Here is a 61,397-nt window from a genome sequence, read left to right as displayed (position 1 = left end):
TTAGTCTATATAATGTATATTATTATGGACAGAGGCAGTAAATCCAGGTGTAGATTACTGCAAAAAGGGAGAATTTTATTTTCCTTGGTCAGGATCTGTACAGTCAGTCCAGCTGGGATTTACAAGGCTGACAATTAATACTGAACAAACAAGAACTGAAACTATGAATTATGAAAGAGCTGCAGCATCTGAAACCGACCACAATGAACATTTGACAGATAAACAGAACCACAGTGCTGCAGTTTGTCATGTCTTTTATGTGTTGTGATTGTCTCTCTCAACTCACCATATATTTTTTATTAGTAAGTTTTGTTTTATTTTTTTTATCAATTATTAGAAATTTCAGGTGACCCCACGTGGGGTTCCGACCCCAAGGTTGAAAAACACTGGACTAACAGATACTTAGGCTATCAGTCGCATTTTACAGATTTGATGAAAAATTGGTGACGAACGTGATACGCAGCTTTAATAAAAGTGTGAAGTTTTGGATTCAACACTCAGTGGCTTTACGTTACAGAGACCGTTACCATTAAAGGATACTACCAACTTTAGAGTACCTGGTCATCTAGCAACGCTGCATGTAACTTCTGTGTTGTCTGTTCTGAGAGTTGCTGACAAAGTTGCTTGTTGCGTGTTGTCCCGTCAAGCTCATGCTGATTTTTTTCATCGTCCACCAAGAACAGAAATGTCTGAACCTCCTCAACGATGTAGTTTTGCGGACTGTCACCACAGATTAGCCTACCGCTATATTTACTGTAAACTTCCGAATCTGTTTCTTTTTTTTTTTTTTTTTTGAATGGTGGGTCGCACATTGATGACGCAGAGACAATTCTCTCACCAATCAGTGGTCTGCAGTGTTTACACATCACATTTTAGTATGTTTTCTCCCATCTTGGAATCTCAGCTGAGCAAGTATTAAAAAATAGTCCCTGGTACCAGATTCCAGGTTCTTTTACGTAATGGAAACGCAAAAAGGCCGAGTCGAGTCAAGTCGGTGCCACGTAGTGGAAACACAGCAACACAGGCCCAGAGAGGTGATGTTCAGAACTGCTCTCATTCATTCTACTGTGTTTTTTGGCTGGTTCTTTTTCTCTTATATGTGTAAACTTATGCTGTAAAGGTTGTCCAGCAGCTGAAGGACTTCCCTGGTGAGATGTTCCGCTGTAGATTTTTTTTCCACGTGCTCCAGGAGCTAAAGGACAAACAGAAGGAAGACACTGGTTCAGCTCACATTTATGAAAACTGTTAAACTCAGCTGTGGTTGGAGCTAGAAACCACCAAACAACAAAAGGAAAAAATGATTTCAAGCTTATTTTAAGCCCTCCACAAACTTAGACAAAACAGGGAAAACTATCGATTATGATTCTACCTCAGAAAACCTCACACTGAGCTTTTGTCAGATAACACAGACCTATGACACATTTCTGTGCCTGACCTTATGTTCTTCAGAGGATGGTTCCCACCGTTTGGACCAGATCGTTCCTGTTATTGTCGGTAGATCCTCTTGGTCACCTCCCACAGCTTCCACAGGATCCACATATGTCTGGACCATCAGGTCAACTGCATCCCTCCTCTGGGCCTTTTCCAGTTGGTGGGGTGGAATCGATGTTTTTTCAAGCTTAAGGTGCCACTTAAAGTCCTCAAATTCACTGTCCTGCAAGTCTTCCAGATGTGGTGAAGGTGAATCTCATCTTGGATGTCTAATAAAAGATAATTATATTTTCACCTTAATACAGTTGCGGAAAAAATTATTAGACCACCCTTGTTTCTTCAATTTCTTGTTCATTTTAATGCCTGGTCCAACTAAAGGTACATTTGTTTGGACAAATACAATGACAACAACAAAAATAGCTCATAGTAGTTTAATTTCAGAGCTGATATCTATCCATTTTCCAAAATCGCTTCAGTTCATACATCAGTATCTATGCATTGTACTGACAAAACAGTGCTTTTAGGCATTCCATGTTTTCTTTTTTGTCTGTTTTAATCACGATACACACAGGAGTTAATACTTAATTGCATAACCATTGTTTCTGATGACTTTTGATGGTCTAATCATTTTTTTTCGCGACTGTATTTAGACAAAACTCTGGCTACACTGTAAAACATTTATTGGATGAGTTAACGCTTAGTGAAAACAAACCCCATTTTTTTTTGAAAGTGAGATGAAAAGCACCACCCCCATACCATCACTAGCTGGGTTTCCATTAATCCTCAGAAATTAATTGCGCAATAGAAACTGGAAACGGAAACACAGAAATGTCATAAAAACTGTCACAGATCGTAACAAAGTTTTCACGCTCTCATGAGGTGGTTTTTGAGATGTTTTGATACAGAGTATAGTGTAAATTTAATGGAAACACATTTAGTTCATTTTTGACCCATGTGGTCCTGGTGGTTTTGCTCAGTCCAATCGTCTCCCCTTATGACCCTGTTCTCCGAACAGGTGGTTCTAGTTTGTTTCAGGCCAATAGACCACTGGTTTAGTGGAGGAACTGCTTCCCCAGAGCAGGACCAGTGGGGCACCAGAGGTTCAAGAACATCACACAGTCAGTAAACGGTACCCGAGTCACTGGGAAATTCTTGATGTCCAATTCGTCCCATAAATCCAAAGTGCGGGTTCATAAATAAGCACTTTTCCTTGGGACGTTCTGCGTTCCCTTCTGTGGTTGAAGACAGTCAGTGCAATAGCAGTTAGATGAACTGACACTACAGTGGCAACACCGCTGAGGTTTGGATCAAATTCAGTGAACATCTACCTTAAAGCCAGCATCTATCCAACGATACAGTATTTTACTACACATATGACATGTTGTGAAATGACTTTACTAGCATCACGCATCAGAAGCCAAACACTCTTCAATGGAAACAACTTTGTCGAAACAGTAGAAATATTGCTTTTATTTTGCGGAAAACTGTCATGGAAACCCAGGTAGTGATACTGATGCTACCCCATACCATCACCAATACCGATGCTTCCCCATACTGTTGTCAACACCAAATTCATCTCCATACCATGTCAGATACCAATATAGCCCCATACCATCACCAGTACCGATGCACCCCATAACATTACAAATACCGATGCACCCCCATGCAGTCACGATACCTCATATCTACAACACAAAATTAAATTATTGGTAAAAATACTACATCTTTTTTACTTTTTTCAATTAAAAGTTCAAGGACATTAATCTAAAACAGATTTTAGTTTTCATTTCATTTTTGAAAATGTCTCGACGTTCTGGAAATGGGGGTTGTAAATAAATAAAGCAACACTTACACAAAAAAATATTAGTTGGAAGAGTGAGAAAATGACTATAGTTAGTAATTTTAAAGTCATTTGAATTTCTATGTAATTTGGCATGTTTTACATAATACTTTCATTATATTTTGACAATAATATGATAGATAATGAAATAATAGACCAATCAACACTGGTCTCTATCATTTATTTTACAACTTTCTTCAATACTTAATTTTAAGCCCTGATCTCATACAATGAGATTGTGAAATTATTGGAATAATAATAAATACAGGTAATAATAATACCTACATTTTACAGATTAAAATATGTGTTAAATTATTGTTTTTCAGTAAGTAGGTTGTAGTTAATAGGATAAAGTTCAGAGTCAACCATTACTGAAATAAATGAAATGTGATAAACTGAGTCAAACCGAACTGAGGATAACTTCTCCTTTGATGAGATGTCCTTCGGAGTGCTCTGTAGATTTTCGATAGTTGCAGCAATGACTTAAGGACAAACAGAAAAAAAAAGACATTCCAGTATTACTGTTTGAATAAAATGAACTAGAGTTACAGGCATTTTTAATAAAGTCCAATCCCTCCCATGAAACTCTGACCTAAAACCACACCGACACACCCCCATACTATGGAGAAGTTGTCGCATTTATCAAGTTTAAGAAAAACAGGTTGAAAAAGTGTGTTTGTTGAATAACAATTATACTCAGTGCCAATGAAAATGCCACACTTGAAGGTTCTTATATTTTTTTTAAATCGATGAGGATTTTTTATTCCATAAACTCTTTGGAATTAATCACAGGCCATTTCTATACAGTAAAAATAGAAATCACATTCCAAATTTGTTGACAAAAAATAAGGATAAAGAAAGAAACTCAAGGACCCCCAAAACCAAAGTCACAAAATATGGAATATGACCTCCGTTTACATTCATACAGGCTGTAATATGCCTTCTCATTGGACCTCACAAGCCTTCTGATGTTGTCCTGGGGTATATTGACCCACTCTTCCTCCAGAGCTGTAACCACTTCCTGTCTGTTCTGTGAGCAGGAGTCCTATTGGCAACACGGCGCCCAGCTGGTCCCTGCAGTTGAGCCAGTTTCTTCATGGCTCTGTTGCATCCCTGACTATGGTGGACACATTGCATCCAAAATGGCGCGCCACCTGCCGAGCAGAGATTCCGGCCTCCAGGAGGCCCATAGCATGGCGTCTTTGGTCACGTGTCAGTCTAGGCATCGCTGAGTTATTGCAAATGATTTTGGTGTTTTTCAGCTTGCCTTTATATACAGAACATGACCACTCCTTAACTGACCACAATTCCTTAAGTTGAGCAGTTCATTGCTGAGCAATGAGAAAAACAAGTCTTATGAATGCAGACAAGTTCATTCAAGCGTGATAATAGCTCAACCCGTCTCAGGTTGTTAAGAAATTGTCTGGGATTATCTTATACAGGTGAAACTGAAACATACTGATGCAGCTCAGGAACAATAAAACACATTCAAGTGTTGCGTTTTCATTGGCACTGAGTATATCAGTTAAAAATGGCCTGACCTACATCTCAACGTGAGTAATTCAATAAAATAAATAAACCCATCAGAAAATATGTCTACTCTGTCAGGTGGGATTGACCCAGAGTTAAATGCTTGACAAAGTGAGATATCTACTGATGAGGACTACCCCTAGAAGTTTTACAATTATATGTTGAAAGTTGATCACAGCAGCATCATTTCTTAGATTAAACTCTCATGTCATCTGGAGTGTCTGGTGAAATATGACATTCCACTCAAGCATTAATGTATTTAATATGTTAGAAGAACAAGACCCTCTGGTTCTCCCCCTTCCTCCTACCCTTTGAAACGGAGTTGTAAGAGGTAGAGGTTGAAACATTTCCCTATGAAACGGTCCAACCCTTCCAGACCTGCTACGTCATCATCAGTCATCGATGATGACATAAACAGATGTGACAACATTGTTTCTGAAATAATTCCCCATGCCGTCAGCGGCTGTAACCGTCTCTGTTCCATGGGCTTTGGGCATCTTGGTCAACCGCAAACCACAGAGATGCGATCTATAACACACTGAAACGGCATTAAATGGATGATGAAATGGTTAAGTTGTTTACGAAGAAAATACATACATTTGTGTGTTTCTTTCGTCACACTCATGCATTTTTTTTTGCTGTTTTAAACCTCCATTTTACTGATAATTCAAACAGAATAATGGGAGCTTACCCTCCATCTGTAGTAGGGATGCCCCGATCCGATCTAAAGATTGGTATCAGCTGCCGATCTGGCATTTTTTAAAAGATCAGATCGGATTTAGTCATGAGATTGAGCCGATCCGGGTGTCCGCCCAAACTCGGACCAAAAGCAGATGTCTGCTGGACACGTCCAGCTCAATTTTTACAACTACATGTACACGTATTCAGTCACACAATATAGGATGATGTAAATGTAGGAAATTGGTATGCTCCACTATGAAACCTCAAACGTCCGCAGTCCCCACTGGTCACAGTACACGCACAGTGCACCCGACTCTGTGGGAGCCTTTAGGGAATTAGTAAAGCGTCTACAAATTTCACTCTCAGTTTGTACGGTCGTATGATATGCATGTACTCATTGTGAGGTACATACAGCACAGAATGTACCCAGTCTAATCCCTGGATGGACCTGTTCATAGACGTGCTGTATGAGGTTTAGGCAAACATACGGCCCGTCTAATTTGGCCCACAGTATGAATTTGGAAAGTGTAAAAATTATACTCAAGTTATCAAGAGTTAAAGGTGTAATACTTGCTTTAGTTCAGGTTCCACATTCAGCCCAACTGTGATCTCAACTAAAATAATAGCATTATAACCTATAAATAATGACTCAAATGTCAATAAAAATTTCATAGTAAAAAGTATTGGATCGGTATCAGATTGGTATCGGCAAAACTAATCCTAAAAAAAAAAATGGACTGGAAGCAAAAAAAATCCAAATCGGGACATCACTAGTTTGTCGTATGGTCCTGAAAAATCTCTGTTTTGAGGGCCAAACAACCCCCTCCCCCTTTAGCCCTTTCCCTCTGACTCATCTAGAATCTGGACACCCCTAAACCTTCACGTGAATGTACAAATGGTGGGGTAGTGGTAAGGGGGGAGGGGCCAAGAGGTGAATTGGGATTGGGTCTAAAAGTTTGAGCAAAGCCAATAGTTTCCAGTGTCGATGATGCTTGGACCCCTAACAGTCCTGTTCACTTCTGTAGCACATCGTCTCACCAGGTAGATCCACTTGCGCCACCAAACTTTGTTTTCTTGATCTTGGATTGCCAGAGTCATTTGTCTTGTGTTTGGTGATAGTATGATCTCAAACATGGTATGATAATTTGGTCCAAAGTTCAGATAAAATTCTTCTTCCTGCAGAGTAGCAGTTGTTTTACAGTGAACTGAAGTTGTAACTGAATCAATCAATTGACTTGTAATTTGTAATTCTACTCACCTCAGGCTGTATTCGACAGGCTTCAGGACAGTTAATAGTGTAACTTTGGTTTATGATGAGTTTACATATGGAGGGGACCTTGATGTACATAGCATCAGGTGCATCTTCTTTCACCTTCAGATAAATTAAAATGTTTTTATTAACACAGGTGTGAAAGTTCAGGACTAGATGTTTCACTTAACGAAAAATCAGAAAAGAAAGTCAAAGTCCTGGATATATTGTACACTATGAACACACCTTCTTCTACTTCTGTCTGCTACAAAAGGTTTATTTTTCTTAATATTTAATTTTTATTGATACTTTTGATAAAGAACATTGGAGCGACGAAAACTTACAAAAGCTTTTACATCGTTCACGTCCACGTTGATTGACAGGAGTAACACCTCCAGTTTGCGCGGCGGTGTGAAGAACAGCAGAACTTGGCACTAACTGATCTGATGTATTTATAAAGTTCTCTTAGACACCCCCAGACGAGGCCAAATGCAGACAGATGTGGGACGTTGATGACCACATGGGTGTCTGTGATCTCCACTGGATCAATGAAGCTCATTCCATCATCAGTGATGTGAGCGACGGACAGCATGCTTTCAGACACTGTAAACACACAGCCAGACATTATTCATTCACAACAACCTCATTACAGTGTTATGATACTGGATATTATCTCCTAATTATTAACCACAGAGATCCTGTCCTCCATCTCCCTGGTAACCTCCTCCAGGTCCTTGGGTACAAACCTGAAACAGCTGACCTGTACATAAAGACACAGCATGAGGCGTTCAGGTGGCATCCAAACCACATGACCCACCTCAGCCTCATCCTACTGGATCTCAAAGGGAGAGCCCAGATGTTCTTTCAGTCATCTGCCACAGCTGCAGACCATAGATGAGGATAGGGACATAGACCTTCAGGTAGACCAGTACTGCATCAGCATCGCTGCATAAGCTGCATGGATCTACTGGTAAACCCCCAACTCTATCTTTCCCCCACTCATGAGCAAGGCCGTGAGATTCTTATGGTACAGATGTGAAACCACAGCACAGACCAAACGCTGGTCTTTACTCCAACCAAAACATGTGTTCTCAGTCCAGACGCAACTGAACCAGAGTTCACTTCATGAACAGGGTAAAACCACTTTTTGGATAGTTCAAAGTTTCACATTAAATCACAGGAAATTAAGTGAAGCTGTAATGTACACAAAAGAAGAAACATAACATGCCTGCACTTGAAAACCCTAGGCCTTTGGTCCCCCCCAGTTGAGAACTACTGGTGCACGGGTAAAAACGAGGTAAAACTAAATGGACCTACTATAGACTGCACAATGTAAGCTCTTAGTGTTTTTAGGGGAAATCCACCGTCACAGCTTAATGAAGTCAACAGGACTACATCATCTGCCAAAAGTCGAAATACAAGAGTACAGAAGAACACAGAACTGGACATTCTCTACACTGTGCCTAACTTCCCCGGCAGTCGTTCCAGATGTTCCCAGCACACCCTTCCTATATGTTGAGGTTTGCCAAATCTGTCCGTCATTCTCCCCCAGAATCCAACCCACCTCATCACCGGGTGGCGCTCTCTTGGCACAACTACCAATGTAGTTTTCGACCTACAGCCTAGACCGTCTTAGTGCTATGTTTTCTAATGAATGTCATGAACATCGTGTTCGTTATGGACAAACTGTGACATGTTCAGATGACCATTTTAATTTGGACTGAGCAGGCCATTGCTCCCAATCATGAAATCTAGAACCAAACTGAAACTGAAAGACAGAAAAAACAAATTATTTCTAAACTTCAAGAAATCTCTTAACTACTCTATGGATAAACACATCAGAACAATGACAGCAGAACAGCTGTTTTTAACAGAACAATGCTTCTGCTTGTCCTCCACCTTCAGGACAAACTTTACTACAACAGCTGTTAGATCATCAGAACAGATGAACTATCTGCATATACATCGTCCATATTGTGGCTGTAAGGAACTCTGAAGTCTCTCTGAGATGTTAAAAGTACGACAGTTCAGTAGATTTTATAAAGCATACGAAGACTTCCTTACCAGGTTTTGTCTCACAGTGTGGTAGGTGGAGCTGAAGAACGGCATTCTCCGGACAATCGATACGGAACAGCGGCCCTGCAGGCGTCCTACCAGCTGACTGGAGGAGGAGCTCATCCCATCGGACAGTACCGTAGTGCAATGTCGCTTCTGATCCACAACAAACACCAATCCAGTCTGAGTACAATGGAACGAACCTGAATGGGGACACCTGAACCTGTAAAACAGAGGAGCAACATTTGGACTTTATATACACATGCTCCAGCTGCAGGTTTAATGTACTCTTTGTTCAGTCCGTCATGAACACTGTGTAATTCTATTAAATATTTATTCAGTTAATTATTTACATGGGTAGGTATGTTTCTGATTGACGGATGCTGCAGATTGACACAATGTGTAAAAATAGAGGAACAAAACCTCACGACATCTAAGTCATCATTTTTCTAAGCGAACCATGACAACATGAGTGGATGTCACCAGTAGGGATGGGAATCAAGAACCACTTCTTTTTGAGAACTGGTTCCCAGTAGCTCAATTCCTTGGAATCGTTTGCCTGCCTGCTTAACAACTCTGCTTGTCAATTCTGCCTTCGTTGCGCATGTGTAATAACATCACTTGTACACTGCATTGTTTTGGTTTAGAACATAGCCAACATGGCGTTGAGGCAGAAATGTTCCAAAGTAATGACTAAGGCCACTTGTAACACTTGGAAAGCTTCCATTCTTCTTCAAACGGGGGAAATCCCTCCAATATGCTCAAACATTTGTCCACACAGCATGCAATTCATTTGCAGGAATGTCATGTGTTTGATACGCTACTTAGTGACACTTGTGAATCTAGCGGCAGAGCAAATACCAGGGCATCATCCAGGCCTGGTTACACTTGGGGGAGGGGGGACAAACATCCTGCCCTGAATAAAAGTTTCTGAAGGTAGGGAAAAAGGAAAATGAGGTGCGCAACAGCAGGAGACATAGAGGAATTAGTAAACATCTTAAGTTTCACTTTCACTTTCATTTACACAGACGTCGTTCTGGAATGAACGTGAAATATTCCCAGACAGAAGTGTTGTGTAAAAGAGGTTGGAGGATGTGTAAGAGGTTTATGACAGTCAAAGGACTCACAGTATCGTCCATTTCGTGTCATCTCTCAGGAGGAACACAATAAATTAGAAGTCAACCCAGAAAAATCTCCATGTCTTTCTAATCCACAACACAGCATCAGGTGAACCAGTTACACACAATAAGATAATGCAGAGTGGAAACAGATAGATCACCAAGAAGAGAAGCGGCCTCTTTGAATCAGTGACTTTCTTCCATTACTATACTGTATTACAGCATTTATTACCTGTACAAAGTCTTTCTGGATTCAGTTGACGCTTCGGGTGTGAACTCCTATAATTGACAAAGGTCCAGCATTAGTTATTTCAGTATTTATGACTTGATGATTCTTAGCCAGCATGTCGGCCTATTCCCATACCTCCCACTTGGATGGTCCAGCCAGAACATCTGTGGAGAAATACTGCCATTTCTCTGGACCGTGACGATTCATCTCATAGTATGGTGTCTCTAAGTTGGATAAGATACATACAAACCATTAATTAATACATGATCTTAAGAGACTATGAAATAAGGGGCAGAATCGGTATCGAGGCGGGGTTTGACTTCACTAAGGTTAACATGGTTTTATCAAATACTGACAAAACAATGACAGCGAAGAGTAAAAAGTGACACAGTTTGCTACTGTCAGGATTTGTTCTAGTGCAAAGATAACATCAATGTGTTCACCTCTTGGAGACAGTCAACAGCTCGGTATTTACACTCAAGTCAAACTGATCCGAGGGGAAGGGCCAGATTAAAGCTGCAATAGTTCGATAGACTCTGTATGATTGGGGTTACAACATTCAACTGGTCAGGGTTTGCATTCACATTGCACTTTCTCAAACAAACCAATCCTTTCGAACAACGTATTACCCTCCTTGCCTTTGGTGGCATTGCATCAAAAATTACTGAAGGAGATGAGACAACAATGAACAAGAAACCTCATTCATCTATTGGTTAATGCAAGACAACTCCCACTTCCACCACATGAAAAAGAAACATGGAGCGGCACTGTACTCCACTTCCTGTATTCGATTCCCTTGAAGTGGACCCAGACCTACATTTTTAGGTGAACCAGAGCTCAACCGGGACGAGTGGGTTGCCATGGTTGGGTGCCCTGTGGAGCTGGAGTTGGGGGTTCAGTACCTTGCTCAAGGGCATCTCAACACTGCCCTAACAGTGAACTGGAACCTCTCTGACTTCCAATTGCCAGTTATAAACACTAACTGGTCCAAAATGGGACTTGAACTGGCAACCTCCTAGTTACCAAGCAAAGTCCCTAGAACCACACTTCCCTAAATGAACCGACTTTCTGAGGAAATAAATGAGAGTGCGATTAAACAGGGATGCTGCAGTGGATAGCACTGTCGCCTCACAGCAAGAAGGTCTGGGGTTTGATTCCAACTAGGGAACTTTCTGTGTGGAGTTTGTGTTATGTCGGCTCCCAGACTGTGTCTGGATTTTGTCTGTCTTGTCTGTCTTTTCTGTTTTGTCTGTCATTTCTTGTTTTATTTTGTTAAGTTTCCCTCATGTGTCGTGTCTGGTGTCTTTACTTCCCCTCCTTGATTGTTTCACCTGTGCCTGATTACCTGTCTCCGCCCTGATGTGTTCCACCTGTGTCTAATTGTCTTCCCGCCCTCTTGTGTATTTAAACCCCATGTCTTCCCCTTTGTCTTTGCTCCCTCATGTGCTTACCTAACAGCGTCTCTTGGATCCTGTCTGTCTGTCTGCCCGCCCGTTGTGACCCCGTTTTGTCTACCGACCACCGATTCTGCCTGCTCATCTGTTGTGACCTGGTTCGTTTATCCGACTACCGATTCTGCCTTACCCCTGGATACCTCAGCCTCCAACGTTTACCTGTGTGTTCGATCCTTCGCCTGTCCCTCATGTCCCATTGCCTTCTGTATTGCCTACCCATGTATGACCTGGTCTGTTTTCTGACATCCCTCTGCTTCTTCCTAGTCGGGTTGCCGTTGGGATTTTCCCAGCTCGGCCACACCGGCCGTCCGCTGACCCCGCTCACGGTCCAGAGGTCTAGTCCTGAGCTCAGCGTCTTCACAGACTTGTTAATCATTCTGTGTTGTGATCTAACCTTTGTGACTGTGTTTAATAAACACTCTGGACTTAACATCTGTCTCCTGGTCTTGCATTTGGGTTCAGCCTCTGTACTAAGCCTGTCACAGTTTGCATGTTCTCCCCATGTTTGCGTGGGTTCTCTCTGGGTACTCCGGCTTCCTCCCACCATCCAAAGACATGCACTAATAGGTTAACTGGTTAATCTAAATTGACCATAGGTGTGAATGTGAGAGTGACTGGTTGTTCATCTATATGTTAGTCCTGCAAGGAAATGGAGATTCGTCCAGGGTGTACCCCACCTTTGCCCATAGGTAGCTGGGACAGGCTCCAGCCTATTGAGGCCCTATTATTATTAGTTTATTCTCCACAACCTGTTAATTGTCAGAATAATACGACAGAAGAATCAATATCTGAGCAAAAACACTACAGTTCCCACGCCGTTGACGCTTGTACGCCTGCTTAATGTCTGTTCTATTCTGTGGAATGAACCTATATGACAAAGTCTTACCAGGCAGTGTAAATTTGTCTGTCCAGACTTCCTTGTTTTCTTGATCTCGAATCCTTAAAGTCAACTGACTTGTCTTTGCTGGCAGCAAGATCATAAACTTTGAGGAATAATGTTTTCCATCGTTCTGGTCAAACACTGCTTCCTGCAAACCCGCAACAATTTCATTATTTTAATGATGCATCCATAGTGAAATAAAGTTTTAACCAACTTGTTAAAGCAGTGATTTATATTTCAATATAAACTTCAATACCTTAGGCATTATCATAATGGCTTCAGGACAGCCAGCTCTGTATTTTTGCCTTGTGATGAGTTCACAGGTACCAGGCATCCTGATTAACACAGCATCACGTGGAGGGCGTTTCCCCTTAAAAAAATTAAGATGGAAATGATGAAAATCAAAAAGTATAAAGTCCAAGCCCTGACTGGTTAGGTAGTGGTAGTTACATCACATGGACATTATTTCTACATTAACACATACAGACTTCTACTTGGGTTTAATGGTTTCTGTCAGTAGCTTTAAGAAAGAATATCTTGTACTTACAAAGGGGTTTACATCCTCCAGATTGACATCATGCTGCAGGAGTAACACATGTAGTCTTCTGGTTTGTGTTATTGGCGGTTCAAGGAACAGCAGAACTTGGACACAAACTGATGTGAAGTCTTGATAAAGTTTTATAAACCCTCCTGAGACAAAGCTGAAGGAAGAAGAAGAGGGTATTCTGTCTCCCATGTTCCTCAAAGCTTGAGCTAGTCTTTGTGGACCTGTAAAGACCCAGAAGGAATCAGATGTTACTCAGCCACTACAATGTCACTACAGAACTAGTGATATTAAAATAATCACAAAGAAATCACATAGTCATGCCATAATAAGCCCCATACTCTAATATTCATAATATTTAATGGCCATAATTGCACTTAATACTGATAAACTGTGAACATATTCAGAACTCATTGTGCAACACTGATTGAGTGTGTGTAATTACCTTCTTTATTACTTTTTACTCTGGTTCTTATTTGTTTTTAATGGTTTTATAGTATTTCTAAGATTTATGCTGTTTGCTTGATTTATGTTCAAAAAACTGATGTTCAACTAAAGCGCCCGCATTTGGATGACTTATAATACTCATTGAGAAAGATGAAATCGATAGGGTCCTTCCACTAGAGGTCCCCTATGTTGGTTATCAAGGGATAAGAAATCCAAACAAATCTGTCCTAGTTATTGCACTCACACAAAGGATATCCGATGGTGGTGGATCCAGCCGGGGTGGTGTTCGGGGTAAAACCATTATATTCCCAAAACTCAGACATGAAAAGTATTTCCATGACATTCATTGGTGTCCAGTTACTTTTAAGCCTTACTTTGAACAATTTTAACACTCTCAGAGTTAAAATCAACACTCACCTGGTGTTTATATGGAATCTGACACTACTTACAGTATAGTATAGTGTATAGTCTATATGTAACTTTTTATAGTGTAAACTGTTACAGTGAAGTTCATCGCGGGCTATCAGCCTCACTATTGTTAAACTCTATAAAATGTGTTTACAGTGATTCTGTGTCAAAAGTCTTTAAAGTTAAGATATGTTTTGATCGCACTATAAATCATGATGATCAACCTGACGTTGTCCACAACCCGTCCCCTTAAGACTGTCCCCATTACTTCAAACAATGAGACTGTGTTAAAAAGCACCGTGGAATTAGCTCTGCTCAGAGACCTATTTAATACTGCAGGAGTGTAAAAACAAACTTAATGTGTGCACACTTCAAAACCCTCGGCCTTCAGTCCACGCCAAAGTTTTTGCACATACAGACAGATGGATGGACAATGTGCCAGACACCCACCCCTCCCCTGCTCACAGACCTCAATCCCTCCTTAATCTGGACCTCTATACAAAATTCTGCAAGTAACGTGACGGATCTGTATGTGGAAGATAAAACTAAAACAGTGAAAGTGAGCTCCCTATCATTGTTGTTGACTACCTGCCCCCCCCCCCCCCCCCCCCCCCCAGTTGAGAACCATTGGTGCATGCCAAAGTTTTTGCACATACATGGACAGATAGACAGGCAGACAGACAGATGACCAATTGATGATAATACCCTATGGCCAGTGTGACCAAGGGTAACAACCAAATCAACACTCAACAATTCAACTCTAGGAAATTAACACTACTTGATCTGCTGTATGGTTGTAATTCTGAAATGGCTGATGAAATATTTTAGTTAAACTCATTTAAATAAAGTCCATCCTTCAACCAGATCTGAGTTGGTTCATTTCAGATCCACTGTGGTGGTAAACAGAGGAAACATTAAAAAACTAGTGTCTCTGTCCAAATACTTATGGCCTTGACTGTTGTATTGTCAGGTGCAGTGATTCATCAGGGCAAAGACTTACTGGTTAACAGATTAACATTTTCCTCCCAGACCTTCCTGTTTCTTTGGTCTTTAATGGTTAAATTCACTTGGTCCAACTTTGCTGGCAGCCAGATCTCAAACTGTGGGTGTATTGGTCCTAAGTTCAGCTCAAACTCTGCTTCCTGCAAACCAACACCTGTGTCAGAGTTTTCATAGTATTCAGCTAACAGCAGGTTGTGATGCAGCAGTGATGATCGTACTCACATAAGGCTGGATTCGATGGGCTTCAGGACATTCAAGTCTGTATTTGTGCTTTGTGACAAGTTTACATGTGGTGGACACCTTGATGTGCTTAGCGTTAGGATAATATTCTTTTACCTGAAGAAACATTCAAATCTTTTTATTAGCAACTGATAAAAAAAGACTAGTTTAACCTCTCCATTCTCCCCCAAATTGCCGGCAATCCAGTTGCCATTTTGTATTAAATATATTCCAGTTTCTTCAATAAAATTTTTGTCTATACAGACATGCTGTACCTTGGTAGAAAGCTTAGATTCTTCCCAACTGAGTCCCTAGGTTTATTTTACAATATTCCTGAGCACAAAATATAATTTGTGAAAGAATCACCATGATAGTGACTGAAACTAATGGGACTTCCTTCCCTTTTGGTGTCACAAGGTCACATGACTGGCCCTCTCCATTATTAATTATATTCAAAAAGCAAAGGGAAAATCTATCTCTACTACTTTTCAAATCAGGTGCCATTGATTAATTGTGTCCTTGTGGTTCTCTAGTTCTAAGCTTTAGAACTTGGTAAATATGTGAACATTAACATAAATTAGGAGGAAGAAACAGGTTAATATGATCAAGTTTGTTTTTTCTGATGCACAATGATGTAAACATATGACATGTAGGAGGAGGAGAAAGAGAAGGACAAAATGTTCTGAACTTTTCAACAACAGCTTTAAGAAATTAGTTTGGAATTTCAATAACTGTCACCTTATACACAGAGACGCTGCATGGCTGGAGTAAAACATGTAGCATCCTCCTTTGTGAATTTGGCTCTGGTGGTGAGAGGAACAGCAGAACCTGTCTACTTTCTGAGCTCAAGTACTGACGGATGAAATCTCCAACCTGCCAGACAAAGCCAAAGACAGAACTGCCTGAAGCAGTGTCCCCATGAGGAGCTGTGAAAACACATAAACAGACATTCAGTGAATGCATCAGGAAGAGGTCTACTACAGATCCAAATGTGATGTTCTTGTCATACCAGACTTTGTCCTGACTTGATTATTATCTCGTCTCTGCTGCTTTAGTATCTATGATTTTAAAGTGCTGGTATGAAAACAGAATGTTGGACTGACTGTATCTTCTGGCTCATGTCTAAGTACTGGCATCATTTTACTCCTAAATGATGGAACAGTAACCTGGGCTTAAGCCTCCATAAAATAATCAGATACACCATATAGCAAAAAGTATTGGGACATCAGTCTTTACACACACACACACACATGAACTTTAATAACATATGGAGTGGTTCCACCCTTTGAAGTTATAACGTCTTCAGCTCTTCTGTGAAGGCTTTCCACCAGGTTTAGGAGTGTGTTTATGGGAATTTCTGACCATTCCTCTCTAAGTGCATTTGTGAGGTCAGGTACTGGTGTTGAATGAGAAGGTCTGGATCACAGTCGCTACTCTAATTCATCCAAAGGTGTTCTCTCAGGTTGAGGTCTGGACTCTGTGCAGGCCAGGACAGTTCCTCCACAACAAACTCACTCATCCATGTCTTTATGGACGTTGCTTTGTTCACTGGTGTCAGTCATGTTGGAACAGGAAGGGGTCATCCCAACTGTTCCCACAGAGTTGGACCATGAAACTGTCCAAAATGTCTTGTTCTACTGAAGCATTAAGAATTCCTTTGACTGGAACTACGGGTCCAAGCCCAACCCCTGGAAAATATCCCCACACCAAACTTTACACTTGGCATAATACAGTCAGTTCAGTCCCATTCTCCTGGAACCGACAAACCCAGACCGGTCCATGGGATCGGCAGACAGAGGTGTGATTGGTCAGTTCAGAGAACAGTGTCCACTGCTCTAGAGTCCAGTGGCAGCTGCTTTACACCACTGCATCCCATACTTTGGATTGACCTTGATGATGGAAGGCTTGGATGCAGCTGCTGGGACATGAAAACCCTTTCCACAAACCTCTCTATGTACTGTTCTGGAGCTAATCTGAAGGACACGTAAAGTTTGGACATCTGTAGATATTAACTCTGCAGAAAGCTGTGGACTTCTGCCCAATGTGACTTCAGCTTGTGCTGACACAACTCTGTGATTTTACGTGGAAGACCACTTTGTGGCCAAGTTGCTGTTGTTCCAAATTGCCTCCACTTTGTTAGAAAAACAGTTGACAGTTCCCCATGGAATATTTAGTAGTGAGGAAATGTCATGAATGGACTCATTCCAAAGATGGTGTCCTATCATGGTACCACGCTGATATTCCCTGAGCTTCAGAGAGTCGACCCATTCTTTCACAGAACCAGTATCAGTATCAGTAGAACTGCATATCAAGTTGTACTGTTTCCGTTGTTTTGGCTTGTGCTATTTTCCCCAACTTGAATAAAAGAATGAACATCTGATGGAGATTTAGATAACTGGAATTCACCCGAAAGACTTCACGAAATGACTCTGTTTCCTCTTTTCTTTTTAATAAAGTTCAGAGGTACAGATCCACTGGTATTAAGCAGGTCGTCAGTGGTATGGTAGCAGTAGTATGAGCTGTGGTAAGCATCTAGTTAGCCTTTAATCATTAGGTGAAAAACCGGCTGCTTCTCAGTAGTTTTCAGATGTCTTGTGATTGAACAGTACTCCAAAGATTCATGGAAGCGCTGCAGCAGTATCCACTCAGGTCTTGTGGCGTCTTGTAGGAGGCGCCCTATTGTCAGAAGGCCTGTTATTCAGAAAAGGGTTAGGGTTAGATTTATCAACTAAATCCAAACTAATTTTCTGACAAAAGGCCCTTCTGACAATAAGGTGGACACCTGTCCTGTAGCTCAGTCTGATTTTAACTCCTGTAGAATTCCAGGACAACGCACATAATGACGTCACACACAGCTGATGCAAATTCGCCTGTAATTGCTGATCAGCTGACCTGAGATGTTGTCTCTGAATTTCCACACCCTTTTTTATTCCTTTCTCCCTCCATGCATTTTTCCCGCAGTGAACTTAAAACCTTCAGTTTAAACAGCTGGACTTTACAATACATGTCTACATGATTGATGTTCAACACCTGTGGACATCTGTGTGGAAGTGATTAAAACACCTTGATTCAATGAGTTGGAGGGGTGTCACAATACTTTTGGCAATATAGTGTGTATTAGTGTAAGGTACAGTATTTTATTCCCCCGCACGGACATACAAGTACTGGTACAGTATCCAATAATATTAATACATACACCATAAGTCAGAGACCGTGTCCACTGCAGAGACAGTGGAGGTTGTGGAGAGACTACCCCAGATACACATCGGTCAATGGTGGCAACGAATTGCTCACTACAACCCATTAAACAAACCTCAAACACTCATCATATGAATAAACACTTGACTGAAGATTTGTTACTCGTTTTCCTTATTGAATAATGGTCAGGTCTTTAAGATGTGAATGTTGGAAGTCCAGGATCACTTCAGAATCAGTTTGTTTTTACTGAGCACTTTATCCTTACACCCTCAAAGTAAGAGAAATGAGCCCAAATGAAAAACACTGGGGACAACCGTGACATTTTCTGCTGCATCACATGTCCGCGCTGACTCCAACCCTCCAAACCTAAACCAGCTGTACTGACATCTGAAGCCTCTGCTCATCATCAGATCAATAAACAGCAGCTGAACTTTGCCTGGAATGAGCGTTCGCCCAGTTTTCTGTTTGTGAATGAGGGTCACCGTGACTCAGATCCTGGATGGAGGTTCTACCTGTCCTCAGACCTGATGAATGTGTAAAGGACACAGACTGACCTTCTGGTTCTGAGCTGGTCGTCAGCTTCCACAACAGATGAGTCCCACGTATCCTCTTTAAAAACTTATATCTATGGAGCTCCTGAAATTCATCACAGTGTGTTTTCAGAATCCTGCCATACATCCGAGTCTGAACCTCGAAAAACAAGGTTGTTACTCCACCTTCACCTGAGGAATACAAAGGAAAAAACAAAATTACACCTTGAACAGAAATATTTTCCAATGATCACAGATGGACTGAACCATGGACAGTGTATTTCATGTTCAAATCAATAAAGTTTGTTCGATTTAGATACAAACTATATCTTCGGTCTTCATGTCGAAGTCCTTCCAGAAAACTGTTGGGATTCATCTTGTGTCTCTAATAAAACACAACAGTTTCAGTCTTCATGTCAGTCATAAAAACCTTCATGTTTTATACAGTGAAGCAGAAAAATGCAGCTGATTGAGATTCACTAAAAGTCAAACATTTACAGGAATGAATTAATTTAAAGAAATTAAATATTGATTGAACAGGATCTGATGAAAATTGTTTGTTATGATCAAGATCTTTTGTTTCAGAAGAAAAACTGAGGTCAAATCTTTTCAAAGTTTTCACAGTAACGTTGGTGTCCATCAGACCAACAGTTACTTTCACTGGTGAAAAAACTCCACATTCCTCTCTTTTTGGTTTGGTGTTTAAACTTGTAGTTCCATTACTAGTCTGCAATGTTCTATGACTGAACACTTAGATAATGTGTCTTGTCTTCTATTCAAACTGACACACAGTGTGTTCAGGTCATAATCACCTCGTCTAGTGTCTTTGGTTCCACATCACCTGAGGAATTCAAGAGAAAAACAAAATTAAACCTGATAAGTTTACATTTCACATTTCCCATCATCTGACATACAAAGTAGGTCTGTGTATGTTTAGATTGTACTTATCAGGGCATTAACAGAAAAGCTGGTTTGTCAACACGTCGACATCTGTGGCACAAGTCGAGGTTACTTTGGAGTCGACTAGTCGTGTGTTATTCTCTCTTCCATGACCCGACAGTGTGCAAGCCTTCATTCATGTCAATACTCTCATCTTTCTACATGAAAACATAGAGTGCAAGGTAGTGATGTACGGATCAGCGGACCCAGGTCAGGTCGGTGTGGGTCCAAAAAATGTCACTTTATTTGTGGGGCGGGTCAAATAATTCCACAAAAGCGGGTTGGAACAAAAAAAAAACACCTGCCCATCACTAGCACAAAACGAAGACTGAAGGAAGAAGACGACGCAGTAGGATAATTAAACTGGCTGTGATCTAGAAAAACTATGGTCTAAGTAATGTTCTGTGAACCATGGAAGCACCAACGATATTGAATAATAATTTGGACAGACAGTGTGTTTGGATTATTCTGTTCTGTATTCTGTTCTATTTCATGAAGACAATGTGCTCTTTTCTCTAACATGCTGTGCATCTTTTCTGCCACTGTCTGAACCTTTTCCCACTTGATGTTGTTCAGTTAAATTTAAAAGAAAATTCAAGGTGTTAACCTATGTTTTGTTTGGTTAAATGTCTGTTGATGCTTGTGTCTTTCCAGCTTTTTATTCTGCTCTTTACTGTACATTGTTAATGTTACAGTGAACGTTAGTACAAGTTGCTCATTGTTGAACGGCTGTGTGTCTGTTGTTCCTCCGCTGTCAATGTGATGATGTCATCATACGACTAGTCACCTCGACTTTGTCTTTATTGACAAATAAGTTGATCTGAAAAAATATGAAGTCACTAATGCCCTAGTACTTATTAGGGATGTCACGATACCAAAAATTCAGGAATCAATACAGATACCACTAAAATAGTAGGATTCTCAATATCAAAGTCGATACCACAGTAAAAAAAAAAAAAAAAAAAAGAAAGAATCATAAGAACCCATAAACTTAAACAAGAAATACTTTAACTATTTGCATATAAATGAATACTGCTGTTGCCTCTAACTCTGTTGCACTGTCAGTCACAGTTTACTACACAGACGTGATTGGCTGAGTGTTATCATGTGGGATGGCTCTACATACATGTAACTGGTTTGTGTGTTTCCTCATCGACTCTACTGTAAGCTGTACTGGTTAAAATAGAAGTGCTTCACCACCGACTGTAGGTCCAGGTCTGTATGGGACGGCTTCTGGGTCCAGATCAGGACTCGGACCACAATCCACCTGTTAGCGACTGCTAGTATAGTTTCTTATTGTCAACATTTCGTATCAGCGGTGGTCCAAACGGGCCAGGCTGTAAAAACTGTGTCGGACCATCGGACCAGTACCACTGTGGAGCCCTGATGGTATCGCATATCAGATGTTTAATGCTGAATAACAGAACTCACCTTGAATTCTTTAAACAGATCTGGGTGCCTGTCTCGAAGATGCTTTAGGTTCGTGGTACCCCCCACCCCCACCCCCACCCCCTGGTGTTTGAATTCCGCGGTGCCAGCATTTACACAGTGGCTTATGCGTGTCCATAACCACGTTGTAATCATCTACCTGAAATGAGAAATACTTCCACACATGACTTTTAGCCCCTTTTTTGTCCATTAGATGAGGTGGAGCATTAGCTGCAGCTGTTCCCATTCTTTCATGAGTTGCTGTACCTGTTACATTTGTACTTCAGATACCTACTGCCCCCATTAATTCCAAAAGAGTAGTGGGCTACCAATGGTATCGACTCTTACACAGGCACCGTTTTTTTCCGTTTCTTAAAAAAATGAGTATCGACTGTTTTTTTCTCATCATAGTATCGAATGGTATTGTGAGTATCAGTTCTCATGACATGTCTAATACTTATAGCTCTGAGTTTCTCCTGTAAAGCTGGAAAAGCAGCTTTAAGGTCTTCATCAGTTCACAGGAGCTCCAGGACACGATGGCACATGGTTTCTCCTTAAGTTTGGATTAAATCCAAGACCTTGATGAGCGACCCTTCTCTGGTTTTATTTAGTTTGAGAATGTAGCATTGAATGTAAGTTATTAAATTTTCTTCATAAAGTTTTTGGATGAGGAGGTGGGGGTCTGCTGACAGAATCCACTGAATGTGGTGTTTTTTACGTCTCAGAATTGCTAAGGCCGACATGACGACTCTGAGAAAACACAGAAATACACATTTTAATTCAGGTTAAACTGCTTCACCAACTCCACTGATCATGAGTTTACGATGTCCTGTTACATCTTTTTTGGATTCTTAAAACACAAATTACTTCTGGATCTTCAACTTCCAAAACTCGACCTTTAACCCGGAACAAAATAAACATTGATATTAATTATAACATTTATTTTTTTTTACAGTGATTCGAATATTTTCATTGACATAACGTTTCCATCTCTACATGAGACACTTGGTGTTTTAATACCTTCCAACTCCATCAAAATCAAAACCTAAACTTGACCCTCCCCCCTCAAACTCCTCAGCCAATCAGAGCGTGATTAAACCACCTGGTCAGGTCACACTTGGACATCTAGAGGCTCCACAGTTAACATGGAAATACGGTCCGTCATCTTCTACAACACTGATTCACCAGTAAAACCCAAGGACTTGGATCAATAACAGTGGATGGACACATTGGGTTTATGTTCAGTTAATGATAGATTTTATTGAAAAAGTCACTTTTTCTTCAATTTACTCTGTTCTGACATAATAACCTTTGAATTTTTATGAAAATGAAAAACTATGAGTTTGTATGAACATCTACGTGATCCATACATTAAACATAGGAAAATACATGATTTATTCGGCTGAAAACTTGTCTTTTCTAATATATAACAGGTAGCTGAGTTTGTAATGAATCCATATTCTGACTAAATCTCATGTAGAAAAGTGTTTTAGTGGCTTTTTCAGATTCTGCTAATATAACTCACATCCTCCTTCCATATAAAAGTTTGTTTAAACTGTTTTAGGTGGAGAAGAACCTTAATGTTTTAATATTGTTGACTGTAAATGTGAACAGGACTGTTGTTTGTTTAACCCAGGGCTGTCAGACTCTTTTTAGTTCAGGGTACTTTTACTGCTCTGATCCACTTCAGATCAGATTGGTCTGGATGTGGAACCTGAACTAAAATGATTCTGACATTCTTTACTGTTAATATTCACTGTAGTTTTTGTATTTCACAAATACATCCCATGGACCGGATTGGACCCTTTGATGGACCGCTTTTGGTCCGCGGACCGTATGTTTGACAGCCCAGTTCTGGGTCTGGAAGGGTTCAACATTAATCTGACGGGTTTTCTCCTCAACTTCCGGCGCATTCAAGACTTAAGTTTAGGTGATTTCAGTTCTAATCGATAACAGATCAATACTGTTCAAACCAGAGCACAGAACTAAACTGGGACTCACGCGCCTCTCCACCTCCCTCTGCGCTCACGGACGCATGACGCACAACGTGCGCGCGCTTTACTTTCGATTCCGCACAGAGTTTTTCTGACAAAGTGAAAAGTCGAAGAAAAACAGACAAAAAATCCACAACATGGAAAAAGAACAAACAGTACAGACATGAATCCACTTCTTACCGCAGCTCCTTCACTTCCTCAAACCCAGACCAGAAAACATCTGGAGTCACGTGGGCTTCAGCCAGCGGAGTCCCCGCCCCCTCCTTCTGGAACAGCTGGATCTGAAGAATCCGGTTCCGCAAAACTGACAGAACGTCTGGATACTGAGATTAAATTTTAAGATGTTTTAATGACATATTTATAACTTCAGAACTTGAACCAGTTCAGAGTTTTTGTCAGATTGTGGATGTTTTAGGTCCAGATCAAACCTTGGTCATATGTGGTTAGTGCCTCAGCTGTGATCAATGAAACTGGGATCAATAATATTCACTCCAGCTGGGGTTAGTAGTGACGGGCAATAATATGAACAGGGTTTATTTGGAAACATACACACACAAATACTCAGTTTATCTGCACTGCAAAAAATATTAAATGAACTGAAGGTTAACTAGTTGTGAATTCAGACGGTGAACTATGAACATGAATGAATGAATTTTATTCTGTATGAACTGAACGTTGAACTAGTTCATGTGAACTGTAATAAATAATGAATAATAAAGTAGTGACTGTACTTTATTATTCACCTTAAAATGAGAATGAAACAAAAGGAATTTATGTCCTTGGAAAATTCTACTGGATTGTACCTCACAGAAATGTAATGAGCTTGGTTTAAACAGACTTATCTTCTCTTTCAGAAGTTCGCTAACGTTCCTGTGGACTGGACCAGCCTCAGTGGAACAAAGAAAAGGAACTGAACTGATAAAGATGGCAGTTTGGATCCATAAACCAACAAAACACTTCCATAAGGTGGACAAAGAATACATGTTCAACAAGCTAGACGTCTGCGAGCTTCTTACATTTACCAATGCACGTCAGTATCATGACAGTCGAACCGAATTTACCATCGACAAGAAATGAACAAGTGAAGATGGTTCAGCTGGTTTTGGCGCCAACGAGGTTCAAATGGTACGGTCCAAAATAGGGGGGTCTGAAACCGTTTTACATGGAACTGTTCCTACAAGAAACATGACATTATTATTATTATTATTATTATTATTATTATTATTATTATTATTATTATTATTGTAGACGTGATAGTTTTGATGCTGGGCAGAGCAGACTTTTGGGAAAAGATGTTAGTCTATATTTATAAATACTGACATAAAAATTGTTTAGTAAACAACACTTTAAAATTTAAATGAAAATTAATATATTAATATCGATATCTAGGGACTGAAGGTAGTAAATGCGTCGTTCGTTTTTAACTGCATTTCCCGTCATGCAGCGCAGTACTGCACTTCCTGTCAGCTGTCATGGCCATAGCAACGGGATTATAAAGCTATTTTCCAAAATTACTGATATCTTCCAAAATATTAGTCCCATCAACTTGCCATTTTCTCTAGCCTCTTCCTTGACTGTAATTGTGTCATTCCTGTTTTTAACTTCATTTCCCATCATGCAAGGCTGACGGGACGTGCAAGGCTGCTTCCTGTCCCTCCCCCTGGCAACTGCTTAGCAACGTGAGTTAAATTAGTCCCTCCTGAGATTAAAAAAAGGAAATTTTAAAGAAAAAAAAAGTATTTAATGTGGAGATGTGACTCTTTGTGGACTGTTGGTACTAAATTGGCCAGTTCAAAACGTCTACATTTCTCAAAACTGTGCAGATTCACACAGACAGACGCTCTGAGATCTTAGACCTTCCTAGTACCCCCCCAATTAAACTATGCTTCTGCTCTGGACTGAGTCTCTAATTGGACGTTAGACGAGGACAGTCCCAGTGTTGGACGTCAAATGTCCAACTGTCTTCCATGTCTTCCACTGACATTAAACCCTGAGGCTGCAGTGTGTTCATCTGCTCTAAATGAGGACATGTTTGAATCATGACAAGCTTCACTCTGAAAAACTCATTTATTCATATTAAAAAGTTCATATAAAAACATTATTTAACATTTCAAAATATTTCTGATAAAAAAAAACCCTCAAAGGAAACCTGAGTGAAGAACATTATTTACAAGTGCCTCTAACTCCAACAGCAGCAATTACACACATATTTATTAGATCTGAATGTTTTCTTCTCTTTATCGTCATTAACAGAAACAGTCTTTTCCATCACTGCTGGAGTTTGTGTCATTTTACAAAGAAATTCTCTTTTCTTTGGATAGAAAAGTTTCATCAACCTCTCATGCAGTGGCGATTTCTCATAGACTGCAGTGGAAGCCCGGCTTCCCCTAAAATTATGAAATTTAAATGGTTAAATATGTACGGCTGTGTTGACATTTCATTGACTACAAATGTGTTGGAACACGTTCATCTCACAGACGAGTTCGTTCAGAATCAGCTTTATCACAAATCAGCGGACTTGATGTTGTTCACTTCTCCTCCATTCCCGTGTCTCTGTTTTCTCCTCCATCTCTGCTCAGTGCATTTGTTCATAGACTGTGTCCGTCTCTGGGCTTCAATGGGACTGAGTGGAACAGTTTTTTTCATTGCCTCAAAACTGGACACTAATTGGATAAATACCACGATGTTGTCCCGCCCCCAGACGCCAGGCGTCTCTGGGGGTGAATGGAGCTGTGGGCGGAGCTTGGCTGGACACCAGAATCCCACGTGCTGATTGGAGGATCAGTCGAAAGGCTGAATCCCGTTTGATTGACAGCTGTTTTCAGATCTACTCCTTCACTGACACAGTTCAGTTTAATACCGTCGCACATTCTGCTGTGAAATCAAGAGAGAAACTACGACGAAATTACTCGTTCATTTCTTGCACTGTAAATAAAACACTCATTGGACTTCCTTGTTTCAATTTAACATAATTTCAGTGTTTTCTCATTTCAGTTACAAAATTTAATCATTTCTTATTTGAGTTTAATATCGTTTTGTAGATAGTTACATCAATCAAACTGTCGGCTAGGTCAGAGTGAAAGGAGCATCTCTTTGTTTAAAAGGCTGAAGTCTTACACCCACAACACACTGGGCCAAGGCAGTCTAAGCAGCCCAGCTCTGCTGGACATTGAAAGGACACTGGTCCAGTCCCTGCAAAAGACACCTACTGGTACGATAAGGTCACTGAGCATTTTCTTGAAAAGGAACAGAGGACCGAATGTATGTTTAAATAACTTGACAATTTTTTTTTTTTTTTGATGTAAGCTGACAATGAGCTTCCCCTGTCTGAAAGACGAGCAGCCGCCACTGCTCTCATGTAATATAAACTTTACTGAGCCAATCAGATTGGACTCTTAATACATGCTGATAAATCTGACCCAATCAGCTGGTAGATGAGGCCTTGGCCGGGCTTTACTCAGAATGAGCCTGTTTACATGGCCATAAAAATCCAATAACTGGGAGTAATCCGATTACTGCCGTAATCAGATGTGACGCATTTCCATGCACTTCAGAAATGTGATAATCGAAAAACCCTGGTTTACATGTTTCAGTCCATTATTTGATTTCTTTTGCAGGATGTATGTACGTGATGACATAAGACGTACACTTCCTGTTATTTTCAAACCATCCGGTCTTGTCTGGAACTTTCTAACGGACAACTTTTGGAATGTGTCTCCATTTCTGAAGTGAGTCGCTGCTATGTGCCAGGTTTGTTTACCTTTTTCCTTAGGCTCACATTGTCCACTGTATAACTTCCATTTACACAGATTTTTTTTTTTTTTTTTTTTTAACACATGCACAAATGTTAAAGAACAAAATATCCAGATTAACCTGTATACATGCATGAAGACATCAGAGTATTGGGGAGAAATCCAGGTTTGTTAATCCGATTTCTCATAATCAGATTACTCCCGTCATTGGATAAGACAATCAGATTATCCTGTTTACATGATCACCTGAATAATCTGAGAACTCCAGAGATCGGATAATGATCGGAGTATTAGTGTGCATGTAAACAAGAGTCAGTGTCATCAGCAGCCGGTTCAGAACAGGATCAGTCACATGATCAACAAGTCAAAGTGAACTGAAGACATCTTCTCCCCTGGTAGATGTTCTGCTGATTCCTCAGTAGCGGCTGAAGAACAACAGAAAACAAACACAAATATTAAATGGATGAACTGTTGTACGCTGTCACAGACATTAGAACATCTTTATTATTATGAGGAGTGAAAACATGTTTTTGGTTCATTATCAAATGAGACAAATCAGGCGATAGTCACCACCACAGCTGAGGCAGATGGTCTCTGTGGGTTTGTCAAAAAAAAGAGACTGATCTCATGAAATCACGTTGTATGTCACACCAGTTCTTATGGCATTTGGCGTGCTATATGTACGCATTTTTTACCTTTCACGTGTTATTCAACGCCATTTGATCACGTGTCAATTTGTGCCAAGATCTCTGGTTCACATACCCCTAACCCTCAGTACGTTGTATTTGACGTGGTGTGAACAAACACATGGAAACCTTATGATGCGTACAGATGACACACCAAGTAAAAGTGGTGTGTATATTTATGCGACTCATGATATCAAGTTGCTGAGGAAGGACGAGTGGATCTTAACCCAATCGAGCATCAAGTCTAATCCCTCCCATTTCACAACCTAAAGGGCTTCAGGGATTGGCTGCGAATGTCTTGGTGCCACATCCCAAGGCTCACCTTCAGAGGTCTGGTGGAGTCCAGGCCTTGGGTCAGCGCTGTGAATGGAGAACCTACACGATATTTGGAAGGTGGTAACAATCTAATGTTCCAACATATGATCCAGTTGACCTGGAGACCACTTTTAGTAGACCCTCACCACCGTAGACCTGCCCTAGTAACTTTGACAACTACCACACTGTGATGGTGATGACCAGGTGAGAACATCTACAAACCTGTAATTCTTGTTGGGCGTTTGGACTACTTACAAAAAGTGGTCTAAGGAACTACAACTGGACCTCAACCATTTTGCATCTATGGGACCACTGTACTATTCCCACCTACCTAATATTGTGTAGGTCCCTTTTTTACCCACAAAAACAACTCTGACCCAGGTCCTGGACCCTGGTATCAGACACCAAGATGTTAGCGGTAGATCCTCTAGGTCCTGGAAGTTTCAAGGTGATGGGAGGGGTTGAACCTTTTTGTTCAGCACCTCCCACAGATGCTCAGTTGGGCTGAGATCTGCTTGTCCTTCCTTGGTCCACTTCTTGTCATGTACTGATCAGTACAGACCAGGAACACCCAACCAAACCCAACAAGTTCTAGAGATGCTCTGACCCAGTGATCGTCGTCATAATCAGGCCCTTGTTGGAGTTGCTCATAATCATACGCTGCACATTTTAATACGGCCTCAGCCTCCAGAAACCAGAGGAACCAGGGAGAACTTGTGAGAGGTTGGAACTCAAGTTGAGATACATGAACCTGATTCAGATTGTGGACTCTGGTTGTACCTCAAATGACCATCATCTGGACACTCAGACCAAAAGACTTTGACAACATCACATTTCTCTGCCTGTGACTGACCTTCTGATCCTTAGTGCAGGTTTCTCAGCTTCTTCCTCAGCTCATTCATGTTCATGTTCTTTAAAACCCTCCTGGTCACCTCCACTGCTCCCGACTCCTCATACCTCTGCACCATCAGATCAACTACACGTGTTGTCGTTGCATTTTCCAGCAGCTTCTTTGTAATCGGTGGAATGTCACCCTGTTTTTCCTGATTAAGGAACCACTTGAATTCCTCAAATTCATCATCTCCCAGCTCTTGCAGAACACTGAGGAGCTGCATCTTCGTCTTCCTCTAATAAAACAGAACAGTGTGAATGTGTTTATAAAACACCCTCAGGTTTAGAAGATCCACCACAAAACACCAGGTTTATTCTGCCGTTACTGCACCTTGTATTTTCCACCGATTTTTCTTCTTCTACACAGTTGTTGTCTCCATTGTCTCCTTCCAACCTGTGGAATACAACAGATCCCATTATTGTCCAGTTCCAGTGGCTGAACCAGGACTGTCATGAGACCAACATCAGGTTTTTCATTTTCTTTGACACTTGTCTGCTCATTAGAGTCTGAACTGGACCTTTAGTTTTATCACATTCAGCTTCTCTATCATTGATTACAAGCCTTTCCTGAATGCTTGACTCTGATTGGTCACTACATGTGTTTCCACAAATGTGTTTAATGCACATTTTTAAATTATTACCAGTGAATGTTTATGGAAAAGACAATTTACCAAAAAAAAACTTTAAGAATTTGACATAATGCTTACTCTTCCTGGTCTGACTGAATGTGATCAGTGATTGACGATAATTACAGTTGTCAATCATGTGTTTAACCTCAAAAGTCTGAGTCATAGGGATGCAACGGTACAGGTTATCCATGGTATTGTGGTTCTTCAGTCATGGTTCACGGTACGGTACAGTTCGGATGCAGAGGCCGACTGGAGCTGAAATATAACTGGGAGCTGATGGAGAGCCTTAAGGTTCATTTATGTTTACGTTATGTATGTAAATAGGTTTGTCCATTTCTAACGTTGTCATGTGTCACTGCCTTCATACTTCCATGCGTCCTGACGTTGGAATGAGCGTTTTTCAATCAACCCACCAGAGGGTGCCACTCTTAATTACCATACAGGCCGAATACCACGAAGAAGAGTAAAGTTTTATGAGAAGAAGAAGAGAGTCAATAAAAACAAACATGGTGACGACAGAAGAGGAATTACTAATGTGGATACGAATGTTGATATTGAGAAGGGTAGTTTTCATAAAAATGTCAGTAATTCCATTCATCCATCCATTATCTTCCGCTTATCCGGGGCCGGGTCACGGGGGTAACAGTCTAAGCAGGCACGCCCAGACTTCCTTCTTCCCCAGACTCCTCCTCCAGCTCTTCCGGGGGGACCCCGAGGCGTCCCAGGCCAGCCCGAGAGACATAGTCTCTCCAGCGTGTCCTGGGTCTTCCCCCGAGGTCTCCTCCCGGTGGGACATGCCCAGAACACCTCCCCAGGGAGGTGTCCAGGAGGCATCCCAAACAGATGCCCGAGCCACCTCAGCTGGCCCCTCTCGACGCGGAGGAGCAGCGGCTCTACTCCGAGCTCCCTCCCTGGTGACTGAGCTCCTCACCCTATCCCTAAGGGTGCGCCCAGCCACCCTGCGGAGGAAACTCATTTCGACCGCTTGTATCCGGGATCTTGTCCTTTCGGTCATGACCCAAAGCTCATGACCATAGGTGAGGGTAGGAACATAGATTGACCGGTAAATCAAGAGCTTCGCCTCTCGGCTCAGCTCCTTCTTCACCACCGACAGACCGATACAGTGACCGCATCACTGCAGACGCTGCACCAATCCGTCTGTCAATCTCACGCTCCATCCTTCCCTCACTCGTGAACAAGACCCCAAGATACTTGACTCCTCCACTTGGGGCAAGGGCTCCCCACCTACCCGGAGAGGACAAACCACCTTTTCGAGTCGAGAACCATGGCCTCGGGATTTGGAGGTGCTGATCTCATCCCACTTGCTTCACACTCGGCTGCAAACCGCCCCCAGGGCACGCTGAAGGTCCAGGTTCGATGAGGCCAACAGGACAAACATCACCCGCAAAAAGCAGAGATGAAATCCTGTGGTCCCCAAACCGGACCCCCTCCGGCCCCTGGCTGTGCCTAGAAATTCTGTCCATAAAATTATGAACAGAACCAGTGACAAAGGGCAGCCCTGCCGGGAGTCCCACATGCACCTGGAACTGGTCTGACTTACTGCCGGGCAATGCGAACCAGGCTCCTGCTTCGGTCATACAAGGACCGGACTGCCCTTAACAAAGGGCCCCGGACCCCATACTCCCGAAGCACCCCCCACAGGATATCATGAGGGACACAGTTGAATGTCTCTTCTCCAAATCCACAAAACGCATGTGGACTAGTTGGGAAAACTCCCATGAACCCTCGAGCACCCGATGGAGAGTATAGAGCTGGTCTAGTGTTCGCACCAGGACGAAAACTGCATTGTTCCTTCCTGGATCCGAGGTTTGGACTATCGGTCGGATCCTCCTCTACAGTATCTGGAATAGACTTTCCCCGGGAGGCTGAGGAGTGTGATCCCCCCCTGTAGTTGGAGCACATCATCTGGTCCCCCTTCTTAAAAAGGGGGACCACCACCCTGGGTCTGCCAATCCAGGTACTGTCCCCCGACTGCCACGCGATGTTACAGAGACATGTCAGCCAAGACAGTCCTGCACATCCAGAGATTTAAGGTACTCAGGGCAAATCTTATCCAACCCCCGGTGCCCTGCCACCGAGGAGCTTGCCAACCACCTCAGTGCCTTCAGCTTGGGTGATGGATGAGTCCACCTCTGAGACCTCAGCCTCTGCTTCCTCCATGGAAGACGTGGCAGTGGGTTGAGGAGATCCTCCGAAGTATTCCTTGCACCATCCGACAACATCCCCAGTCGAGTCAGCAGCTCCCCACTTCCACTGTAAACAGTGTTTGTGGGGAACTGCTTCCCCTCCTGAGGCGCCGAACGGTTGCCAGAATTTCCTTGAGGGCCGACTGATAGTCCTCCTCCATGGCCTCCCCAAACTCCACCAGACCCGAGTTTTTGCCTCCACAACTGCTCGGCTGCAACACGCTTGGCCTTTCCGGTACCCACAGCTGCCTCCCGAGTCCCACGAGCCACAAGGCTCGAAAAGACTCCTTCTTCAGCTTGACGGCATCCCTTACTTCCAGGGTCCACCACGGGTTCGGGGATTGCCGCCACGACAGGCACCGAGACCCTGCGGCCACAGCTCCGAGCAGCTGCTTTGACAATGGAGTTGGATGAACTGGTCTGCTCAGACTCAATGTCCCCAACCTCCCCCGGGATCTGGGAGAAGCTCTCCCGTAGGTGGGAGTTGAAGACCGTGCTGATATCGGGCTCTGCCAGACGTTCCCACAGACCCTCACAACACGTTTGGGCCTCCCAAGTCTGTCCGGCTTCCTCGTTTGCCAGCGGATCCAACTCACCACCAGGTGGTGATCAGTTGACAGCTCTGCCCCTCTCTTCACCCGAGTGTCCAAAACACGCGGCCGGAGTCTGATGATACGACAACGAAGTTGATCATCCATCTCTGGCCTAGGGTGTCCCTGGTGCCAAGTGCACTTATGGACATCCCTGTGTTTGAACATGGTGTTTATTATAGACAAACTGTGACTAGCACAGAAGTCCAATAACAAAACACCACTCGGGTTCAGATCGGGGAGGCCGTTCTTCCCCATCCAGGTCTCACTGTCGTTGCCCACGTGACCGTTGAAGTCACCCAGGAGAACATGGAGTTCCCCAGTCGGAGCGCCATCCAGCACCCCTCCCAGGGACTCCAAGAAGGCCAGGTACTCTGCACTGCTGTTCGGCCCAGTAGGCCGAGACAACAGTGAGGCACCTGTCCCTGACCTGAAGGCGCAGGGACGCGACCCTCTCGTTCACCAGCGGGTTGAACTCCAACACATGACGGCTGAGCTGAGGGGCTATGAGCAAGCCCATGCCAGCCCGCCACCCTCCCAACCGTGGGTAAACACCAGAGAAGTGGAGGTCCAGTCCCTCTCGAGGGGTTGGTTCCCAGAGGCCAAGCTGTGTGTGGAGGTGAGCCTGACTATATCTAGACGGTATCTCTCAACCTCCCTCACAAGCTCCGGCTCCTTCCCCCCAGTGAAGTGACATTCCATGTCCCAAGAGCAGACTCCTGCGTCCAGGGATCAGGTCATCGAGCCCCCTGCCGTCAACTGCCACCCAATCCACAATGCACCCGGCCCCTATGGTTCCCTCGGCAGGTGGTGGGTCCACAGAAGGATGGGCCCACATCGCTCTTTCGGGCTGTGCCCAGCCGGGCCCCATGGGCAAAGGCCTGGTCACCAGGCACTCGCTTACGAGCCCCAACCCCAGGCCTGGCTCCAGGGTGGGGCCCCAGCTGCGCCATACCGGGCGACGTCACGGTCCTTGTTTTACTCTTTTCCAAAGTGCTTCTGAACTGCTCTTAGTCCTGGCCCGTCACACTTATGTATAGTTGGTAATTTTTCACCTAATCACAATAATTATGTACGTAATGGCTCCAGCCAGGCTCTGCATCGAGCTCCAACCATGACAGTAGAATTCTATAAGTCAGTCATCTAGCAAGCTCTACTATAAACGCCAGTTGTCTGAAAATGTCATTTGAAAATGGGAAATAGTACGACGTGTACCGTTGAACCCCTACTGAGTAACATGGCAGATTCTCTACAGTCTGAAAACAGAGTCCAGAGAAGTGGTCAAGTCATGTTTCCTCTCAGACACTTGAATGAAATCTGTTGAAAGGGGAATGGGGAATTTTTTATCAATAACGCCAAAAAATGATCAAGCACAGCAGCTTTAAACCTGTTAAACCCTGGTCTGTTGTTTCCAGGTGGAATTATTTCAATGGAACACAAAACAGTGAAAAACCCGGTAGCTTTAAAGCTTATAAAACCAAGTTATGATCAAAAACGTCAAATGTAAGGTAATCAGGATGATGTACAAAGAACTGGTCATTGAACTGAAATAAATCCCAAGCTTTCACTAATGACCTGAACAGGCTCAGAAACATGATTAACACAAGTCAAACCCAACTGAAAGCAGCTTCTTCTTTGGTGGGCGATCCTGCTGAGGCCTCTTAAATGCAGCAAGGAGCTGAATGACAAACAGAAAGACACATTTTCTGAATTCAACTTCATGAAGATTTTCTTTAGATGAGTTATATTTGTTAACACCAAAGACATGAAAAGCAGAGGCATCCGTAGGAAAAGACAAAAAATGAGGTAAAAGACATAATGCGACAAAAATAAAAGTTCAAATGCCAACAAGATGAAAACATGAAACGGTGTAAATGAAGTTTTGGATGGTGACACATATTTGTCGTTTTCATCTGTGTTCATGACAACAGTGGATGTGAAATGAAACCATCCAGATGTGACTGAAATGTGGAATTTAACTGCAGCAACTCAGTTTTCTACCAAAGCACAGAGCCACCCACTCAACCCCCCAATCCCAGGTCTACTATCTTCATAACATCAAAGCCTGGGGGTCAATCACCTGACCCAGACCCATTATTAATAAACAGAGCTCCTGGTTTTGGTTCTCCAGACACTGTTTCAGAAGGTTAGAAATTTCCCTCTTGAAATAAATGACTCCATCTGTCTCTCCTGGTCCAGGTCAAGACCTGTTGTGTCTGACTCTGGACTCCATGCTCTCTTTCCAGTTCCACACCAAATCCTCCTACTTCAAACACATCTCCATACTCCAGCCGTAGCGTTCATAACCTCCGTTTGGACTTCTGTAATGTTGTCCTGTCTAGGGTCTGAGGATAGCCCTGGACAGACTCCAATATGTCCAAACCCTCAGCCACCAGGGTCCTTCATCTGAACCAGACCCTGGTAACACCCCTCCTGGAACATCCAGTTTTCAGACACTAACCTGCTTTCTATTTCTCACACTAGAAGTATGAAGTGTCTGCCTTAGTGATAGAGCTCTCAGTGTTGCTGTTCCACTCTCTGAATGCTTTCTCTACATGTATCTGCAGTGCTTCACCCCTGGATGTGTTTAAAAACTCATTAAACACCATTTTGTTCACCATAGACAACAACCTCCTTACCTCTCCTTTATGTCAGAAAAAATTCTGTCCACATGACCTTTGACCAAAATATCTCTGAACACCACATAAACCACTGGGAACCTCTGCAAAGACTCAAACAAACTGGAGTTGGTGTTGGACTTTAAACTGTGGACATTAAAAGCTTCACATAATAAAAGAAACAGTTTGTCTAGTCTGTCAAAACAAACATGCATAGTTTGAACAAAGTGGTTCGGAATATTTTGTGATTCTGTGAATAAAATTACTGGTGGATATGATGTATTTGGGTGGGTGGTGCACGGTTTGTGAGTTGTCAGGCTTCTTCTTGTGCACTCTTGTGGTTCACATGCTTACATTCTATTGTCAAGAAAATATTCAGGTCCTAGTATCTCACCAATAGTTTAGTCCCAGCTTTAATGTCAAATAATACAGATCTGAGAAACGATAGCTCCTACAACTGTTGATGTGTGATTCTGCAAGACAAAGTCTTACCAGGCAGGTTCATGTTATGATCCCACACTTCTGTGTTGTTTTGGTCTTTGACTGTTAAAGAAACTTCTGTTGTTGTCGGTGGAAGCCGGATTTCAAACATCATGTGATAATTTGGTCCAAAGTTCAGGTCAAACACTTTTTCCTGCAAACGAGCAGTAGTTTCATCATCGTTATAGTAACCACAGTTAACTAAAGGTGTAGTTTAATCGACTCATTACAGTAGTAATGTAAAATTCTACTCACTTTACAGTGGTATTTGCTCGTCTTCATAACAGCAGTCAACGCTGTACTTGTGTTCTGTGATGAGTTTGCATGAAGCAGGCACCCTGAAGGTACATAGCTCTAGGCTCATGTTTTTCACCTTATGACCATTAAAACAATAAACTATGAGTTATTAAAACAACAGGATGATGTCATGTGATCATGGTCTCAGATCTACACATGCTTAGAATGACTGACAATTGCAAATGAAGGCAGCAGGTTCATTACTTCATGTAAATCAAGAATGTTGGAGCGGCTAAAAACTTACGAAAGCGTTTACGTCGTCCACGTTGACGTTGATTGACAGGAGATGCATTTCTAGTGTGTTTGGTGGTGTGAGGAACAGCAGAACTTGGCCTCTAACTTGTCTAGTTCCTCTTCTATGCCTCGAACTGACGCCAAATGAAGACAAATGTGGGACATCGATGGCCACATGAGTGTCTGTGATCTCCAGCGCATCAATGAAGCTCATTCCATGGTTAGTGATGTGGGCGATGGACAGCAGGTTTTCATAGAGCGGAGCTGTGAAAACATTATTACTCAGACACAAAAAGATACAAACTACATGAAACAAAACTAGTCCATTACAGAAAAATTACACAAAAACAATTACACAACTACGTAAGAACTTGTGAAACTAATCAAAGCTCAACTGAAGTAAAATAAAGAGAAAGACTCAATAAAACATTTCTACACTCAAAAAAATCTGTAGTTAAAATACTAAAATGTTCACAGAACCACAGTTAACAAAACCCAAACTAAGTTCCTTACCAGGTTCTATCTTCACAGTGTGGGAAGTGGAGCTGACGAACAGCGTTATCTGGACACTCGATACTGAACAGCGGCCCTGCAGGTGTCCTACTAGCTGACTCCAAGAGGTCCTCATCCCATTGGACAGTCCTGTACTGAAGGCCCGCCTCCTTATGCACGACAAACACCAATCCAGTTCGAGTACAATGGAATGAACCTGAACGGGGACACCTGAACCTGTAAAACACCAACAAGTCCAGTGTTTCCTGTGGAATTGATCTCATTGATGTGGCGGTGTGTAATCCTGGGGGGGGGGGTGGGGGGTGAAAGTGAAACTTACTGCTCATTTTCCTTTTCCCCTATCTCCTGAATCTTCGCAAACTTTCTTTTGATGGGGCAGGACGTTTGTCCTGGCCTATTATATATTATACATGTATATAAGTCTAATGTGATGGTGATGATTTTTTTTTGTAAGAAATGTATGGTGTGGTGGCCAGCACTTTGGAGTGGCACTGCGCCACTGCAAAACATTGTCAAGGAGACCTGACTGCTGTGGTTAAGGCAAAGCTACACGAGATTCAAATACTGATCAACACTAAACACTACTCACTTTAAGAAGAAAGACAAGCTCTACATGATGCACGTCCTAAAGTTAAGAAGACTTCATTCATATGAGTCAAAACTCAAAGGCTGACAACAGGAAACCAAGTGGATAAAGGTAAAGAGACGGTGTTAACACTGTCCCAGGACCCACTTAGTGGTTCAGTGTGATCACAGTTGAACAGTGTGCCAAAGTAAACACCTCAAGGTCCTCCACAATGTCAACAGAGGCCACCAAAGGTGGAGAACTGCTTCATCAGTACTAGCACTTAAAGATGGTCCATCAGATTCTTCAAGATTACTGTTAAAGGATGTATAGGTACTGCTCAACCATCAGGACCACACAGTGAAAACATACAGGGTTTTTAACAACAGCTCAAAGTGTACTACACTCCTACCAAACAGGTAGGACTACAAGGCTCTCCAGGACCTCAGCTTGTGCATTGTTATGCTACATTCCAGAGTGTTGGGAGATGGGAACTTTCCGACATCCAACTCAGTAAAACGCATTGGAACACCTGTCCAAGCTGGAGGTCCTTGTTGCAAAGTGGGGCCAGATTGAAATACCCTTACCTCACCGCAAACTACAACTTGACGTCCACACAACAATGGTAATGCACAGTGTGCAAGTTCGCAATAAAAAACAACTTCACAATGTATAATTAGTTTATCCGTCATTTTGCTTCTTCCATCTCATTTGCATATATGAGAACACTGTACTGTCGACAGTCAAATGCATCTTCATTAACAAAGCAATAGGAGCTTAGATCTGTGATCCCCGTGTTTGTTGTTTATGTTCAACATGGATCACCTGGAATACTTTAAGGTGGGATGAAATTAACTCCAAGTGAGACATATTCTACCTCCAAGCACTCTGGAATGCAGCATAAGACTAGATGTACAGCCAGGACAGATCTTCAGAATCACACTAGCACAATCTCAGTCTTAAAACACTCCAACCCTGTCATGTCTCTGCAGAAGTACAAGAGTCTTGTTGGTCTCCCTGCTGGTCAAGCCCCACTCACAAGGGTCTGGACCACTCTTACTTATTCACCCTAGTTATACTGATCCAGTTGGGACCCTAGAAGTTCCAGAAGTGATCTGAGCTCAGCCCAGGTGGAAAAACATCCCACAGTCCTGCCACACTCACTCAACAGTCTATGTCCCATCACCAGTGTCTGTTCACCACAATGTGTCCACAAACCACTGAGCTGAAGAGGAATATGTACAAATGTTCTCATACGACTTGCTGCCTTTTTCAGAGAGTGCCCAATAGAAAGAGAGCAAAAGACGCCATCGAAATGATAGAGGAAAAAGATGACTTCCATGGAAGTTGAGGGGGTTCTACAGGATGCTCAGTACCCTGTTGTGAAAATGTCACATGTCCCTCTTCAAACCAATGACAGAAGCATTCTTGCCAAGTCTGAGGAATAGAACAGACTGTAAAATGACAGGGCATCAATCAGGTCAATGTTCTCCTGCCTAGACCACCCCTGGGTACCATTCCCTTCCTCCCAGTGTGATACTGCAGGTCTACAAAGATTAACAGGACTGAGCAGTTGATGCCTCTAATGTTCAGATAAAGGTGATTCCTGCTTGTGGATTTCAGTACAAAGACCCCAGCTCTGCCCTCACAGGACCACTACTGGTGAGCCTACGGACTCAAATGACCACTGTCCCATCATGGCTATCATAATGTTGGTTTAAAGTATTTGTGGGTCCAAAACTCCCAGAGATTCAACTAATGACTGAATCCAGCTGCTGGTCATGTGTAGACACAGTTCATAATCCTGCTGATGAAATGGGGCTTTAGACAGTAGAAGAGCTTGCAGGGCCCTCTTTTTTTCTTTTTTCTTGCATGGATTGTTGTGAGTGGCCTTTGAAGTCATCCATGGTGTTGGAGCATTGAACTATCAAGAGCACTATAATGCTGCATTTCCACTACATGGTATCAGCTGGACTCGACTCGACTCGGCCTTTTTGCATTTCTATTAGGAAAAAGGACCTGGTACCCGGTACTAGTTTTTTGGTATCACCTGTTAGAACCAGAGACACAAGACTTGGACCCAAATGCACAACCAACAGACGGGAATAAAGTTAATGAGTGTTTATTAAACACGGACAGAATTAACAGTCCACAAAAAGGTTTCTTTAGAGAATCCTCGCAGGTTAGACAGCGTGAATTCGTCACGACGTCCGAATCCAGTAAGGGGAGCTCTCTGCCCGGGTCGGGAGCACACGAGGGGAACCCGACTAAAAACAAGCAGAGAAATATCAGGGGACAGACCAGGTCATACACAGGAGATCCAAAAAACAGGCAACGGTACATGGGGGAAAAGCAAAAGCACAAACCGAGAGTCCAGGCAGAAAGTCAAAAACCAGTGTAGCAGAATCAGGCAGAGGTACCAATGGGGATCAGGCAGGCTCAGAAAACGAGGAACAAACCGGGTCAGGAACGAACAGACAGGCAGACGAACAGGTTCAGGGAATCGCTGGTAGGTAATCACAACACAAGGAAGGAATACGAACTGGCACAGGACAGGGGAAAACACAGGGCTTAAATACACAGAAGGGAGGGAAGACAATGAGACACAGGTGGAACAAATCAGGGTGGAGACAGGTAATCAACACAGGTGAAACAATCAGGGAGAGGACGCAAAGACACCAGACATGACACAAGAGGAGGATTAACAAAATAAAACAGGAAGTGACACACAAGACAGACAAAACATACAAGAGTCCGGTACTGATATGACATCACCTCCAACGAGGTTCCAGGACTGGGGACAAGATATTAAAACGGGACGTGTAAACACTGCATACCACTGATTGGTCAGAGAGTCGTCTCTGTGACCCGCCGTTTTAACAAAAAAACAAATGTGGAAGTTGACAGTAAATATAGCAGTAGGTTAATCCACATGATGTCAGCCTGCAAAACTACACCATGGTTTGTCGAGGAGGTTCAGATGTAAAAATTCAGCATGAGTTTGACGAGACAACACTAACGAGCGACTTTATCAGCAACTCTGAGCAGACGACATGGGAGTAATGCACTGCATCTCTATGACGTCCAGGTACTGTAAAGTCAGTAGTATCCTATCATGGAAACAGTCTCCAGGAATAGGACCTGGTACCTGAGTTGAGTCGAGCTGAGCCAAGTCGAGCCGGTTCCACGTAGTGGAAATGCGGCATTAGTCTACATTCTATGGGAGGACATCAACTGCTCCCATCTGCTAAACACTACTCTTCAATGGATCTTTAACCGAGGTCGCCCTGTAGGAACTTCATGAGAAGGCTGTTCAGGGTGACATACTGACAGTATGTGTATCCTGGAGGTAGAAGAGTTTGTGCTGGATAGTCTTCAGCATGACTGCAGAGTTGGACACTGAAGGAGGGATCATTCAGGTTGGGAGGCACCAGGAACTGGCCCCATACACGACTGTTCCAGATCCTGTCCATTCAGCCACCAAACTTTTGGTAAAAGATTGTGATGCCAATGTCACTCCATGTGACCTGAGCAGGAGTATGCTGGGACCTTCAGGTTCTTGTGAGATTCTATGTTTGAAGGGACTGTTGCAGATGGACATCTGTTAGTAACAAAGATGTAACACCTACCTGCTTACACCACTTAAAGACACCCGATATTTAACTGCAACAGCGACCATAATGCTGTATATGTTTTCAGAAGGACTGTGTCTCAGTCAGCAGACCAGGAACACCTTTGTCTATCTTCATTTGTTTCACATTTAGGAAAAAATCTGAACCCACCACACTGAGTGGAAATTATTGGCACAATTGATTTGGACACACTGGGATTTGAAACAGGACCCTTTGGATCCCCAGAGCAGATATCTTACTGACTCCCTCACTGTAGAAGCATAGGTACCTTCAGACCTTCTCACAAATTCAGGTAATAACCTCACATGGGGCCAACTGGATTAAGTATTTAATGATGCAGATACTTGTGGGACACAACAAGAAGAAAAAGGACAGGAGAACAAGGCTTACACTGTCGGGGCCGACAACGAGGGTACATCCCTGAAATCCCCCCAATCCTCTGCTCCCCAACCATTTGGAAAAACACACCACCTGGTGTCAAAATATGTTATCATGGAAATTCAAGGTCGTGGCATGAAAAAAGACAATTGTTAGACAATCGTTAGGAACTCATTTTGAGTTAAATCGACCTGATAGAGGTAGAATAATGGTCAGAGAACCAGTTTTCCCCACAAAAGTCCAGTTAATGAAGGAAAATGACCCCATATGAACTCCAGACATTTGTAAGATGATCATTATGAACCAAATTTTCTCTCAATATCGATTTCTGTCCAAAAAACTGATATTCTGAAATCAGTGAAATCAATAGAGTTCTTACAGTAGGAGTCCCCTATGTTGGCTATCAAGGGACAAGAAATCCAACGTATTCTGTCCCAGTTATGTTCACATGAAAAATATCTGGCAGCGGCGGCATTCAGGGTAACACCATTATATCCCTGAAACTCAATTTTGAGGATATAAGAATACGAAGGAATATATATGAGGATAATCAGTATTTGGTTTTAAAAATATTTGTTACCTGTACATAGTTGTTCCAGACTCTGCTGAATCTTCGGGTGTGAACTCCTAAAATTGACAAAGGTCCACATTAGTTCTTCAGCATTTTTAGGACTTGACTGACCTAGTTAGTTGGACATCTATTTCCATACCTCCCAGTCAGATGGTCCAGCCTGAGCCTCTGTGCAGACAAGCTGCTGTTTCTCTGTACCATGAGGATTCATCTCATCATCTTCATCCACACAATCCTCTGTGACATCCTCACACACCCTCAGGTTTCTGTCTGATGTGGATGGACCTAATGTGGACATGTCTGATGGGGTCGGACTTGGGGTGGACATGTCTGATGTTGTCAGACCTGGGATGGATGGGTGTGATGTACAGGTACCTGGGATGGACAGGTCTGATGTGGATGGACCTGGGATGGACAGGTCTGATGTGGTCAGACCTGGGATGGATGGGTCTGATGTACAGGGACCTGGGATGGACGGGTCTAATTTTGATGGACTTGGTATGGATGACTCTGATGGGGATGGGTCTGATGCGGACGGGTTTGATGTGGATGGACCTGGGGTGAATGGGTCTGATGTGAACCAACCTTGGGTGAACCCGATTGATGTGGATGGACCTTGGGTAGATGAATGTGGGTAGAACCTGATTGGTGTGTACTGACGTGACCAGAATGATGAGGTCTGACTTGGGGTGGGTAGGTCTGCAGCGGATGGACCTGGGGTGGATGGTGTCACAAATTTTAAAAGAAAGAAAAGATCACATGATGAAAATACTCCACACACCCTCAAACTGGTCTGAGCTGCTTTACAACAGCATCAACGAACTGAAAGACTAGAGTCAAACCTACACCTGACAGATCCACTTGGAAAAATACAGAAAGAAAAGAACTACTTCAGTGTTTCTCAGGCTGTGACTGACCTTCTAGTGTTGAGCAGAGCTTTGACAGCCTCTGGACCAGATCAGTCCTTCCCATCTTGTTTAAAACCCTCCTGGTCTCCTCCATGGCTCGAGATGCACCACACATCTGGAACATTATCTTCACTGTCTTTCTCCTTGATGCAGTTTCCAGGTTGGACTCCCTCATAAACACATCTCTATCCTTGAGGTGCTGCTTGAACTCATCAAACTGATCCTGTGTCAGTGAATCCAGAAAGTCCTGGAGGATCCTCTCCATCTTATATTTTTAATAAAAGAGCACAGTTTCAGTCTTTAGGATGGAAATTAACACCTACAGAACCCCAGTAAAGAACCCCATGGATCCCATTACAATGTACTTTAGACCACATCTGTCTGAACCACATCAGGAGGTGGTCTGGATCATACTGTGTATGGATTTTAGGATGGTGAAAATTCTATGCATACGATGTAATCTCATCTGTGCCTACAAATAATATTTGATCTGCCTCTGTACATTTGATACATCATCATTCTCCACTGAACTCTGACTCATGAATAACACTCAGCAATTGCTCACATTAGTAGGAGCGGCTCACCCTAACCCTAACCCTAACCGATATGTGAAATAAGAACACTGATATACACAGGATATAATAGTCTTATAGCAGATAATAGTGGACATGTGAATCAACAGTTGCATCTTTGTCTCACAAAGATAATGTACACAACTTTCAAACGCTGTATTATATTAGACTAATATGTGACCCGTGAGGAACCACAGGTTGTAGATGTGGTAGTTTTTATGCTGGGGAGAGCAGACTATTGGGAAAAGATGAGTCGATATTTTATAAGTAGAGGTGGGGGTGGTGTGATTGCAGGAGCAGAAGTGAAAGTGAAACTAACACACAATAATATTCCTCTGAGTCTCTTGGCAGCACAGACACACAGGAGCAGAGTGACAGAATCTCTGCACAGCAACAAAGTTAATACATCAGTTACATATTGACCAATGATTATTTGGTGATAAGCTATAATTGGCCCACTGATTAATCAGATCGGGCTCTACTTTTCATATTTTTATACCTTGTTCTTCAACCAACAGATAGAACACATACTGAAAGTAAATGTTCAGGAAAACTGAAGGAAGGGGGTTGTGAACTTACAGTATCAAGTGTTTGTAAACTGTACAGACAGTATGTTCACCTGAGAAGATCCACAAATTACAGTATTGTCATTAAAGTCAGTAGAGTGGTGTTGATGACGTACATTTGTGCTCCGTGACTTGGATGGTAAGTGACTCAGATATGGCAGCATACTGTGGTGGATACTAGATGCCTGTCGAAATGCCACAGATCTCGAAAATGCCTCCAGGGTCACCACTGGTCTTTGAATCTAGAAGGAAAACAAACACCAAATAACACTCATCGACAAGTAAAAAAAACCTCCATAATAAAAGCAGTGAAACTCCAAAGTTTCAGTCACTGAGTCGCTGTTTGGTGAAAACGTCAAGTGACTTGAAATGATTTCACTTCAAATATTTGGGATACTCATATGTCTTGTAATTATTTGTCCTCTTTTTATTCTGTCTCTTTCTTGTTTTGCCGTCTTCTTTATCTTATCTTAAATTGACAGATTTATGTGAAAGTTTAGAGATGATGATTTGAGTTTTACCTTTGTTTTCCGAGTACTTCTATAAATCACCTTCTCTGGAGTCTGGGTCTTTGGTCCACCTTCACCTGAGGAATTCAAGAGAAAAACAAAATTACACCTAAAACAGAAATATTGTACACTGATCAGTTCTCAGATAAAAAAAAACTCTGTCCTGTTTGTGACTTGAATGAATGTTTGTCTTAAATGATGGAAAAATAAAGACATCGAGCCATAAAATCTTAAACCTAAGCCTCCAGAACCGAAGAGAAAACACAGAAAACTCATTTTATGTTGTAACTTCCATCATTTTTTCCAGAATATTTAGACCTAATGAATGTGTAAACGTCACATTTTCTCTGTCTGTGACTGACCTCCTGGTTGTGAGTAGATCTCTGTCAGCCTCTGGACCAGATCAGTCCTGTTCATGTGATCTAAAACCGCCCTGGTCGTTATCCGGGATCTAGATCCACCATATACATCCATCATCAGATCGACTACATCCGTCCTTTCTGTCTTTTCCAGCCGGGACCATCGGAATGTAGGGTCTTCATAAAGTCTCCTCTTGAACAGCTTAAAATCTTCATCTTTCAGTTCTTCCAGAACACTGAGGAGGTTCATCTTTTTGCTCTAATAAGTCAGAACAGTTTCAGTCTTTATGTCAGTGATAAAAACCTTCATGTTTTACACAGTGAAGCTGAAAAATGCAGCTGACTGAGATTCACTGAAAGTCAAACATTTACAGGAATGAATGAGAACGTTTCTGAACTCTGACGTTAGGTTTTACTTTATATATGAGATGTGTTATGTGTATTTAGTTTGTTCTTATCTTTGAATTCTCTTCTATTCACATGTTTAATATTCTGATCTTTCCTTATTTAAACACTTGTTTTTATTTCCTATGGATGTTCATTTTATTCATGGAAATCACAGTGAGTTGTCTTTTTATTTTGTCTCTTTCTTGTTTTGTCATCTTCTTTATCTTATTTAATATAAAAAGATTTATGTGAACGTTTAGAGATAATGGTTTGACTTTTATCTGTGTTTTCAGAATCCTTCCATAAATCACCTCCTCTGGAGTCTGGGTCTTTGGTCCACCTTCACCTGAGGAATTCAAGAGAAACACAAATTTACACCTAAAACAGAAATATTTTACACTGATCAGTTCTCACACAGAGAAACTCTGCATATTCTAAAGGTCTGTTTAAAGACATGTTAATACTTGACACCAACAGATGAGCTGATAAATGAACATTAACCACAACAGAGCAAAAGAAGGATTATTATAGTTCAGTCGTCAACACTTTTGTCCAAACACATTTGATTTTCAGTAAATTCTAGTTATCGGTCATTTTATTTGACTTATTTTTTCAGTTTCTGTGAACAGATGAAACTAGGTCCTCCTGAATGTGGACCTTTAAATCCTTTTGTGATTCTAGAACTGCACAGACACATATTGGGTTGGATGTTGATGTTCTCATGCTGATCTAGAACCTGCAGGACTTTGTCCACACCTCATTATTATCTAATCTCTGCTGCTTCAGTATTTAATGTTTGAATGTGATGCTATAAAAGCAGAATAATGTCACATTCTGTGTTTATTCAGGCTGTTGTCTAAGTGTTGTTATAATGTTTGTCCTAAATGTTTGTCCTGTTTCTGTCTTGTCCTTCAAAGAGAGCGGACGTGTTTTTCTGAGCTCTACAATCTGCTGCTTTTTTTTCTGACCTCCCCCACTCTGCTTGGCCTTGCAGTGTCTCATCTGACTTACTTTACTTTTGGATCCCCTGCTTGTTGAACTCTCGAACAGCAAAATATGGAATTGATCAGCTGGTCACTCAGCGCAATTGACACGATTTTTTCATCAAGGAAGAATGGTCCTGGGGAGCCCACCTGCCCTGATGGAACAGTTGCAGCCGGATACACCCGGGACGCTTGGGACAAGTGGAGGGTGGTCTGTCTGTTTGCCTTGTCGGTGGAGGACATCGAGGATATTTACCTATTTGGATTTATGATAGCGGGACACCTTCTGATTGGTCTTGGAATGGCCCTGATCTATCGCAACATCAGCAAAACAGCAGCATGCAAAGAGACCCCACTGGTGTCGGTGGAAATTGAGAAGCACTTCGGAGCTGTGAGTGATAATGTGAAGGAATTACAACGGGCGGTGATGCAGACGGGGGAGAATGTGCGAGACCTGGCCGGACGGGCTGCGGACTCGTATAAGAAGTAGGATTACATCACAGGTCAGTCTGCAGAGGGATTGAGAGCAACTGTGGAGGGGCTCCATCAATCTGCTGGACTGAAAGAGAAAATCGAGGGATTGTGCAGGGACCTTAGTGGTCGAAGATGCTAAGGAATGCTCAGGCCAGGTAGAACAAAATTAAGTTATACTAAATTTATGCAGTAATCAAGTTTCCCCCATGGCCTAAATTGTTTTCCCCTGAGAGCTGAGGAAACAGCAGATTCTTCTCAAATCTACTCCCCCTGCAGTCGAAACATCTTCCATGGCCAGGACAACAGTGGACTGATAAGAACTGATAAGAACTGAATCTGAACTGAATGGACAGAGTGAACCCACTGGAGTCTCTTTATCTTCGCACACACTTCCACAATTATTACACACTTCAAGCATCTCCCCTACCCCCATTGTTTTTTTGTTTTGTTTTTTTTGTCTGCCTAATGTTCACGCTGTCCCCCAATTCCCTTCAAATCTATGAAAAAATTCCAGCATGTGTCCACGTGTACTGTGTGAAAACTGTATGTCTTATACTGTATTTGTGCTTTGCATTATCTTCTGTTCTTCACTGCAATTTTTGAAGAAAGGGTTTTGTGGTAGCACTCTAGTTGTACTCTGTACTAGGAGCAGCGGCCCGATGTCCCTAATCATCGAACTCAGTTTCGTTTAATGTATTTTGTACTGTCACATGACAATGAAGGCAATTCTGATTCTGAATCTGAAATGATGGAAATATAAAGACACTGAACCATAAAAACTTAAACCTAAGCCTCCAGAACTGAAGAGAAAACACAGAAAACTCATTTTACATTGTAACTTCCATCATTTTTCCAGAATATTTAGACCTAATGAATGTGTAAATGTCACATTTTCTCTGTCTGTGACTGACCTCCTGGTTCTGAGTAGATCTCTGTCAGCCTCCAGACCAGACCACTCCTGTTCATGTCCTCTAAAATCCCCCTGGTCTTCATCAAGGATCCAGATTCACCATATGAGTCCGTCATTTCATTGACTACATCCGTCCTTTCTGCCTTTTCCAGCCAAGACCATCTGAACATAGGTTTTTCTTTAAGTCTCCTCTTGAACTCCTTAAATTCTTCATCTTTCAGTTTTTCCAGAACACTGAGGAGGTTCATCTTGTGTCTCTAATAAAACAGAACAGTTTCAGTCTTTATGTCGGTGATAAAAACCCTCATGTTTTACACAGTGAAGCTGCAAAATACAGCTGATTGAGATTCACTGAAAGTCAAACATTTACATGAATGAATGAGTGAATTTAAAGAAATGAAATATTGACTGAACAGGATCTGATGAAACCTGTTTGTTCTGATAAAGATTCTCTGTTTCAGAACAAACTGAAGTCCAAATCTTTTCAAAGGTTCCACATCAATGTTGCCACCTCTTGTTTTTCATCTCAAACTGTGAAGATGCACCTGTTTCCTCATCATTGACGCCCTCTACTGGTCAACCCAGCTGCTGTGTTTCCAACAGACTCATTTTCATGTCATTTATGGACTGAAATTAAACTCAATTTGACATAAACACTCATAAATCAATCTACAGATGACACAAACCACAGCTGTTTTTACACCAAACACAAACTAAGATGTTTCAATAAAAACAGTGTGGTGTCCATCAGTGACCAACAGTTACTTTCACTGGTGAAAAAAATCCTCATTCGTCTCTTTTTTGGTTTTTTGTTTAAACTTGCAATGTTCTATGACTGAACCCTTTTAGATAATAATGTGTCTTGTCTTCTATTCAAACTGACAGCAGTACTGTCACAGTGTGTGTTCAGGTCATAATCACCTCGTCTTGTGTCTCTGGATCCACATAATCTGAGGAATTCAAGAGAAAAACAAAATTAAACCTGTTAAATTTACATTTGTCATTTCCCATCATCTGAAACACACAGTAGGTCTATGTATGTTTACATTGTACTTATACCTCTGAGTTTCTCCTGTAAACCTGGAAAAGCAGCTTTAAGGTCTTCATCAGTTCGCAGAAGCTCCAGGAAACGACGGCACATGGTTTCTCCTTTAGTTACGATTAAATTCAAGACCCTGATGACCAGCACTCTACTGGTTTTATTTTGTTTGAGGTTCCTGTGTTCATGGTGTGTTATTACATGTTCTTGAAGAAGTTTTTGGATGAAGAGGTGGGGGTCTGCTGACAGAATCCACTGAATGCGGCGTTTTTTACGTCTCAGAATTGCTATGGCCGACATGACGACTCTGGGAAAACACAGAAATACACATTTTAATTCAGGTTAAACTGCTTCACCAACTCCACTGATTATGACTTTATGATGTCCTATTACGTCCTTTTAAGAGTCTTCAAACACAAATACCTTCTGGTTCTTCAACTTCCAAAACTCAACCTTTAACCTGGAACAAAATAAACACTTGATATTAATCATCACATTTATTTTTATTGACTTTTACTAACTTTTCTTACTTTCCTATTTTATCTTCTATTCATATTAAAACCAGTGTGATACTTTGCGGAATACCTGGTATAATTTTTTATGCCAATGGCATGGTACTCTTTAACCCTTCAAGACCCAAACTTCCACCATCGACCAAAACCATCAACTGATGGATAATTATTATCTGTTGACCCATTAATCCTATCAATACATGTCAATAATTGGTGTAAAATACAGTTCTTCATCTTTTCATGGTCATCAGATATGACCCATTGGATGTTCAGAGGCTCAGATCATATTGGTCTGTATGTCCAGGGGCGTAGAATTGGGTAGGGACTCTAGGGACACGTCCCTACCAATATCCATCCACTACTGTGTAGTCAATATCAATCCGACCGCTGTCCGTAGTGTTTAGTCAATGATTATGGCACACAAAGGGTTAACAGTCGTCTCTACTAGAAGTCCCGCCTCTAATGTAGATATCACTCTCCAAATGGCTCTTTGGTTTTGCTAACATACATGTGATTGGCCGTCCCCGCTGTCACTCCATCTACTTGTAAAAGGAACCTGTTAGTTGGACCACTAGCGTAAGTTGTCAGTATGTTTGGTATTTGTTCTGTCTGAGTCACATCATTTAGACAGATTTGAATATCAGTGGAGTCATTTACATGTTCATTTGTACATGCGTCTGTTTCCGTGTGCACGCACACCTGTGCGTATGTGCTCGGTAATTAGGATGTAAAGGATGTCAAAGAAAAGAAAACTGGTCAGAAGACACTTCTATAGGAGTCCCAGTGTAAGTTAGTTCAAGGGTCTAGAACTGTCGAGGCTCAACAGATACTGAATAAAAGACACTATTTAATACCAAACAGATACACTTTTTAAAGTTATTTTTACTTATAATTTTCATGTATTTCCATAGAAGAGAGCAACTGCTTAAAAAACACACATAAAGAAAATTTGTGGGGAAAATACAATAAAACCTCAGATTGTAAATGTGATTCTAGATGTGATTTTATCCATATTATTGGGGAATAAATTACATGTACTAATTGAAAGTAAAAGCCTTTTTTACTCAGGCAATAACTGTACCATCAAACTGTATGATCAGTGTATCCCTAATCTGTTCATATGTCATGAATCAGCATATTTATGTCAGGAGACAAACAGTAGAGAGGAGGGAGGAGGTAGAGGAGGAGAGGCTGGAAATTCACAGGTGAGGTTCAATAATAATGCATGTTAGTCATGAGAATAAAATTGCAGAATGCATTAAATTCTTGTATTCTCTTTAGATATTCAGATATGCATTATAAACATGTCAATTACTGAAATTTTTTTCTGACTATGATTGTTTGCTTGTTTGATCAGCTCTGCACGACGTGAAATTATGATTGCAAATGCAAAAAAAAACATCAACTTTCAGGAGTGTTACCTTGGAGCACTTTAGTGTCCACACCAAGGTCAGAATCAAACCTACTCCCCTGTGTATGTGGAACCTGAACTAAAATGATTCTGACACTCTTTATTGTTAATATTCACTGTAGTTTTTGTATTTCACAAATACATCCCATGGACCGGATTAGACCCTTTGGTGGACCGCTTTTGGTCCGCGGACCGTATGTTTAACAGCCCAGTTCTGGGTCTGGAAGGGTTCAACAATAATGCATTTCGACGGGTTTTCTCCTCAACTTCAACATTTTCGGCGCATTCAAGACTTAAGTTTAGGGTGATTTCAGTTCTAATCGATAACAGATCAATACTGTTAAAGTCAGAGCACAGAACTAAACTGGGACTCACGCGCCTCTCCTCCTCCCTCTGCGCTCACGGACGCATGACGCTCAACGAGCGCGCGCTTTACTTTCGATTTCGCACAGAGTTTTTCTGACAAAGTGAAAAGTCGAAAGAAAAAAAAAAGAAAAAAAAATCCACAACATGTACTGTCAAAAAGATCCAACAGTAAAAAATGAATCCACTTCTTACCGCAGCTCCTTCACTTCCTCGAACGGACACAAACTATTGGTGTGCAGATCGATCCAAATAATCGATAATATTTATTTCAACGTTGGTTCTGATACAAATCGATACCAGTGTAATTAGATCAACACTTGAGTCTCCGTTAGTTTGAGTTTCCGTTAGTTCGGGTTTCCGTTAGTTTGCTGCCATCGCTGCTTCTTCTGTGTGAACGTGTGCAGGTGCAGGCAGAGGAGCGGCTCATGTTACAGGAAGGAGGGAACACTTCCCCTGTTTGTGATTGGATGTTGTGTCGTCACGTGACTCAGCGGCCCCACACAGGCAGGTAATGGTGATGGGAAGTTTGGCCTTGACTTTGAGTTTTTGTATTCATCCTTTTAACCCTGACGTGTCTGTGGTGAGCGTTCTGAATATATAATTCATTTAAATATGTATAAAAATTCAACCTTTTCCTCACAGAAGCCATCCTGCATTATCCCTGTTCCTAAAACCAAACATTCCAGGGACTCCAACAGCTTTCATCCCATTGCTCTGACCTCACAGGTGATGAAGTCGATGTAGAGGCTGGTTCTGCATCGTCTGAGGTCACAGGTGCAGTGTGCTTCAGACCAGGGCTGTCCAACTCTGCTCCTCCAGGGCCGGTATCCCACATGTTCTAGATCACAGGTGTCAAACATGCGGCCCGGGGGCCAAAACCGGCCCACCACAGGTTCCAATCTGGCCTGTGGGATGAATCGGCAAAGTGCAAGTTACAGCATCAAACTCAAAAACAACATCATAATAACCTAGAAATAATGACAACACCATTTTTTTCTCTTTGATTTAGTGCAAAAAACATTAAATTATGAAAATATTTACATTAAGAAACTATTCCTTATCAGTAAAATGTGAATAACCTGAACAAATATGAACAACCTGAAATGTCTAAAGAAAATGAAGTGCAATTTTAACAATGTTTTGCCTGTTACTAAATATTTTGTGCCTTAGTAGAGCTGATCTGTAATGCACACGTAGCCTATGTTGAACGGATCGTTTTGAATGGTAGTTGAATGTGACTTTAAATTTTACAATGTCAGGTGAATATCGTACATCATGCATCATGAACCAAAATGGAGGAGAGGAAAAGGAACATTATTAGTTGTCTGCTTAATCTTTACATGACAAAGTTGTTTTGCTTGAAGAGTCTTTTTAATTTTTGCAGGTCTTCAGTTATATTCTGAGTTATATTTTCCAACTGTAACTTGTATTTTTATTTTAAGAGCTACTGAACAGTCAGGTTTGAATCGTGTGTGTGTGGTTTTGATTGAACTAACACTTGCCTGCGATGAACTCAGAGCAGAGGTCAGATTCTACCTAAAAGATCTATTTTTACAGCTTTAGAAAGTAGTTGTGATAAAGAGAGCATAGAGCAGAAAAAACAGAATATGAACTAGGGGATTTTTGTGGTCAAGACATGCTAGCCTAACAGTGCAGGTGTTGAGACTTAGACCGCTTTGCAGTTAGAACATGTAGAAAGAGAGTTATTTTATGGGTTTTTGGGTTTAGATGCCTAACCAAGGTTGATTGACAGGCGTACAAAGCACACGCTGAACTTAGATGAACTTTTGTTATAAGTTTTTCTTAGAAATAATGCTGAACAAATGACGTATAACGGATATGCTTTGCCCATGTGTTATTCTTAACCAACTGTGAGTCTTGTATTAATGAGGTCACAAGGAAATGGGAGTCTCCAACAGTCACTAAAGACTATAAAAAGTAACAAAGGAAACTCATAGAAAGAAGAGAGTGGCTGTTCCTCTTTTTTTTCTTTGTTTTGTTTTTGACAAGTGTGTGTTTTATAGAGAAACTAGTGGTAAAACTGCCTTCTCTGATAATTCACAAGTTTTGATTTTTTGTAAACTTTCGCTGTTTTAATAAACCAGATTCTGGACTAGACTTTTTTAAACTCAACCCTTCTCTTGGTGACTTTTTCTTCATTCTCCTGTTGTGTTCCCCCGACACCGACTTCAAGCGGTAAGTCCTTTTTAAATTGTAGGGTACCCCCCATTCCCAGCAGTTGGGGTTTTTACCCTGGCTCTTTAGATTCTATGGGGCTCCTGGGCAGATAAAGAGACACTGTTTTGTCCTTTGCATCATGTAGACGTTTCCTAATTTTGCGAAGGTACACTTTCGATGGAACAAATATAAAAAATATTGGAACAACAGTCTCTTCCTGAGATCCTTGAGTCTACGTGTTTTTACACCTGAAAGTGATAAGTTGAGGCATAATATTGATAGAATTGTAATTACATTTCTTAATTTTCTTTTTTTTCAGGTTATTCAAATCCTTTTAGTTTGGATAGTTTGTAAATGTAAATACTGGCATAACTGAACCTTATTTTTTGCACTAAAACAATTTGGAGTTGTCGTTATTTATTGGCTATCATGCTATTATTTTACTGGTCCAGCCGACTTCAGATTAAATTGGGCTGAATGTGACCCCTGGAAGAAAGTGAGTTTGACACCCCTTAGATGTTTCCCTCTTCCATCACACCTGGAAGCCTTTACATCATTATCAGGCTTCTGCAGAGCATGATGATGAGCTGATCATTAATTGAAGCAGGTGTGATAGAAGAGGGAAACACCTAAAACATGCAGGATACCAGCCCTCCAGTTTGACACCCCTGCCCTGTAAAAAAAAAAAAACTGTAAAAAACAAAAAAGTATTATTCTGGCAGCAGGGGTGCCGAAAAAATACTGTAAAATAACAGAAAATAACCCTCTCATAAAAATATGGTAATTTTCCATAATTAAAATACAGTTTTTTGCCCTAACTTTACATGAGATGTTGCTTTTTTTTTTTTTTTTTTACTTTTTAATGTTTAATAAAGAATATTTACATGTATTAAAACAATCAAATTACCTATAAATATATATATAAATAATTTCCAATAAGACTCAGTTGTCCAATCCACTGATAAAAACTGTATTTGGACAGTTTATCAGTGCTTACACATGTTATACATTCACAAAAATACATTTATTCAACATTTTTGTCGTGAAACCTGTAATTACACAAGATATTTGTCAATTAACAAACAAGTCTGGTTAAACTTACAGAACAAATACTTCTTTTACGGTTAATTGTCAGTAATTTTATCTTGGTTTTTTTTTTTTTTTTTTTTTTTTTTTTTTTTTTTACGGTATTAAAGTTTAAATTAACAGTTTAATCTCATAAATAGAAAAGAAATATTTGTGAAATTATGATACATTTGCAAATGTATTTCAACTGTATTTTTCTGTGAAAAAAGACAAAAATTCTTTTAAAACAATTAAAAATTTTATGGTTATTCACAGTTACAATTTTTTTTGGTGTTATTTTACATTTGATGTGTAAAATCAGTCTGTTTCTGTCATTTCATTGATATTGTCCTGTATCTTAAAAATACAGGAAAAATTTATAAAATAAACAGTGAAAATTCTGTTAAATGAGAGATTTTTTTTTTACAGTGTGCTCTAGACCCACTCCAGTTCACATACAGGGAGGGGACAGGGGTGGAGGAGGCTGTGCTGCACCTGCTCCATAGAACTCACTCCTGTCTTGAGGACAGAGGCTGCACTCTGAGGATCCTTTTCTTTTTTTAATTTCTCAGGTGCATTTAACTCCATTCAGCCCCTCTGTTGCAGGAAAAACTATCCACTCTGCAGGTGAACCCACTCCTCATTTCCTGGATAACAGACTACCAGACTGACAGACCACAGTTTGTCAGGGTAGGCGGCTGTGTGTCCAGCACCACCTCCAGCAGTACAGGAGCTCCACAGGGGTCTGTGCTGTCCCCCATCCTCTTCACCTTGTACACTGCTGCTGTTTTTATCAGTTCAGTTCCTTTTCTTTGTTCCACTGAGGCTGGTCCAGTCCACAGGAACGTTAGCGAACTTCTGAAAGTGAAGATAAGTCTGTTTAAACCAAGCTTATTACATTTCTGTGAGGTAAAATCTATTATAATTTTCCAAGGACATAAACTCCTTTTGTTTTATTCTCATTTTAAAGTGAATAATAAAGTACAGTCACTACTTTATTATTCATTATTTATTACAGTTCACATGAACTAGTTCAACGTTCAGTTCATACAGAATAAAATTCATTCATTCATGTTCATAGTTCACCGTCTGAATTCAGAACTAGTTAACCTTCAGTTCCTTTAATATTTTTTGCAGTGCAGATAAACTGAGTATTTGTGTGCGTATGTTTCCAAATAAACCCTGTTCATATTATTGCCCATCACTACTAACCCCTAGATCTGGACCTAAAACATCCACAATCTCACAAAAACTCTGAACTGGTTCAAGTTCTTTAGTTATAAATATGCTATAAGTATTAAAATATTCAAATTTCATCTCAAAATAAACTCTTTTTATGAAGTAGGAATGTAACGATATGAACATTTCTGTCATGTGTCGGCGTTTATGTTGATTCAGTTTAGGGCTTTTGGTTTTTGTCTCTTCCGGTTTTATTTTGGTAATGGTGGTCACCTTCCTGTTTTGTCTGCACTCTGTCACTCGTGTCTTTGTCTTCTCTAATTCCCTCATTGCCTGCACCTGCTGTTCCTCCTGTACTTGCCTGCACATGTTTGTGATCCCTGCCTTCCATATGTATTCTCCCCTCTCCCTTTGTTTGTCGTCAGTGTGTCGTTTCTGTTTCCTTGTGAAGACCTTCATGTGCTAAGTATCTTGAATCTTGTTCCATGTGTTGTTGTATATCAGGTTTTTAGTTTAATATAGAGTACGTTGTGCTCCCTCCTTTTGTTCATCAGGTTTGTAGTTTACCGGCCGACAGGCTGTGAGCTGTTGTCGTCACGCAGCGTCTATCATCATCTGTCGTCCGTTACAAAAATTTCAACTGCTTTCTTCTCCAAAACTACAATTCCGATTGACTTCAAACTTGGTATACAGCTTCTTTATGATGATGTCAACAAAAGTTAGTAAAATTATTTGGATCTGGATCTGATTCTGGATTTGGTGCCACTTTGAAAAATGTCCCCATTATAAGAGATAGGAAGTGGATGGATGCAATAACTCAGTAAATATAAATGATATCCAGTGTAAATGTCTCCAGTCCAGCCCTGATGGGGAGATGACCCAAACATAATGTCCACATGTTGATCAGGATCTTATTCTGGATCTGGAACTGACGCAAAATTTAACATGGGCTCTTATGGGGAAAAAATTTCAACCATTCTTTCTTTACGAAACTCCAGTTCTGATTGACTTCAAATTGGATACAGCCTGCTGTATGCATGATGTCAACACAAGGGATTGAAATTATGTCGATCCGGATCTGATTCTGGATTTGGTGCCACCTTGAATAATTTTCCAATTATAAGAGATAGGAAGTGGATTGATCCAATAAATCAGTATCAATGATATCAAGTGTGAATTTGAATTTTTTACAGATCTGATTGGAATATGACCAAAACATGGGTTATTTCTGTAATAGAATAAATACACAGAACTGGATGAGAATAAATGGCATCTGGATACATTTCCCAAAGCTTTTTATTTGGCCGGTAAGATACAGGGCCACTGGTCCTGTTTTTTTAGTTTATTATTGAGCATGTTGTGCTTCCTCCCTTTGTTCATCCATTTTTGTATTTTTGTTAAAATAAATCCCTTTAACCACTGAACCATGAGAGTCTGGTGCATTTGGGCCCATGCCGAGTGTCGTGCCGTAACAATTTCATATCAAAATTATCATGGTTGACCAAAATAATCACAGTTATCATTATTATTATTGCGGTATTGTTGAAATTGTGCTCAAAATGTTCAAAAAGTACTAATACACACACTGAAATAATTTAACCAAGTTGTATTTTGAATAAATAAATAAATAAATAAATAAATGAATAAACGGCCCAATGTACTTTCTGTTGCAGAAACATTCAAATATTAACATGTAAACATCAAACATACAAATGTACATTAAAGATGGCCCCTTATGGCCATTGTTTGACCATTTTCCATCAAATTTGAGTTGTTTTAGTTTCTTTTTCATAGATAGACATTACAAACTGGCATGTGTGCCTGGAATGCTGCTGCTTCTCCAGGAAATGAGCAGTACTGTGAGTTTTCAAAGTGTGGTCATCAAACACAGTTATCATGACAATTAGAATTTAAATGGTAATACTAACCATCTGGAATTTTATCATTATACAGGTAACCATTACGTCCCTATTATGAAGTAGGATGTAGGCTGTTTGTAAAAGTCAGACTTTTCCTTGTTATTACTCTTGTATTTCAGTTCACTAAACTCCTCCCTTTTTGGATCGTAGATAATGGATCTGCTGTTTCTCATTCTGTCACCTGTCTTGACCTTGACTGTGTGTTCTCCTCACTTATCGTACACTTTAACACGAATCGTGGAGGTGAGTGCAGCTCTTCGTATTGATGTGGAACTGGACCATGAGGGTCAGAGCAGAAGGGAAGGGAGGGCACACATACCCCCCCCCCCATTATGGAGGGGTAATTCCCACTCTGACCAGAAGGACTGAGTGAAATGGATCAGTTCAGTCTGAACATGAAACACCTTCAGATGAAGCCCAAACCAGGATCTAAGAGATGAATTCAGGAGGAGGAGAAGAAAAAAGGACAAGTAGGAGGAGAAAAGGTAGTGTGTGATGAAGAAAAAATGAGATGGAGAAGAATGATGATGTGGAAAGGAAGGAGGAAGAGAAGAAGGAAAGAGAAACAAGTAGAAGAATGAGAAGAACTTCAAAAAGTAGAAGAAACAGCAAGAGAGGAAGGAGAAAAAGGAGCAGAAGGAGTTGAAGAAAGTGAGAAGAGGAAAAAGAAGTAGGAGGAGAAAACAAGGTGGTGTGTGATAAGAAAGAAGGAGAAGAAAAAGACATGAACAATGACAAGGGAAGGAAGGAGAAAAAAGGAGGAGGAGAAAAATGAGGAAATGGAGAAGAACGATGACAAGGAGCAAAGAGAAGAGGAGTCAGAGATGGTCCAGTTTCAACCACTAGATGGAGACAGAGTCACAGAAGCTGCAGCATGAAAGTCAAACTGAAGGAAAAACACCTGGAAAAGAAGAAGAGACACCTGTGAACCCCCAGGACCTGGACCTGGACCTGGACCTGGACCTGGACACTGGGCCTGGGCCTGGACCTGGACCTGGACCTGGACCTGGACCTGGACCTGGGCCTGGGCCTGGGCCTGGACCTGGACCTGGACCTGGACCTGGACCTGGGCCTGGGCCTGGACCTGGACCTGGACCTGGGCCTGGGCCTGGACCTGGGCCTGGGCCTGGACCTGGAGGGTCCGTGGAGTCTAAACTGGGTCTTTCCTGTCTCAGCCCCACAGTCAGATCCAGCTGTTCCAGAAGGAGGGGGCGGGGACTCCACTGGCTGAAGCCCACGTGACTCCAGATGTTTTCTGGTCTGGGTTTGAGGAAGTGAAGGAGCTGCGGTAAGAAGTGGATTCATGTCTGTACTGTTGTTCTTTTTCCATGTTGTGGATTTTTTGTCTGTTTTTCTTCGACTTTTCACTTTGTCAGAAAAACTCTGTGCGGAATCGAATGTCAAGCGCGCGCTCGTTGTGCGTCATGCGTCCGTGAGCGCAGAGGGAGGTGGAGAGGCGCGTGAGTCCCAGTTTAGTTCTGTGCTCTGGTTTGAACAGTATTGATCTGTTATCGATTAGAACTGAAATCACCTAAACTTAAGTCTTGAATGCGCCGGAAGTTGAGGAGAAAACCCGTCGAATTAATGTTGAACCCTTCCAGACCCAGAACTGGGCTGTCAAACATACGGTCCGCGGACCAAAAGCGGTCCACCAAAGGGTCTAATCCGGTCCATGGGATGTATTTGTGAAATACAAAAACTACAGTGAATATTAACAGTAAAAAGTGTCAGAATCATCTTAGTTCAGGTTCCACATCCAGACCAATCTGATCTGAAGTGGATCAGAGCAGTAAAAGTACCCTGAACTAAAAAGAGTCTGACAGCCCTGGGTTAAACAAACAACAGTCCTGTTCACATTTACAGTCGACAATATTAAAACATTAAGGTTCTTTTCCACCTAAAACAGTTTAAACAAACTTTTATATGGAAGGAGGATGTGAGTTATATTAGTAGAACTGAAAAAGCCACTAAAACACTTTTCTACATGAGATTTAGTCAGAATATGGATTTATTACAAACTCAGCTACCTGTAATATACAAGAAAGACAAGTTTTCAGCCAAATAAACCATTTCTTCTCCTATGGTTAATATACTGATCACATAGATGTTCATAAAAACTCAGTTTCTAATTTTCATTAAAATTCAATGGTTATTATATCAGACCAGAGAAAACTGAGGAAAAATTTACTCTTCTGTGAAATATATCATCTCAAACTTTTTCACACCAAGGACTACTTTATCAAAAAAAAAAAAAAAAAAAATTCACAGACCACCTAACCAGCCATGCAGTTTCCCACTCCCACCCTAAAAAGACCCTTTTTAAACAGCCTATAGTACAATATCATTATATTTTATTCATTACTAATGGTGCTAACAGCTCCATGCTAACAGAATGCCTTTGCACCTTGTTGCTAACATTGGTGGTTGTTTCTCCAGCTTTTCTCTTCAGTCACCAATCCACTGTCATATTTTAGAACTGTTCAAGTCATGTTTCGTTTCACTTTTTGTTTCTGATTGGAGAGCTATTTTACTTCATTTCCACCACAATTCATGTCATGAGAGGTCGTTGATATGACAATACAGCGTTTCTGCTGGTACAGTTTTGCCGGGGCGCAGCACCACGGCAAGACCCTTGCTACCACACCACAGAAAAAAAAAACATTACTGTTGCATCAGACTTATTATACATATGTATAATATAAAATAGGCCAGGACAAATGTCCTACCCCCTCAAATGAAAGTTTGGGAAGGTTCAGGAGGTAGGGAAAAAGTGAGCTTCACAACAGCGGAAGATGTAGAGTGATTAGTAACACTATCACTTCCACACCGCCCTGTATGAACCCCCCTGTTAGAAAGCCAAGCTGAGTAGTGCTCCCCCTGGTGTCAGGTTTCGTTATTGTCATGCTCCAGTGTTGCATCACCTCAGAGCAGAGAACACGGCAGCAAGAGGAGCAGCGCTTAGGACCAATTAAGGACTAAATCCTATATTCCTAATTGTGTGTCCGTGCGTGAATGACCATTAAGTAAGTGTGACCTTTAGTTGTTCTGTAGGTGCAATTTGTGTTTATATATTTTGTGTTCTGATGTTAAATTGATATCAATGAACCTCCCTCATTTCCTGTTAACCAATTAAGCCCATTTAAGTTACAAAACGTGTTTAGATTTGATATTTACTCTTAATTAGTCCTGTGTAGTGCCTTCTTTTTTTTCCAATTAATGTATGTGTGGTGCATGTGATAATCTGATGCAATCTATGTAAGATATTTGAGTCTAGGTACTCATTTTTTTCTTTAATTGTTTCTTGTTTCAGACCACACACCCACACACAGGTCATCATACCTTATATGTCACACTCAATCGCAACTTCTTCAATAAAGCACCTTAAAGACACTTCCTCTGGACTCAGATTCTCTGACCGGAATCTTTTCATGCTGTTACCGCCTCAACCAGTTAAATCAACCACAGTGGGCCATCCTTAGTGCCTCCACTTCACCCCGCTTATTATAAGTATTATACTGTAAGTGGGACGGAAACTGGCTGAAAACCCCTCAAAATTTTTTTAATGCATTAATTTGTGAACATTTTTCCCCCAATTTTTGGAGTTGATAGAATATAGAAAAACAGGAATAATATAATTCTGCTGCTATAAATCAAATAGAAAATGAAACAAATAAAATATTACTAAATGTATTTTAAACATTCAGTATTGCACTTTTCACAGAAAGGTAGTTTTGAACAAACAGCAAAAATGTAATCCCAGTTCTGTCAGTTCACATTCTGCATAAAAACAACAACAAAAAATTCCACATGAAGTTCAATATTAACAAGAGGACAAACTGGTATTCTGTTTAAACAAACTGAAGAGAAACACTGACAACAAAATTAGCCAAATTATTTATTTTAGGACAGCTAAACTGTGTAGTCTAGTGTGTTTGTGTGTAGGTGTGCAGGGTGTGATTTGCCAAAACCACAGAGGGGGGATTTATTTATTTTTTTGTTTTGGTCGGGGGTGGGGGTGCATTAATTTACATGGGGGTGTGGTCCATAACTAACGCGAAACAGAAGTGAACCTTTACATACTTTAAACGTCCGACTGTGGGTTCTGTTCCTCTATATGAGAGAGAGAGAGAGAGAGAGAATGTGTAAGTGTTTGAGAGCTACCGGACCTAGGCAGCAAACGACGTTCCCCTTATCAGCGTCTCTTTCCTGTTGTCATCTTTCACTGCTGTTGAACCTGCAGTGATCCCAAACAGGACTGTAATGATGGTGGAGGGTCTGCAGTCTCTTCCTTTCAGGTTGACATCTTTTTTTTTTTTTTTTTTTAAATCTTACATCAGTTGCTATTTCATATTTCAGGTCAATATGCGCTCCCTCAATATGTCCGTGTGGAACTTGCGCGGATTTAAAGTTCCACATCGACCGAAGATTTTACTTAATTTTTCTTTTCTCAACATACTGTGCCGCTTCGGTACAGCTGTGTACTGAACCGAACAGCTGTGTACTGAAACGGTTCGGTGTGTGGACCG

The 61,397-nt window shown here is 41.4% G+C and overlaps 3 protein-coding genes and 1 long non-coding RNA gene across 8 annotated transcripts in view; 1 reads left to right on the top strand and 3 right to left on the bottom strand.

Annotated features, from left to right (window-relative positions):
- Positions 1–690: 690 nt before the first annotated feature.
- On the bottom strand, positions 691–23,373 carry LOC115411310 (uncharacterized). Of its 3 annotated transcripts, XM_030123411.1 has the most exons (20): positions 23,357–23,373; positions 19,628–19,656; positions 19,140–19,200; positions 19,002–19,007; positions 18,840–18,921; positions 15,826–16,013; positions 15,091–15,204; positions 14,867–15,008; positions 13,015–13,235; positions 12,724–12,837; positions 12,474–12,615; positions 10,269–10,357; positions 10,137–10,183; positions 8,796–9,009; positions 7,076–7,334; positions 6,741–6,854; positions 6,521–6,658; positions 3,683–3,753; positions 1,436–1,700; positions 691–1,192 (listed from the first exon to the last, which is right to left on the bottom strand). In XM_030123411.1, exons 3-15 carry the CDS (start codon positions 19,155–19,157, stop codon positions 7,287–7,289), a joined length of 1,425 nt encoding a protein of 474 aa, XP_029979271.1. In that variant the 5' UTR covers positions 19,158–19,200; positions 19,628–19,656; positions 23,357–23,373; the 3' UTR covers positions 691–1,192; positions 1,436–1,700; positions 3,683–3,753; positions 6,521–6,658; positions 6,741–6,854; positions 7,076–7,286. The 3 variants fall into 3 exon arrangements, with proteins under 3 accessions (XP_029979271.1, XP_029979270.1, XP_029979268.1); XM_030123410.1 differs by having other exon boundaries at positions 18,840–19,007; XM_030123408.1 differs by lacking the exon at positions 23,357–23,373 and having other exon boundaries at positions 18,840–19,007; positions 19,628–20,076.
- A 2,617-nt stretch (positions 23,374–25,990) lies between these two features.
- LOC115411348 (uncharacterized) lies at positions 25,991–27,349 on the bottom strand. The gene is made up of 3 exons (XR_003934195.1): positions 27,147–27,349; positions 26,300–26,305; positions 25,991–26,003 (listed from the first exon to the last, which is right to left on the bottom strand). It is a non-coding gene; the product is annotated as an uncharacterized LOC115411348 (long non-coding RNA).
- Positions 27,350–29,151: 1,802 nt separating this feature from the next.
- LOC115411301 (uncharacterized) lies at positions 29,152–50,905 on the bottom strand. 3 transcript variants are annotated; one of them, XM_030123395.1, is made up of 19 exons: positions 50,723–50,905; positions 48,665–48,701; positions 48,262–48,548; positions 48,124–48,152; positions 47,204–47,459; positions 45,147–45,181; positions 44,452–44,707; positions 44,102–44,166; positions 43,697–43,822; positions 42,452–42,707; positions 41,910–42,248; positions 41,674–41,864; positions 41,544–41,590; positions 36,389–36,604; positions 35,886–36,139; positions 35,600–35,717; positions 35,357–35,498; positions 33,865–33,924; positions 29,152–29,214 (listed from the first exon to the last, which is right to left on the bottom strand). In XM_030123395.1, exons 3-15 carry the CDS (start codon positions 48,539–48,541, stop codon positions 36,127–36,129), a joined length of 2,109 nt encoding a protein of 702 aa, XP_029979255.1. In that variant the 5' UTR covers positions 48,542–48,548; positions 48,665–48,701; positions 50,723–50,905; the 3' UTR covers positions 29,152–29,214; positions 33,865–33,924; positions 35,357–35,498; positions 35,600–35,717; positions 35,886–36,126. The 3 variants fall into 3 exon arrangements, with proteins under 3 accessions (XP_029979255.1, XP_029979256.1, XP_029979254.1); XM_030123396.1 differs by having other exon boundaries at positions 41,674–41,819; XM_030123394.1 differs by having other exon boundaries at positions 41,674–42,248.
- Positions 50,906–57,910: 7,005 nt separating this feature from the next.
- The window catches only part of LOC115411292 (uncharacterized), a 75,002-nt gene continuing 71,515 nt past the window's right edge, over positions 57,911–61,397 (top strand). Inside the window, exon 1 of the mRNA XM_030123373.1 lies at positions 57,911–58,159. The gene's annotated coding sequence lies outside the window, so the exon portion shown is untranslated. The remainder of the gene's footprint in view (positions 58,160–61,397) is intronic.

Source organism: Sphaeramia orbicularis, chromosome 20, assembly GCF_902148855.1.
Source record: "Sphaeramia orbicularis chromosome 20, fSphaOr1.1, whole genome shotgun sequence".
NCBI lineage: Eukaryota > Metazoa > Chordata > Actinopteri > Kurtiformes > Apogonidae > Sphaeramia > Sphaeramia orbicularis.
This window is presented reverse-complemented; position numbering and strand designations above follow the sequence as displayed.

What these genes read in the sequence shown, in the direction of transcription:
- LOC115411310 (XM_030123408.1), bottom strand. Translation starts at nt 19,720, where the DNA reads ATGATGGGAAATGTGAAATGTAAACTTATCAGGTTTAATTTTGTTTTT. An exon ending in CCCATCGAATCCAGCCTTAT is followed by an intron (nt 15,009 to 15,090) that starts GTGAGTACGATC and finishes GTTGGTTTGCAG; the next exon opens with GAAGCAGAGTTTGAGCTGAA. An exon ending in CTGGACCATCCAAGTGGGAG is followed by an intron (nt 10,184 to 10,268) that starts GTATGGGAATAG and finishes TGTCAATTATAG; the next exon opens with GAGTTCACACCCGAAGCGTC.
- LOC115411301 (XM_030123394.1), bottom strand. Translation starts at nt 48,541, where the DNA reads ATGTCGGCCATAGCAATTCTGAGACGTAAAAAACGCCGCATTCAGTGG. An exon ending in GATCTACTCAGAACCAGGAG is followed by an intron (nt 45,182 to 47,203) that starts GTCAGTCACAGA and finishes TGAATTCCTCAG; the next exon opens with GTGAAGGTGGACCAAAGACC. An exon ending in AGACCCAGACTCCAGAGGAG is followed by an intron (nt 44,708 to 45,146) that starts GTGATTTATGGA and finishes CTGACTTATTAG; the next exon opens with AGCAAAAAGATGAACCTCCT.